The sequence below is a fragment of the Paroedura picta genome, chromosome 11, assembly GCF_049243985.1.
Source record: "Paroedura picta isolate Pp20150507F chromosome 11, Ppicta_v3.0, whole genome shotgun sequence".
In the NCBI taxonomy this organism is placed as follows: domain Eukaryota; kingdom Metazoa; phylum Chordata; class Lepidosauria; order Squamata; family Gekkonidae; genus Paroedura; species Paroedura picta.
Window position 1 is genome coordinate 29,559,113 of NC_135379.1, and position 72,089 is coordinate 29,631,201.

The following is a 72,089-nucleotide window of genomic DNA, read 5'->3' on the forward strand; positions in this document are numbered from 1 at the left end:
TGTCTGTTTGCGGAGACTCTCTCTTCTCTCTTCCCCTCCCCCTGCCGCGCCACATTGCAGATGAATGCGTGAAATGATAGCCGCAGAAGGGGCTGCAAAATGTTTGGCAAATATGCGGTTGCAAAAGCGACCGCGGGGCGGGGGGGGGGGGGGAGAGGGTTGGTCGGGGGCGGCATTCCCAGGCGCCGGCTTGATAGTAAGAGCTTTTGTTATGCAAAAGCCCAGGCTGCCGGCTGTCGCTGATCGGTGCAGACCGAGGTTTGTCAGATGACTCTTGAAATAAGGGTCAGCGGAGCTGTGGGCCTTATTGTTTTCCACACACTGTGCGGGGAAGCAGAGCTGAAAGAAGGGGACGGCATGAATACGGAGCTCCGTCGTTCTAGGTTAAGAGGAGCTCCTTTAAAAGGAAGCACGCACACACACTTGGAAGCTTGAAAAGCAGGGGCTGCTGCAAGGCCACGCAGCTGCACATATAGATACCCCTGTTAGTCTCTGATGGCAAAACGAGTTATAAATACATTCATATTGGTAAATACACCGGGTTTTTTTTTTAGTAACTGATTTATCCTAAAGAGGGCCTTCAATGTTTTCAGATAAGACAATCTTTTAAAAATGAGTGCTGGGCAGTTTCCCGTTTTTTCAAATCTCGGGGCCTATGGCCCACAGCAAATCCTGTGTTCTTAAAATGACCAATAATTGACTTAAATTAACAGATTTCTTTGCAGACTTTTCTGCATGCCTTCATGACAGTATTGTCAGGCCACCCTTTGTTTCTCATTTTACAAGTAGGGAATTGAGGCTGGGGGCACTATTTAGTTTAAATTTGTTCAGGAAGTAAGTCTGGAAGATTACATTTAAAAACAAATCCTGGCAGCTGGTTGGAGGGTTGAAGGACAACAATTTGGTGTAATCTGTCCCTAATCCAGGTAGGACCCAGGTCTTTATCCATAGTAAGATGCCTACTCTCTTCATGTTTTTATTTTGTCCTCAGATCCCTCTTTAGTTCTGCTCGCTCAGTCTCTTGACCGGCTCCTTCTCTTTAACAATGGCTTTGGCATGCAGGCAAGAAATGCAGCCTACCCCTCACAATGAAGGTCACTTGAAAGGTATTGGCCTATTGTAGGTAGCCATCTTTTGTGGGCAGGGCTTCTGCACCTTTAAGGGCTGCATAAGAGGGAATAATGTAGCAGGTGTTAACCCCCTCCCCGTACACAGAGCAAAGGGAAGCTTGTATTGGTCAAGCCAATCAAGTTACAGGAATGTGGACAGAAAAGAATCATACCACATGTGTGCACATGGACTTGGAATGGAGACACCAAAGCAAAGAGAGTTTACCTTGCACTATGCCAAAAATGCAAGATTAAGCACATTAAATGGCAGCTGAATAGGTTTTCTTATTTCATAATATCCCATTGTTTCAGTTAGTCACATTTCTCATCCACACTATGCCATTACTCATACTGTTTTCCTGTTTGTAGACCCCAATATTCCTTACTGAAGCTGCACCAACAGGAGATGGAAAACAGGTAACTACACCACAGGGGGATTTGGCTCAGTAGATGGGCAAGGGTAAGGAAAATTATGGAGTCTGGTTACAGATTCAAGGCTTACGCAATTTTTCTGCACACAGATATATTCCCCATGCCATTCTGCTTCTATCAAAAGGTATCAGGGTATAGCTATCTTAAATGGAAGCTATTATATCCATGGTGGTTCTTGTGGGGCAATGACTCCCATATACTTGCAGCTCTTTATTGGTGCCGGAACATGATACAGGTAGACTGAATTGAGAAACCTCACACAAAACCCCAGTTTATATACACAAAGCAGATCTCCCCTCCCATGTGCGCAGTTGGTTGATCAGCATTGATTGTTTTAAACTAATAGGATCAGGCAGACTGAATCCTCGCTGCGCATTGGTCATTTCCTTGCCTGCTTGGATCCTGCCTCAGACCTCACGCTCAGCCCTCGGCAGACAGACATACACAACAGAAGCCACAACAACTAACCTTCCTTCCTTCCTTCTTTCTTCTTTCCCATTTTGAAATCAAATTTTTGGGTTCAAAATTCCCAATTTAAATACAAAGAAAGTACAATTTACCCATTTACCCTTTTTTTGTGGTATGGAGAGAACAATAGTGGTTGCTTGGTATTGAAAGTATTCATCCAAAGAGTAATTAACTGCTGCAAGAAGTGGCGCGACTACAAGTATAGACAGCTGAAAGAGAGGACTGGATAAATATGAAGAAGTCCATCAGTAGCTATTAGCCAGAAGATATACACTATGTATGGGGTCTGTAGGTGTTTGGGAGACCACAGTTGGAGGGCTTCTGGAGTTCTGACCTTGCTGCTGGACCCCTTGATTGCACCTAGGTTTTGGCCACTGTGTAATACAAAGTGTTGGATTAGATTGGCCATTGGTCTGATCCAACATGGCTTCTCTTACGTTGTTATGAGAGGCATCCTACACATGTTTAATCGTGTCCTCCTTTTTACATGGTCTAGAACTCATCCATGTACCATGACAATGGGGTGGTTGCACGCTATTGAATGTTGGCTTAAACCAGGGGTCCCCAACCTTTTTGAGCCTGTGGACATCTTTAGAGTTCTAACACAGGGTGGACTCAACCTGGCTGCACCAATAGTGAAGTGAACCACAAAGTGGGTGCCACAGGATCAGAGTCAACTACAAAATGGTTAATAGAGGAGAGCAGTTGCACATAACTGTAACTTCAGTATTTCAGGCAAGAGCTCTGCTTATCGGGGTACCTTTTAAAATGAATGCATTGTTTGAAAATATTTCTTGCATCACCATCAGTCACATAGTGAATATTCCTGTGCTTTGGTAGTAGCTAGTACAGGAGCAATTATTTTTTAAAAACTATACAGTCAATCAGTTCTCCAGTGGCTAATTGAAAGCCCTGCTAGATGAAAGACCCATTTTGTCTTGCCCATGTTCTAAAAATACTTAGCAGTACCAGGAAAGGTGTCAGTTAGCACCATGGTATACACAGTCACCACCTTGCTTGAAAGACCCCTGGCTTGAAAGCCTTGAAAGAAAATGCAGAATGGCAGATGGTGGCCATCTTAAGTCACAGTGGTTATTCCTGATGTATTTCTCCTTATCTGTCCCATGAATGTATAAGTAGACAATAAAAGCTAGTTTTCAGACTAGCCACGGCAAAAACTTTATTCAAACAATATACACTTATAAACAGAACAAGTTCCTAGGTACAACAGCCTTGTTTTCGTTTTTACTTCATCAGTGAACTTATAAATATAGTTAGTATTTCTTTAAATTGGTTTTTACAAGGATACTAACAAAAGTTGGTCTTCAACGTGCAACCTTGTATTTTAAGACATATATCTTGGGTCTACTAATATCAAAGGTCCAACAAGGTAACCATCCTCGAGTCTTGGGAATCTTATAAGTGACCCCATGAATAAGCAGTTTGAATATATATGTGGCTGATGCTGAGCAAAAGTGTCATAACTCTTGCAACTAAAAGGGATGATCCATTCCTTGCATGTCTCAAAGCACCTTCATGGCAATGTCACTGAGTGTCTTCGGTAAAGCAATTGCATATACAATTTGACGTGATCCATTATATCATTCATTGCTCTACAGTTGCTGATACTTATGTCATGCATTACATCATCCATGAGATCACAGGCATGCATGTGACTGACAAAACACCTTGAGAAACATTATGTGAAAACCTTGTGGACATGGTAAACCGGTGCTAAATATTAAAAATGTGAGGTAACCTCTGAACGCCAAGCCACAGGGCCCATACTGTGTCTGTGACATTCTATGGAACAGAATTATTCTCATGTTTAATTGCTGTTCAGCAAGCATGGCTTTCTCTTCTGGTAAGAAAGTCACCATAATACTAACAGATTTATTGAAGCATAAGCTTTCATGGCTTAGAGCTGACATAATCTGACGTAAAAGTTCTGTAATGCTTTCCTTGGAAATCATTGCAGACTTCATTTTCTAAAAAGATGTTAAGGCTTATGTGTAGGCATTAGAGGCTTCCTGTCACTTTTCCTTTCAGTCATTCTCTGACATAGTCTCCTTCTGTTCTCTGTCATTTGTTTGCTCATGGATGGGGGAAGTGGCCGTATAGGTCCTTGTACTGTGTACGTGCGGGGGTTCGAATGAACTTTTACCTCAGTTTTAAAAATAGTCGAGGCCCTGTTTGTTTATTTATTTACTTCATTATACCCCATCATTCTTTCCAGTGGTTCCCAAAGTAGCTGATATCCTCTTATCTTCCATTTTATAGTCACAACAACTCAGTATGGCAGGTTAAGCTGAGAGTGTGTGACTCTCCAAAAGTCACCCAGCAGGCTTTCATAACAGAATGGGGATTCGATTCTGGGTCTCTCAGATTGTAGTCCAATACTCTAAGCCGGTGGTCCCCAACCCCTGGTCCAGGGACCAGTACTGGTCCGTGGATCAGTCGGGACTGGGCCGTGGCTCCTCCTCGTCCTCCTCCCCGGCTGCTGCCTCGGGGGCTGCCCTGCCATTCTGCCGCCGGCTCACCTTTGGTGCTCTCCATCAGCTGCCATGACTGAACGGAGGGGAGTGACTGTCAGGGCTCTTAGGATTTAAATCGCCATCAGATTAATTGTAAGTAATTTGTAATTACAGGGTGCTTTTATGGGTTTTATCGTATTTTTATTGTTGTTGTAAACTGCCATGAGACCTTTGGAGAGCGGTGGTATAGAAATCTAAATAAAATAAAATACATATATATTCAACTTTTTTTCTCATTCTGCTTTAACATTGTTATATATTTATGTACTACTTTAGATTGTTTCTCATTCTAAATTTATCTCTTGCTATCATAATAAACTCTGCATCTCTCTTCAGATTTTGAAATTAATCTGTCTTTTAAAAATGACATTTTCACTAGTAATACATAGTTGGCCAATTTGTTATTCCATTCTTCTAAACTTGGACAGAAATCAGATTTCTGCTGCATAAATAATTCTAGCCGCTGTCACTAAAACTTTTGGTAATTTGCAAGGCAATATTCCTAATAATGTATTCTTAGCTTCCATAGGAAATTAAAAATTTGAATACATTTTTCATTTTCCCATGTATTTACATAGAGTATCTTTTTGATTTTTTACTGGTCCACCACCAGGGCTGGCTTTACCATTAGGCTAACTAGGCTGAAGCCTAGGGCCTCAAAATCTAGGGGGGGTCCTGCCCAGGTGTATAATATTTTTATACTATCATAGGCCTTTCTCACTTATGCTATCATAACGCACTGCTCTAAACAAAGTATTAAGTCTGTAGGTTCAGTGAATATAGACTCAGACATTCTTCAGAAAAAGCTCTTTTGTAGCAACACACCAGTCTGGGTTCTAAAATGGCTGCCATAGCCTGTATTCTCAAATGGCTACCAGATGGTGGGTAGGCTGCAATTACGTACACCTCCCAGAGGACTTAGGGAAGGGAGAAGATAACATGCTCCAGTGAGGATGAAGGAAACAGGCTCCACCAGGGGGAGGAGCTAATGGTATATAGGATTCAACCCTCCTGGGAGAGCAAAGTCTTCTGGAACCTCCAAGGGGCAAGACTCTTTTTGTAGAGAAGGGCCTAGCTGCCCTATGCAGAGAGGCCTGGCCTAGCCTGGCCTGGTCCCAAGTGAAATTGGGGGAAACCAGAAGAGCAGCCAGAAATGAGTCTTACCTCCTGAAGTGCAGGAAATAGACTGACGGGGTTGTGAGTGGCAAAGTGAACCTCTCCAACAAAAAGGGTTCTTTATCTATATTCAAAGTAAGAAAAAGAATACGAATATGGTAGGAACATTGCGGGGATAAAGAAGTGACATAACAGGTGATAAAGAGAAGGCTGAACTGCTCAATTCCTACTTCTCAGTCTTGTGAGGGGAATCATGCTCAGTGTGGCAAAACCATTTCACATGATGAGGGATGGAAGTTGTGGCCTGGGATCACTGTATGGGTAGTCCATAAACACCTACTTACTTTAAATGAAACCAAATCCTCTGGGCTAGATGAATTGTATCCAAGGGTACTAAAAGAATTTGCAGATGTAATTTATGAGCTTCTGTCCATTATTTTTGACAATTCTTGGACATCTGCAAAGCACTTCGGCGGCCATTAAAGTCAATGGCACCATTGACTATAATGGGGATTTTCAGATTTCTGCCTTTTCCAGGGCCAGGGGGGCTAGTTAAGTTGCAGGCTTCAAACTTTCAGGGTAGCTTCAGGAGGCTCTTTGACTTCTCTCCAAGTTTCAAAAAGATTGGACAATGGGGTCCAGTTCTAGGGGCTCCCAAAGAGGGCTCCATATCCTCTCCATTATATCCTATGATGATGGGCCCATTACCTCCAATGGTGTTTTTTTCTCATCATTGGATATAATGGAGAGAGAATGGGGAGACCCTAGAATTTGACTTCCTGGTCCAATCTTCTTGAAATGTGTGGGGAAGTCATGGAAGAGGCTCCCAGAGCTACTCTGAAAATTTGGAGCCTCTAACTCAAACCCACATACCCCCCAGGCCATGGAGACAGTAGAATCCTGGAAAGTTCCAAAGCAGGGAGGGACTCTCAGGTCTAGCATGCAGATGCCACCCTCCAGGAAGGAAATGATGGGAATAAACAGGATTTGCTGCTCATCTCGCAGAGAGCAGCTCCTTCCCATTCCCAACATCTCCCGTGGGGAAAAGGGATACTGCATGTCAGAGATGCAGGGGACAGCTGTGGCTGGCTGCCTAAGCAATGCTTGGGTGTCAGGCTCCAGGTAAGAACTGGAGACCCACTGAAGTCTTCTCAGAGCTCACCTGGGTTCCCCTCGAGAGGTGGGAGGTGCCTGGCAAGGGTCTGTGTGGGGGATATCTGGCACCATCAGGGAGGCCAAAAGCCAGCAATCTGATCTTGAGAAAGACCAACTGCTGGACTCTTTCAGGTGCCAGGCAGGAGTGATGCTCACAGACAATGTTGCTTGCATGGGAAAATGCCCTCTTGCTCTGGACCCTTGTCGGGGGGGGGGGCACCAGAGGAAGACCCGGGCCATGCAGGAGAGAGCCAGCCAGACCACCTCCAGCCTGAGAAACTGACAGAGCGGTTTCTCAATAGAACAGGCTTCCATGGGAGGTGGTGGGTTCGCCATCTTTGGACATTTTTTTTTAAAAGGCTGGATAGCCATCTGATGGAGAGGCTGATTCTGATTCAGGTTACATTGTCATCTATAGGGCTGTGGGTGTTCTGCATGGTACAGGGGGTTGGACTTCCAACTCTATGATTCTATATCCTGAGAAAAATCTGAATTCTGCAATATGTTCCATTATATACTATAACCATTTATGTAGGTTCATACTGTTAAAACAACATCATCTGCATAGCTTTTCGTTTTGAATTTTGTATCATTCATTTTTATTCCTTTAATCCTTGTGTCTTGTTTTAACTTTATTGCTAGAATCTGTATCACTAAAATAAATAACAGAGATGGCAAAGAACAACCCTGGCATGTTCCTTTTTCAATCAATTTTGATTCCATTAATTTTCCATTTATTAAAATCTTTGCTTGCTGGCTTGAATATATGCCTTCCATACAGTTCCAGAATTCTGAGCCACAGCCCATCTCTCAAAGTATATTCAATTTTAAATGGCCAAGTTATATAATCAAATGCATTTTCTGTATCCAAAATTAGAAACACTGCTTTTTTCCTTATTCACAAATTCATTTACATCTATTATAAATAATATGTAGTCATTCATAGATCTGTTTGAAACAAAGACTGTTTGATCAATATGTATTGTCTGGAATGCATTTTTAAATTTTTCTGCCATTATTGAAGATTTTGTAGTCTACATTCAGTAAAGATATTGGTCTATATGACTATGGTAGCATTGCTTCACTGCCTTCTTTATAGATTTATATATGCCTCTTGCCATATCGGACAAATTGTCTTCCATTCTTTTATCATATTCATAACTTTTTGTATTGGAATCATTCAAAATGTTTGCAATATATCGCTTTTAGACCATCCAGGTCTGGTGCTTTATCTTTTAAAATATTTTTATTACCTGGAATATTGGTTGTTTTTAATTTACATTTTTTTCTGTGTTCTGATATGAACTTTGAAATCAAAATACCTTTTAAATATCTTTTTGTAATGTCCTGAAAAGCATTAACAAATTGTTCTTGTATTTCTCACTTTGGCAGCATATACTAAAATAGGAATGATACAGATAAGTTTATATTGGCTTTTTATCTATCTATCTATCTATCTACCTACCTACCTACCTACCTACCTACCTACCTACCTACCTACCTACCTACCGCCCTCCCCGGGGGCTCATGGCGGTTTACATAAGAACAAACGACAATACATAAGACAATCTATAAACATGTGACTAACTTTACAATAATAACTAATGGTTATAACCGTATAACAATGTAACAGTATAAATAATATAGACAATACAACAATGCAACAATACAAACAGGTCCGGAGCATGTTGGTGGAATTCTGAGGGGGGGCAGGGGGGGAGCAGGGGCCTTTCAGTCGCTGTTGATTGCACCTGATCTCAACCAAATGCCTGGCGGAAGAGCTCCTTTTTGCAGGCCCTGCGGAACTGTTTAAGCTCCGTCAGGGCCCTGATCTCCTCCGGGAGCTCGTTCCACCAGGTGGGGGCCAGAACAGAGAATGCTCTGGCCCTGGTTGAGACCAGGCAGACTTCTTTAGGGCCAGGGATCCTTAGCTGGTTGGTGGCAGTGGAGTGCAGAGCTCTTTTGGGGGCATAGGCGGGGAGGCGATCCCTCAGGTACACTGGGCCCTGACCGTATATGGCCTTGAAGGTAAACTACCTTAAAGGTAATAATTTTGATATGTCATGTGGTGAAAATCACTTTGGAATGCCCCTCGATGAGGTATACCATTAGGGATGCCATGTACCACTCAGTGGAGTACAATGCTGTAGAGTCCACCTTCCAAACCATCCATTTTCTCTAGGGGAACTGATCTCTGTAGTCTGGAGATGAATTATAATCCCAGGGAATCCCCTGGTTCCACCTGGAGACTTGCATCCCTATATACTATCCAGCCTGAAGAAGAACTCTGGTGAACTTAAATACATTCACATTGTTGGATTTTTATTATCTTGGTTTACAAAAAAAAAAGTCTTATGGATTGTGGTTATACAATCCCTTTACCGTGCTTCAGAAAATGTTCCTGATCTTGCCACAAGGGGTTGTATTCAGATGAAAGTTTCATTTTACAAAACACGGGGGAAATAATGATGGTTGTCTACCAAGAATTAATGTGGCACCCAGGATAGCTGTTCATTGGTTGAGAATTCAAGAAGAGTATTCACAGCTACTGCAGATTTTATGACATCTTTCCTTCTTAAAGGTTCTTATGTTTCCAACCTGGCTTTAGCCTTAAAAAACTATCAATCAAATAACTATAAAAAATTTATATATACACGATTGTTATCCCCCCTCCCTTTGCAATAGTACAGTTAAATGTTTTCAGTTTAGAGAAGGGAGTAGAGTTCTAGGGTCCCATTCAACTAACCTCTCCCTTCCTAAATGCACTGCAATGCTACAGCCTTTAATTTAATTTTTTTTAACAAAAGCAATTACGGAAAAGTGCAAATCCAATGCCTGACATTTAACACTTGGCTATGGCAGCCGGGCTGCGCTTAAATGAGGGCTTTTCTGTGGAACAACAAGAGCCAAAAGGCCTTGTGTCATGGAGTAATGTAAGACACAATCTTGCCCGAAAATGCACAATGAATTGGGAAGGATTTATGTAATTAATTGACCAGTCTTAACCTGTTATCGTGATGTAAGGAATTTGGAACTCATTAATTTGGGCTCTGACAGATTTCATATTAGAGCTGGCAAATATGGATTGAGCTTCTTATTCATGTAGCAGCTGGAATTTCCATGACAGTGAGGATTAGTGAAGAAGACCTATTGCCGGAGTCAAACTGCCTCTTTTGTAATCAGCAGTCCTGCTCTGCATTAAAGGGATAATAGGAAAATAGAGCAGTGGGGGGAAGGGATATGGAGGGAAGAATAGTAGTTCTGCTCGCTCTGCTAATATTTATACTGAGCACCAGCTTTTGCAGTTGAATGAAAACATTAATTGCAATCATAAAGTGAGGGAAATTGGCTTGAGACAAAAGGAAAGGAGAGAAAGCAACCTTGAGCCTGATACTGTTGCGCACTTTCTGTATGTATCCTCCTTTTAAATAAAGAGGGTTATCCTTTTGTCACGGGCACATAAAAATACCTAAGGCAAAGCAAAGCTACTTTAGTCTTACAAGGACCAAAGAAGGTGGGTTGGTGTAATTGTTTAATAATACATGTATTTATGTAGGGTAATGTAGGCATGACTTGGCCATGGTAAAACTGACAGCACAGCTCAGGATGGTGCAGGGTTGTGTTATTATGCTAAGTTTGTGGACTGCACCAAACTATTCTGCACTAGCAGGATCACAGTCAAGATCAGGCATGCCAGATCCCTGTTTTTTCCTCTCCCTGTCACTTGCATTTTTGCCTGCTTCAATGTCAACTGCTTCCCTAGTTTGCTTGGCTACTGTATTTATGATTTCCCCCATTTGTATGCACTGTTAAAAATACCCATTGCAAATTAATAATTATGGCAGACTGTGGGTACTACCATATTTATTGATACAGGAATCTGTTTTTAACACAGTGCCTGAATGCACACATGCAACATTATAAAGAAACATGACACTTGGCTGCAAATGGGGAACCAGTAACAGCTAAAAGTATCTGATTAAAAATACTAGAAAAAAGTCTGGGATAGAAGCCAGTTCAAGTTACTGGACTTGCTGATTTAACTGATGCATTGAGTTATAATAATATGGGCTATCTATTAAGGAAGAGGAAAAGATCACTGGAAATAACTCACAATGCAGTCCAGCCTTTCTCAACTTTTTTACCATTGAGAAACCGCTGAAACATTTGTCAGGCTTTGAGAAATCCCAGAGGTGGCTCAATCATGCAGAATATGGTTGTGAAGCATAGTTATATACACTTCCACCCAGAGTCCTTCCCTTCCCTACTCCCTCCAGGCCCATCCTTGGCCATTTTAGGAGGGGGGGGGGTATGTCAACATGACCATATATGATCATATCGCCCGATAAATGTTTAACAATTTTTTAAAATATAAAACAATTATTAACTCCCACCAATTTGAGAAACCCTTCCAGGGCCATCAAGAAATCTCAGGGTTTCACAAAACCCTGGCTGAGAAAGTCCAATGTAATCTATTATTTCCTTCCACAGTTCAGTAGATGTCTGAAATACATGGATTCCAGAAGTGTAAGCTGACTAGATAATCAAATGTCTAATCAAATACCTGTTTATAAACAATGTTACAGTTGCTAGACTGCCTTTTGACTGAATAAGTACACATTGTTCTATGTAAATTTGTGCAATGTTCCATGTAAACCACCCAGAGCCATATAGAAGGGCGGTATAGAAGCCTAGGTAGGTAGGTAGGTAGGTAGGTAGGTAGATAGATAGACAGATAGATAGCTATGTTCTGCTTGTACGTGTTTCAGTAAAACAGGTATGACAACTGCACCATATATCTCCAGGATTCACTTATCTGAAAGAATTTAAATATTATAGCATTATCCTCCTTGAGCACTATCTGAAAGTAAAGCAATCCATGGTGACCCCACGAGGTTCCACCTTATAAGGTTTTCAAGACAAGAGATGAACAGAGATAGTTTCCTGCTGTTCTAGTTGGTGGTCTCTCATTCAAGTACCAATCCTGTTTTGCTTCTGAGCTCTGATGAGATCAAGCTAGTGTGGGCTGTTGGGGCTACTACAGTACAGTATGACCACCCCACAATTAGGTGCAATTTCTCCCATTGGCCCTCCATCCTCTCTCTACTCCGCTCTCCCTAAGGCCTTGTCAGATGTTCAATTTTGGTAGTTTAAACACATGTAATGAGAGCTAGTGTTGTGCATGATCTTCCCAGTAGTTACAGTCTACATTGTGTGTGAATGAAGCAACACACATATTTTTCATGAATGTATAATTCTGGCATATGTGAGTACATTCCTTCAGAAATCTAGAGTTCCATTTGGCACATGTGAATACATTCCTTCAGAAATCTAGAGTTCCATTTGTACATTCTAAAGCTGTACACACATGGAAAATACACATGTCCCATTCACAGAAAATTGCAAGATCACTTGTAGCACATGCTCCTATTATACATAGACTATAAATTAAGCCCGCTGTCCTGTGAATACAGCGGGTGCTATCTGATGTAGGGCGGAGGTCCAGGCCTGGTTGTGGTGGTGGCTGCAGCGGGTGGTGCCTTTGGGGACCTGCATGCATTTTCCCCAGTCATAGTGAGGGGTGGGCAGGCTGGCTGGCCGTGGGTGGCAGTCCGCCGGGTGCGGCTGAGTGGCGCGGCTAGGCCAGGGGATACGGGCGCGCGCCGGGGTGACGGCAGGCAGAGGTGAGGCCTCCGAGGGCTGGGCGCAGCGGTGGAGGCGGCGTGGGTCGGCAGCATTGGCGGGCGCGGCCTGGAGTTGTGCCCAGCAGCGGGGCCAGGGATCGGGGGCAACTCGGGTCGCAGTGAGATGCCGCATGGGAGTGTGCACGTGCGTGGCCAGGTGGCCCTGGCAGAGTGGCCTCTGCGGTGGTGGCGAAGCGAGGGAGCAGCCGACAAAGTGTCCGAAAGGGTACCCCGTAAGATCCTCACAGAGCTGAGAGCTGCCACCTATATATAGCAATATAGTACATTTTGAAGATGCAGCAACTTCATAGTCTCTATAAATATGAATATGTGAGTGTTAGGCAGACATTTGGTGGACGGAGTTAAAGAAAGACATTTCTAATTTTGGATTCTTACTGCATAAAATTAACATGCTACCTGCCTTGAACTTTGGGAATGGAATGGGATTTAAATATGAATGTACGCATATAGAATGTTGAGGATAATGAGATCAGTTGCTCTGTCACCTACATGAGGTATTGTCATGATCAAGTCTTCTCCCTTCTTAAAGTTTTCAAAACACTTGGAAAGAAACTCAAGCACAGATGCATGTCGTCATTAGGAAGCCAACATATGAACCAGACCAGCAATGTCTTCTGTGCTATACAATACCTTTGATAAAGAAGGGCCATGCGTTATGACCTTCTTGTTTTGCATCTGCAAATCTTGTTTTTCAACCTGGAGCTTTTAATGGGGGAGAAGCTGAAGTAAGTATTTGAGATGTGTGTGCTGAGTACGGGTCAAAATTAATACTGAATTATAATAAAAGCCTACCTTCTTTGGTGCTAATACCTCAAATTCTTGCTTTCCACTTTTAGAGTTTCAACAATACAGAAGTATGTTGATAAGATTACCAAGCAAGTTCTGAACTTCATTCACTTGACTGGTGAAGCATGTACAATATAATTTTATAAGTAGATCCCAAACATCTTGATAAGTAATGAAATAAAGTTAAGTCCAACTTTATTGCACAAGGTCATAAGCCAACAAAATATCAGACACAAAATAAAATTGTCCATTACTATAGATTAGTTCAAAACAAACACAGATTAACTAAACAGAGGGAAAATTACATTTAACCCATACATTCTGCTCATTAGCTATTTAGAAAGTCCACAGTATTTGCCACAAGGCTAGCTTGAATCTTTCTTGTGACCAATGCAAAAGTGGCAAACCTTTGTGTCACAAATGGATCTGTATTAGAATGGAAATACCTTAATTTATCATGAACTGAAGAAAATACCCCTGGAATAATTTTATTTAGACATTTCCTTCTTGGATTTGTGTAAAGTGCACATTCCAATAGATAGCGTAGAAGATCTTCAACTACTGGGTTCCCACAGAGACATTGTGAAAGATGAATTTAAGCATATCTCTCAGTCAAAACAGAAGAGGGCATTGACTGAAATCTCAGGGCTGAAACTGCTACCCTTAGGTTGCTTATGTTTATATTAACCAGATACATGGCTCTGCTACGATCTTTTTTAAAGGTCATAAACCACAGAGCACATCTGGACTGCACAATTAAAAATCTATCAATTTTTGCATCCTGGAGGAAAACCCACTGGCTTGGGTCTTTATTATTTCCTAGTTCTGCTAATAAGTCATCTGAGACAGTATAACGTGCAATAATGAAATCTATGAAGGCAAAAAGCAGCCCTTTAACTTCTATGGCAGAGTTAAAGCAATGATGGCTAAAAGAGTCTGTAGAAGACAGTATATTTTCTTCCACCATTTTAGCAGGACTAGATGAACGCAGGCCCTAAAGAGGAGAGTCCTATCAATGAAGTAATCATTCAAAATTTTACTAGGAACATGTTGGATCTGAGAGAGCCAGCTTGGTGTAGTGGATAGGAGTGCAGACTTCTAATTAGGAGTGCTTTAGTGTTGAATCCAGGCCACTTCAACGACAGATCGCTTTAGGGTGGTCCAAATTGCCAGAGCTGAAGCAGCTTCTTCAGAGTGGTGATTTAAAATTTTAAATGGAAGTCATTTACTTACCTTCCTTCCAGACAGCCCCAGCTGTTCCTGCCCTGTCTTCTCTTCCTGTCAAGGGCAAAGTGGAGGGGGAGGGAGGGAGAGTCCCTGGGAGACCAATGGCTGGCCTCCCTGTAGGAGGCATCTGCAATATTTGGTCTTGCAGCTAGCAGAAGCTTGCTTGCTGCAATGGAAAAACAGGTAGGGGAAGAAGACTGGGTTGGGAAGTTAGCCAATAGGGAAGCCAGTTTTGGGGTGAAAGTGTTTTTTTAGACACAGGTGTCAGTGCAGTTAGTACAGGGCCTCCTTCAGGATCCAGTGGGCCTGAGTTGGGGGGGGGACAGGAGCAGAGAGGAGAGGTGGCATGAGAGGAAGAGATGGAGGTGGCATCCCCCGCCCTGCCCTTTCCCCTATTTTACCTCCTTCTGACCCTACCTCTGGACACAGTGTGTCCACCCAGAGCTCCTCACAGGAGGTGGCTCAGGGGACTTGTGAGGCTGCCAGGCAGCCTGGGGGGGGGGTCCTAAACCTCCAAGGTCTAGAAGCACTTCCAGATAGTGGAGAGCGCCCACTTCGCAGAGTGCTAGCTGTGTAGGCAGAAGGTGAATCGAGGAAGACAAGAGCGTTATTACTTGACATGAACCCTCATGAACCCCCTGAAGAGGTATCACCAGGCACTGCTACTTCAGGGGGAGAAATAGGCTGCCACTGGGGGGCCTGAACAGGCACCCCCAGCCAGCAGCAGGATGGAGAGTTTGGCAACCCTTATTGTCATCCCATTGAATTCTGTAGGTCTCAGGCTCTTATAACCAGGTGCAGAATTACAGCCATTGTCAGTGATTCTAGTTCACAGCTGTGTAGTGTAAATAATATATAGTAGCTCCACAGGACTGCTAGCCATGGGATTATGAGCTGATTGTCCCTCCTGATTAATTTCTTGCTCCAACATGCCAACTGTGCAGTTTTACCAAGAGATGTCAGTTGCAGAGTTGCTTTGCCTCTGTTCCTTCAATTTCTATAGTGTAAAGAATTAACTGTTGGGGTGCTGTCATATGTCTTGTACAACATATATTGCAGCATGAAGAAAGAATTTTAATAAGACCTCAAAGGGGCTTCCTGCCACGTTTAGCAGAAAGGTTTCCTATGAAAGGAAGCATACAGAAACTCCCAGGAGACAATGGAAGAAAACCCTCCCACAGAGAAGGGCTTGTGCCATCCCATTTTATTGTCTATATGTCACTACTGCACTCACACAAGTCTGACAGACTGTTCTTTTCTGCTGTAGCTACTATGGCTAAGTGTCATTTCCTTGGTCAAACATCTTTATTTCATCCTTGTTCCAAAGGCCTTAACTAGTTTGCAGGATTCCATAGGTTGGCTACATATTAGCTTGAATGGCTGTGTTCCACTTTTAAATTAAGCCAAGGCACATGTTTGATGATTAGATTAATCCATAGACTATCAAACAAGAGGTGAAAACACTCAAATCCCAGTCTCTCTATTATAGATATGTTCAAATAGGGTGTCATCTGACCAGCAAATTAGATAATTTTAGACATCTGTACAGAGGTGTAATTAATCAGTTGTTTAATATTTGCTGAAGCCTCAAAACCTAGCTTCTGTGTGCCTTAGGAAGGTTCGTCTCAGAGCTCAGAGACAGCTGTGCCTTATACAATTTCCTATTCCTCACTCTGATTTGTTGTTCATGCCCATTTATACCCTCTTCTTCATAACCATATGAAGAGTTGGTATGATTTTTAAGTGGTGCCCATACAGTGTCACTGTGAAATGGATAGTAATGCAAATTTATGAGCAGCTGTCTCCGTTCATGGGGGAGGCCCATTCCAAAACTGATAGTGGAAAGTGCCATAAAGTCACAGATGACTTATGGTTACTCCATAGGGTTTTCAAGGCAAGAGACATTCAGTGGTGGTTTGCCATTGCCTGCCTCTACATCACGAAAGTGGTATTCCTTGGAGGTCTTGCTTAGCTTCAGAGATCTGACAAGATCATTCTAGCCAGGCCTTTCCAGGGGCTTATCTGCACTGTGCTCTTAAAGCTTGTTAGGCTCAGATAAAGAAGGACGCGTCTGAAACTGACCCAGATTTCCACTCTCATGTTGCTTGGGCTTTTTCTCCTATTTGCACATCTGAGGATTGACTCTGCAATCATACGACTTATTCTCTGGCATATCCAAGAGTGGATTTTCTCCCCTTCAATGAGGAGATGCGGACCGATGGCATTCTCTTGCAGGTGCAGGTGCCTTTGCCTCTTTCAGAGTTTCTTTCCCCACTCCCCATCCACAGCCCCAGCACAGACGTTGTGCAAGGATCTCTGCTGATTGGTTTGCTCCTGGCAGCAACAGACCCTTCCATTTCCGGTGCTACCTAAAATTTGATGGAGCTAAGCTGTTTCCCTTAATGTACAAGTCCTCTTTAAGCAATGACTGAAGCACTCATACAAGAGACAGTTAAAGATCAGCCCACATGTGCTTTGCGGCGGGGGGGATTCTTTCCAAGCTGGTAATATTTTTCTTAAAGCGAGGAGGAGACATTGCCTGTCTTCCTTTAGGGAAAAAGGTGAGGGAAAACACCAGAAAACCTGGCATAGAGACTTTGAATGCAGTATATCTATAGTGGCTCATCAGTGAATACTTGTGAAAAGTGTTTCCCACCCCCTGTTCATGAAGCATAGGAGATCACTTTGTACTTCTTTGAGATTGCCACCCCCCTCCCCCAAAGTTGGCATCTCTAGCAATGTGTGAAAGAAGAAGAGTTGCTTCTTATATGCCACTTTTCTCTACCCGAAGGAGTCTCAAAGCAGTTTACAGTCACCTTCCCTTTCCTCTCCCCACAGCAGATTCCCTGTGAGGTGGGTGAGTCTGAGAGAGCCCTGGAACCCCTATTCCTGTCATGGAAAAGCGCCAGTGTGCGAAGCATTGTTAATGAAATAAAATCATTGTTAAATAAGAATATGTCGTGAATAGTGTTTCATTTGTTATCAATGGTGTTTCATCAGACTGGATGGAGGTGAGTAGCGGGGTACCTCAGGGCTTAGTGCTCAGTCCAGTACTTTTTAACATATTTATTAATGATCTAGATGAGGGGGTGGAGGGACTACTCATTAAGTTTGCAGATGACACCAAATTGGGAGCATTGGCAAATACTCTAGAAGATAGAGACAGAGTTCAACAAGATCTGAACACAATGGAAAAATGGGCAAATGAGAACAAGATGCAATTTAATAAAGATAAGTGTAAAGTTCTACATCTGGGTCAGAAAAATGAAAAGCATGCCTACTGGATGGGGGATACGCTTCTAGGTAACACTGTGTGTGAACGAGACCTTGGGGTACTTGTGGATTGTAAGCTAAACAGGAGCAGGCAGTGTGCAGCGGTAAGATAGGCGAATGCCGTTTTGGGCTGTATCAACAGGGGCATCACATCAAAATCACAAGATGTCATAGTCCCATTGTATATGGCACTGGTCAGACCACACCTGGAGTACTGTGTGCAGTTCTGGAGGCCTCACTTCAAGAAGGACGTGGATAAAATTGAAAGGGTAGAGAGGAGAGCGACTAGGATGATTGTAAGTAATAGGTTTAAACTACAAGTACAAGGATATAGGCTAGATATCAGGGAAAAAATTCAGCCAGAATAGTTCAGCAGTGGAATAGGCTGCCTAAGGATGTGGTGAGCTCCCCCTCACTGGCAGGCTTCAAACAAAGGTTGGATACACACTTTTCTTGGATACTTTAGGATGATTCGGGCTGATCCTGCATTTAGCAGGGGGTTGGACTAGATGGCCTGTATGGCCCCTTCCAATTCTATCATTCTAGAAGTTCATTTCATTTTTGTATGTGCAATATACTAAATAGCAAACCTTTACTGAGCAAAACAAGGAAGTAAAATAGTAATCTGCTGTTAGACCGCAAGGACCAGGTGCCTTTCCTGATTTCATTGTCAAAATTGCATCATTCACTTCTTGTATTGTTACTTTTTGATTTAAAAAAAGTTTAGAGAGAATTTTTGGACAGAATTTTTAAATGGGAATGTTTCTGAGGTATTCCATCTCAGGAACTAAGCCTTCATCTTTGTCCTATATGCTGGCAGGGGCTCATGGGAATTGTAGTCCATGGACATCTGGAGGACCACAGATTGACTACCCCTGATCTAGATAATATAGTTTTTAAAAGAATTCTGTAAGTCAGATTTGGTTATCCTTTTCAGTCTGACAAAGTAGGCTGTTGTGTTTCAAATGGATGATAGAATTTTTACAAGATTTCTTTCAGTGTCTGTATGCTAACCATCTCCCTGATTCATCTGCATTTTCAAAAAAAAGTTTTTAAAAATTAATTTTTCCTCATTTCTTCAGTTTCTAATAAATCTCTTTTAAGCCTGATGAGGGCCTTTATTTGTGTCCACAGTTACTTCCGCCAAAGCTTTTGGTGTTGTTCTTCTAGTTCCTGAAGTTGAGTGACAATCTCTTTTAATTCTTTCCTCCTTTTATTCTTAGCCAAAGAGTTGTATTGGATTAATATCCTTCTCATGAACGCTTTGCTAGTTTCCCATATTATTGAAGTCCTGACATTTGGGGTGGTGATTTGCTAAAATTCTTGGAGATGTGCTTGAAATTTTTCCAAGAATTTATACAAATTATGGTTGTTCATCCTCCATCTTCTTAATCCCATTCTTTGATAATTTAACTCTACTTCCAGAGGATTATGGTCTAATAAGTATTTCCTTACTTATCATCTTGGGCATTAAACTTCTTGATACCCAACATAATTTGATTCTCGAATATGATTGGTACCATTCTGAAAACGAAGTGTACTTGTGCTTTTTTGGATTCAGTTTTCTCCAGACAACTACTAGTGCCATTTGTTGGAAATTATGCAATGCCTTTTTTGGCAGTTTCACTCCTACTCTCGAATGGGACTTGTGCCATACAGGTCTGTAACTGTGTTTATGTTCCCAATCAGGATCAAATAATAATAATAATAATAATAATAATAATAATAATAATAATAATAATAATAATAATAATAATATTTGTTGCATAGACGTTTATTATGATCTATTTTATCCCATATGTGAGCAATAAGGAAATAAGGGATCACCTCCATGCCTACATCCCTCAAAGAGCCTTACGCTCCACCAGCTCCAACTTCCTGGTGATTCCTGGACCCAAGGAAGCAGTTACAGAAAACAAACATGCCACGAACAATACATGTCACTGCCTCATCTTAATCACCAGCCATGCTATTTTGGTCCATTGCAGAAGTAGTTTTTATCTTATTGCACTCACCTAAATACATATAGGAACTTCCAGCTTGACAACGCCCCTGGCAAGCAGGAACCTTTTATAGTGCAAAAGGCTACTCAGCAGAGAGCTGAGTCAGCAGTCTGCTCCAAGCAATCACTCCCTCCCCTCTTTGCACAACAGTCAACCATTCAATTCAATTAGTTGCAGTCACATACCATCCAGGTAATTAGCAGACAAAAATAACACTCAAACAGCTCCCACTCTCTTGCAAGTTATATACTGTCTCCCGCACACTCTCCCACACTGTAAGAACAGAAAGAACCAGCACTCACCACTCTAGCAGCTCACCACCTGGCTCCTTCTCCATCTCTGGCCCAGCATTTTACTGTTATAAGCAACAGCAAATATGATCAAATAGGAAATATTTTTGATGAAATGAAAATATTGAATAATGTGTACAAAATGTTTAAACTTCTGTTCTGCGAATTTGGTCTCATATAATGAATTTGCAACCCAATAATAAGAAAAATATTCTAAGATGAGCATGAATGAATGCACATTGGCTCCTGTAAATTTCATGGAAATTGTTTGTTGGCCTACTAAACTTGTATCCCAAATCTTAAAAGATGCTTCATCTATGTTGTTAGCTACTGTTTGCCATTCCTTTGAGATCACTGATTCTTATGTATCTCTGCAGTTTTGGTCCCAAAGGCTGGATTTTGAATACTTGTTTCCTTTTGCAAATTCTAGAGATGTTCTGTTTTCCTCCAATTAATCTTCTTAGAAATTGTCAGTATTGATATAATGAATGCAATCCAGGACCTAATTTGCAAAGATTTTAGAATATATCACTTATCAATAGAATCAGAATAATATTTTGATGAAACTTTAAACTGTGTTGGTTTAAGTGTCCCCATACAATAAAAATAGTTAAATCTGACTCTGCATGCTAAGAATGTGTATTAGCAATCTTAGTAAAACACTGCTGAAGATACAGTTTGGTTTTAAAATATTGATTTTATAACATATGCTGTAATTTGTTAGCTGCCTTGTAAGGATGAAAAGCCAGGACACAAATTTGTATAATGAATAACTTTCATCAGAAAAAAATTCTATTACGGAGTTCCACATAAGGCTGCCAGCTTTGAGTTGGGAAATTCCTGAAGATTTAGGGATGGAACCCAGAGAGGGCAGAGTTTGGGGGAAGAAAGGAGATTAGCATGGATGTGATGCCATATGTTCTACCTTCCAAGGCCATTTTTCTCCAGGAGATTTCTGTCATTTGCAGTAGCAATAACTGCTGTGGGATGTAAAATGATCATTTTTACCATCAGACAATATTGAAGGTAAAAGATAATATTCACAACCTCCCCCTAATCAGGTACAGTTATTAGGGATTTTATTATATTTGTTATAATACTACATGTGGGAGAAAAGGTAACCAATGTTCTGTGCATTAAAAGTCATTAATAGCAGAAGTACATTATGGTAAAATGTTTGAAGTTACCTTATCACCTGCATGTTGCCTGTATAATGGGCCCCCAAAGTGTGTACTCCATTGTCTCAGGAAGTTAATAGAAATCTTTCAATTTACTACAGGCTTTATTTGAGGTCAGTAGAAGTTTGTCACTGACTTAGTGGGGCCAAGAGCAGACCTTATATTGGAATTTGCCAAGAAACACCAGAACAAATTGTTTCATTTATAAAATGTCAAGAAGAAATTACTAACCTCTTACACTTATTAAAAATACTGATATATTTTCCAGTAAGGGGAGTGGAGGAGAATTAATTGCACATATTTTCATTACAAGTAAAATATAACCAAAAATCAAGAATTCTGCTTACATAACAGTAGGGAGGGAAGCATTTTTTTTCCATATGGTTGTTGAACAAAAGAGTAAAATGTGTTTGTTTCCATATATCTGAAGAGAATTAACATGAATCTAATTGTTAATATTTGATCCTTCTTTAATTATGTATGATTTCTAGGAATGAATCTGTCAAGTAAATAATGAAATGCGTACATGCAGCATATGTAATTAGGTTAGGTGCATAAATCCAAAGTGTTCACTTAATAGTTGTCAGGGCAAAATTTATTAATAATGAGAAATGCTAAGTGGTGAAATTCCCTAACCATCTACTCATTAGGAAGGGAGGGCTACAAGAGTTGCATTAAAAAAAAACACACAATCTCTGTTTCAGTATTTGATGTTGTGGGACACAATGTTGTGCAGTTATGTTTTTTTAATCCTTGGTGAAGGAGAGTTTTCTAAGGAATTGGACACCATAGAACTTTTAAAATAAATATAAATTTATAAGGTATTGGAGTTGTGTAAGCTCAGGCAAAGTTTTCGCACAACCATTGAGCAATAGGTGTGAGGAACTTCTGTTACCAAGAAAGGCAAAATCTTGCCTTGAAGAAAAAAAGATTTCATTTATTGAGTTAGAAAGCAGTAGTATGTGTGAAAAGGATGTAGGAGTCTTAGTACACCATACAATGAACATGAGTCAACAGTGTGAGTCTGTTACTCAAATTGCTGGGGAATAATAATAATGAATAAAGCAAGAGGCTGGGTAACGCAGGATCTTTACTACCAATTTTTACGGGGGTCCTTTCCCTGGAAGAAACCCTTCTTAATTAATTCTTAATTGAAGAAGACAAAAGCTTACACTCAGGGGATTTATTTGGGGAAAATATTGGGATACACTCAAAACACACACAGAAACAAAAACCAAACATACACGAAGTTCTACAGGGGGACAAGTTCACTAAGTTCTACAGGGGTGACAAGATACTGCACCTTTCTTGGATCCAAGCAGCCAAGACACAGGGTTCACGACATCAGGGGTGGACAGGATGCCGGGTGTGGACAACACAACACACACACACACATAGAGTGTGTGCAAGGCTTGATATAGTGTTTGAAATTCCCGGGCCAACCCCAGGACTGCCCACTGGGAGGTCTGTGATTGTTGATTGGTCTCTGATATTATGAGTACCTGATAGGTGGGTTTGAACTGTGAGGTTACTAGAGTGGGAGGTGTGGAGTAATATCATCAAGTTGAACAATACCTTGGCTAGGTATAATGTGTCGCTAATGGCCCTGTCTTTGTTTTATCAGGAAGGACTGGGGGAAGACATTTGGAGATAAGAGGTGCTGCTAGGCAGAAATTACACTGGGCAAGAGAGAAAAAAGAAGTTGCAGTTAGTACCTGGAAGGGATATTCATTTCCTGTAGATAGTCTAATGGTCTTTGGCTGGTGTGTGTGTGTGTGTGTGTGTGTGTGTGTGTGTGTGTGTGATTTAGATAACATGCACATTTAGCTCAGTCAGTAGGGCAAGGAGGAAATGTAAGAAATCTAGTGAAGCCCAAATAAGATGGAGACCTGGCCTGGCTTCCTAGGTTTGTTTAGAGACCCTACTGACTCCAGTCAGTCTCTGCCAGGCTGGTTTCTGTGTGTGCCACCTGCTCAGGGTCCAGCCATGGGCTTCTGTGCATGAAGGTGTAACAACTCAGTGGTTAACAAGGCAAATGGGATTTGGGGCTGTATCAAATGGAGTATTATGTCCAGATCACGGGAGGTGTACTGCTTTACTCTGCTCTGGTTCAGCCTCACTTGGAGTACTGTGTTCAGTTTGGGCCATTAACATTAAGACCTTATAAGATGGCTGGAGCTAGGAAGAACACAAGGAGGCCAGAAAGACATGGACCTCCCTAGGGCCAGCTGGTCCCAGGACAGAAGTCCTAAAAGCTTTTTGAGGAGGCAGGGTCCAGAGAGAGATGTTCCATTGATCAATACGGCCAGCCATCAGGGGCATCTGTGAATAAAAGGACATTGGAGAAGCCCAGGGATTTAAAAGTAAGTCAGGGAGAAGCTGAGGAGGAAAGGGAAGGTCCTACCTATGGAACTTGTGGATGGGTCTAGCAGTAGTAAATAAGAGGGAATTGGATGGAGAAGCACCTCACTCCCCCTCATGGTGCTGAGACTTTCTTTAGTGCAGCGGTTCTCAACCTTTTCTTTGCTGCGACCCCAACTTTGGCGGTGGCTGGTGTGGTGGCGGCAGCATGTGTCCATGGGTAGTGTGTGTGTGCATGCATGCACACATGTGCACAACAAACGAGGCGGCGTGGAGGTGGCCATTGACATAGCTCTGTCGTCTCTGCCAGCCACTGGCTGCCGCCTCCACCTGCTGCCTGCCAATGCCACCACATGCTGCTGCTGCCGCCGGCCACTGCCACGGTGGCGGGTAACCTGGTGACCCCAGGGAAGGGGCCAAGCGACCCCAAGGTTGAGAATCGCTGCTTTAGTGGCTTTGCCTACATCAAAGAAGTTCTGGGAGATGTAGCAGTTCTGCTCTATCCCAGAGCCTACAGAGTCAGATAGATCTGTCTGTCTCAACTATTTAAGCTGTTCTCAGTTTTTTGGCAGAAGGATTTGATTCAGGTGACATAAATACATTTACCCCTCCTTTTTTAAAACAAAAATTGAGCAGGATTTATATAAGTAAAAATAGGTTTACTTAACATAGACATGTTGCTAATTGTTTCCTCTGGGTCTGAGGTTTGAATTGGGTGTGCACATAGAGAGAAGCTGATGTTGATTCATACCTTGCACAAGCCCAGAAACTTCACAATGCCATGGAAACATCTGAATATGTCCCCTGCCCCCCTTTTTTGCACATTTTATGCGTATGTGCATAAATGCTCTGTTGAAAGTGCAAAAATTCAATAATATATAACAAAAAACAAAACAACAATATCAAGAGAAGAAAGAATGCATTCTGGGAAATGCCTCATCTATACCAAGCATCTTGAAATATGCATACTTCTTACCCCCACTACCGCCACTGGGTTATTGTCACAAACAGCAAATTAAAGCCCAAGGACAGCACATCTTTGTAAAACAAAACTTTCCAGTATTTGCCGCTCACAAATTTACCGATCAAGGCAGGATCCTCAGTTCACCTCATGATCACTGTAGGATTAATACTCATTGCATTCCATTTAAGTCAAATCCTATAAAAGTTAAAAGCAGTTCAAGTCATCGTTAGTTTGATGGGTCTCATATACGACAGCTTCATATCTTATGAGTGCCAGTGAAACTAATTTCTCTTTGGTTTTAAGAATAAATTCCTTTAACATGGTAACAGAGCAGCAGACCCCATGGATTTTTACACCTGAAACTAAATGTTTATGTGACAGAAATAGGCAGACACACACACACTGGGAACTAATTTTTTTTTACAGACACACGAAGAGGGATGTTCTAGAATCTGCTGTCTGAGGCACATTGCTTCTTTGCGGTTTGCACTATAAATTGCTGCTGAGTATCTCAGGAAGGAATCACAGAAGAAGAGACCTGAAATGTCTAGATGGGTGGTCTGTGTCAGGTACCAACGATCTTAAACCTGACAGCAGCTTTCAAGCATTACGTCATGGCAGTTTGCAAGGGGAGTAGCTCCCTCCTGGACTTCAGCATGACCACTGTGGCTGGTGGGAAAGTATTAGTACATCGACTTGCTGAGCTGGGCTCAGACTGGTAACATAAGGAGTCAATATGATTCCATTTGATCTGTAATGCTTCTGACTATGACTTCATTCCACAGTGTACACATGAAGCTACCTTATACTAAAACAGACCATTGGTCATCAAAGTATTGTCTGGAGTAGTCAAACTGCAGCCCTCCAGATGTCCATGGACTACAATTCCCAGAGCAGGGACTCATGGGAATTGTAGTCCATGGACATCTGGAGGGCCGCAGTTTGATTAACCCTAGTAACAGATCTGCCAGAGGCTATCCTGGATCCCAGGCAGAGTTTTCTTCACATTATCTGCCACCTGAGCCTTTTTACTGGTGATGCCTGGGACTGAACCTGAGACTTTTTTTTTTACTCCAAGTAAATGCTCTATAACTGAACCCTCCCCCTGCCATGTGAGTGGCATGTTGTTCACGTACAGGTTAAGCTGCTGCTAAATGGCCTGTCCCTATTCTTTTCTATTGCCTACCAGGTTCTTGATTCAGGGATGTGCCTATTTGCTTCCAAATCTGGAAGGCAAGTCTGTTCATGGTACTCAGAAGAAGAACAAGAGTTGGTTCTTATATGCCACTTTTCTCTACCCGAAGGAGGCTCAAAAGCAGCTTACAGTCACCTTCCCTTTCCTCTCCACAACAGACACCCTGTGAGGTGGGTGAGTTTGAGAGAGCCCTGATTTTACTGCTCGGTCAGAACAGTTTTATCAGTGCTGTGGCGAGCCCAAGGTCACCCAGCTGGCTGCATGTGGGGGAGCACAGAATCAAACCCGGCTTGCCGGATTAGAAGTCTGCACTCCTAACCACTACACCAAACTGGCTCTCACATGGAAATCTCACGTACAAGTCTGATCTGTTGGTAATGCCAGTTAGTACCATGAACTAATACTAAGGTAGAGGGAATCCAATGTAGGCATCATGTGTATCCAGCATCAGTGGTTAAATATCAAGTAGGAAATGTGACAGCTGAAAAGCATTCCTAAATAAAACCATGCTGCTCATCTGTATTGCATGCATCATTGCCACTGACTCCCCGCATGCCCTGCGACACTTGGCAAAGTTACTGCCTTCAGTGTGCTTCTAGTCTTCATTCACACCATATATATAGTATAGAGTATAGTAAATCCTTTCATTTCTTTATCAGATTAACAAAACACTGGGTGTTGAATATATCTTTAAAAATTCCTCTCTCCAATTAATTGACGACCAATAGCATGACATTTCTAGCTTCCAATAAGTATCCTATTGATGTTTTTGCATAATTTAATCTGCATTGGGGGGTGGGGTGCCCATTCCCTCTCCAGCAGCTCTGTAGTAGTTCAAGGTGATAAATCCTATCTGCAGAACAATATTCTGTTGACATTTCTATAATAGTAATCAGGTCACCTTGTCAGAACTGTAGGAAATTTGCTTAACATTCATTAGAAATTTTTTAATAGATAGGTAGATAACTCCCCCTGTTTCTCTCCTCCTTTCTTTCTGCATTGATTGACTGGGAGGTCGAGCCCCTTCTCCTGCTCCCCATGCACACACACAGAAACACACAAAGAGCTGGGTCATCGGACTCAGTAAAGCAAGATGAGCAGGAGGAGAGGATGATGCCTTGAAGAGAGATCTTATTAAATGGGACAAAAGCTTGTCTGCCTCTGGGCTCTGTCTCAGGGCCTCCTCTGTGGCAGCCTGCATGTAGAATGCAGGAAAGTGCAGCTATGTAAAAGCCATTTGCGCTACCCTGCAGTCATTTTTATATGTGGAGGTAATGAAGTTGTCATCAGAGCCCAGAGTGTGGCAGCGCCTGTTATTCAAATAGACTGGCATTTTTCAACTCCCACTCCCTTCCTCCCTCTCTCCTTCTTTCCCTCCTCTGCTTCTCCTCATCCCCACAGCTGATCAGAAAATGCTTGGATGACTGCATCACTGATTCCTGAATTCCTACTGAATATTCTTGTCCCTTTACTTTCTTTCTGCACAGGGGAATGAATGTAGTATCTGTGTCTCTGTTTATGAATGTGTGGGCGGCTGTTTTGGCTGATGTTGGTTGCAGATACTAGATGCCCTGGTCTGACCGCTGATGGCAGAAGGAGGATCAGGCACCCGCCCCAGAGAATACATTGGAATGATGCACTTGGTTAAGATGGCACATTTCCTAGTCTGTTTCCCTGTATCTGTGTTGAATTCTCCTGGATCAGGAATTATAGTCCTGTGGCATATAATTAATTCCAAGCTATTAAGAAAAAATAAGAACTAGCACAGGATGAGATATTCCATGCAAGCTTTTTGGAAGACAATGCTTTCATTCCATATTTGGCAGCCATTCTCTTGGGGATTATGTCAGGCAAATCCTTACAAATTCAGCCCAAATCTCATTGTACAGCTAGGTTGTCAGGTGATTTGTATACCCTACATGCATTTCTATGTAGAAGAAAATATTCAGAATTTTGTACATAGGTGGAGTAAATAAATAGGAAACCAGCAACCACAGAATCAGTGATTAAGAATGGTATAAAATGATAAATTAGGCAAAATCTCCAGTACAGTGTGTGAATAGTTACACTACACCTTTCATATTTCTAGTAAACACATATCATTATTTATCATTGGTATGGCCCTTTTAATTTGCTGTGTATTTCATGATATTTTCCCAAAAAGCTTGTGACATGGGTTCCTTGTTCACAATGAGAATTTGAGGGTGGGACCAGGACCAATATGTGGTAGAAGAAGAATTGTTTTTTTACCTCACTTTTCACTACCCAAAGAAGTCTCCAAGTAGCTTACAATCTTCCCTTCCTCTCCTCACAACAGACACCCTGTGAGGTAGATGGAGCTGTGAGAACTCTAAGAGAACTTTGACTGACCCAAGGATACCCTGCTGGCTTCATGTAGAGGAGGAATGGGGAACCAAATCTGGTTCTCCAGATTAGAGTCTACCACTCTTCACCACTGCATTATGGTGGCTCTCAAGTAAAAGCAGATGAGAATATGAGCAGTAAATGCAATAGAAGAGGATCCGAGTCCAAAATCTTTACACAGGATTTCATGCTACCCTGTAGCAGTCCCCAACCTTTTTACGGTTGAGGACCGCCTCCAGGGGTGGGGAAGAGCCGGCGACCCCGGGCACCGTGCATGCGGGCTTTCGCCTCCAGGGGGCACTAACGCGCATGCGTGGCAACTCCATGCATGTACGTTTGTGTCGGCTGGCATGACGGTGGCCATGCCTGCCTCTTTCCCCCATCTCGCAGCAAAAAGCTAGTTGGGCCGTGAGTGAAGCGGCCACTGGGATTAATAATGACTTGCATTTGCACATTTACAGTGCAGACCTAAACAGAGTTACAGGCTCCTAAGTCCTTTGAAGCAAGTGGGCTTAGAAGAGTTTAGCTCTGCTTAGTCTCAACCTTAACCATCTGTCATATACTGAGTTGCACATTGTGTCTGAAAGAGGTCACAGTTTCCCTTCAGTGTTGAAACTGGTTCCATGGAGACAGATATAATGAATATTTTATCCTCTTAACTACCTGACTTTCATGTGCACAGAAACATTTACATTTTATGCTTTGTACCTATAGTGTGTAACACAGAATTTGAGGCTAGCACAGTAATTGATTTTGTTGGTATTTATCTAGCCCAATCTGCTACTCGCAAATTTAGCTCATCGATTTGTTCATTATTTACAGTAAAGCATACTTTCAGTGCACTTATGAAAATGATCAATGACTTTTAGCCCAGAAATCCCAGGAGAGTAAAAATTTTGTAAACAGTACTTAAGAAACAGTGGACCAAGCATCTGAAATGCTTACACAGGATGCAAAGTATTCATTGTGTTTATTGCTGAAGTGACTACAGCCCAGCTAAGAAAAGTTCTAGACTTAATGCCATCTGCATTTAGGAAGCTGTTACTATATGCCTTCACCCACATGCAGAACCATTGACTGCAGTTGGTAAGTATTACCACTGGTGTACTCCAGCCCTGTAAAATGTGCACTTGATACAAAATTATTCAGGACTAGAGGCAAAGCCCTTTGCACCCAGGGAAACATCAGGCTCTAGGATGCACACCTGCACTATGCCTTTCCTGGGAGCTGGCTGCATGGCTAAAGTCCCTGCCCACCCATGAATTCTTGAGGGCCTGCCTCTAAGCCTCAGAGACCCAGGTGTCACCAACTTCCAGGTGTGGCCTGGAAATCTCCTGGAATTGGAGGTAATCTGCAGACTATAGAGATCTGTTCCCCAGGCTGTTTTGGAGGGGGGACTCTGCAATGACAACTCATCTCCAGGTTCCTGGAGATGAAAAGGCTTGTTTGGGAAGGAGGAAAAATGTGTCACTGAGGTTGCAGGATGCCAGTCTCCAGTTGGGACCTGGTGATTTCCTGGAATCACAAGACATTTCCAGGCAACAGAGATCAGCCTTTCTGGAGAAAAGGGCTAATTGGAAGGGGGTACTCTCTGACTGTGGATCCCATGGAGGTACAGGGATGCCAGGCTCCAGGTTGGAAACAAAAAGAAATACTGTATGGCAGTAATTGCAAATAACATTAAACATCAAATAATTCATAAACTTGTCACAGTTTCTTCCTTCAATGAAACTATTTGATAGCAAAATTTGCTTGAAGAACTGAAAACCTTTCAGTCTGTACATTCTTCAGTTCAGTCCAATATAAAAGTAAAACAAAAATGGTTGGTTGGCAAAGAACTTAAAGAGGGTCTCACATTTACTGCCTCTGTCAGCTTTTCTCAACTTTTATACCACTGAGAAACCCCTGCAATATTCTTCAGGTTTTGAGAAAATCCAGCAGAAGTAGGATCTCCAGGTCTCAGCTGGAGGCTGGCATCTCTGCCACTGTACAGGATGCCAACCTCTAGGTGGGACCTGGAGAACTCCCGGAATAAAAGCTCCTCTCCAGACTGCAGAGATCAGTTCCCCTGGAAGAAAGGGCTGCTTGGGACAGGGACATGGGGCTGTGTAGCAGCCCCATGTCCCCTATACCCACAAACACACACACATATATAGAGAGAGAACACAGAAGACAAAAGCATTCCTCCCTTCTCAAATTGCAAACCTTATTAACCCCACAATCACCTCTCCATGTAGGAAATATCTGAGTGTCTCCCTCCTTGGATTGCTCTGAGAAGCCATTAGCAAGAAGGTCCAAATTTAAAGGAAAAAAATCCCATAACAGTGAATGAGCAAGTAAAAAAAGACTTACACCATCCTCCTGCAACAGTTTCTTCTGCCTGTGCTCTTTAAGGCAATGGCAATTTGTACAGCTTCTTGTAGTGGTTAAGAGCAGCAATTTCTAATATGGCAAGCTGGATTTGATTCCCTGTTCCTCCACATGTTGGGTGACTTTGGGTCATAGATTCATAGAATCATAGAGTTGTCAGGGGTATCCAGGGTCATCTAGTCCAACCCCCTCCACAATGCAAGAATTTACAACTACCTGGGCACCCATAGTGACCCCAATTTCATGCCCAAGTGACCCCTCCACCAAAAATCTCCAGAATCCAGCCTGGTCTGGAGGAAATTCACCTATCATCCCACAGTGGCAATTAGAAATTTCCTGGGTATGCAAGGAAGGGCCACAAGAGACAAACAGTGGCACGTCCCTTCCTTCCCACCTACTCACAATCTGCCTTAGTTCATAAAATCAGCATTTCTGTCAGATGGCTATCTAGCTTCTGCTTAAAAACTTCCAAAGAAGGCGAACTCACCACCTCTCAAGGAAGTCTGTTCCACTGAGGAACCATTTTAGCGGTCAGGAACTTCTTCTGGATGTTTAGCTGAAAATTCTTTTGAATTAATTTCAGCACATTGGTCTGATCCTCTGGGACAACAGAAACAACCCTGCTCCCTCTTCTGTTTAACAGCCCTTAAAGTATTTGAAGATCATTATCGTATCACCTCTTAGTTGTCTTCTCTCCCGGCTAAACAGACAAAGCTCGCTCAACCTTTCCTCATACAACTTGTTCTCCAAACCCCTCACCATCCTCTGGACATGCTCCAGTTTCTCTACATCTTTCTTCAGCAGTGGTGCCCAAAACTGAACACAGTTCTCTAAGTAAGGTCTAACCAAACCAAGTCAAGAATTTATTGGACTTTTCACATTTAGGAGAGCCTATTTTCCAACAGATATATAGTTAATTGAAATCTCCCATGACTACTAGGTCCCGTCTCTGTGAGAACTTGCATTTCATCCAAGCCCTCCACTGTTCTGGCAGTTGATAGCAGACCCCCTCCATAATACCACTATTATATCCTATTCCTTTTATTTTTAGCCAAAGACTCTCAGATAAACTCTCATGCTCCATCACATATATTTCCTCACAAGTATATATATACTTAACATATAGTGCTATCCTATAGAGAGTTAGTTTGGTGCAGTGGTTAGGAGTGTGGACTTCTAATCTGGTGAGCCGGGTTTGATTCCACGCTGGGTGACCTTGGGCTCACCACAGCACTGATAAAGATGTTCTGATTGAGCAGTAATATCAGGGCTCTCTCAGCCTCACCCACCTCACAGGGTGTCTGTTGTGGGGAGAGGAAAGGGAAGGCGAATGTAAGCTGCTTTGAGACTCCTTCGGGTAGAGAAAAGTGGCATATAAGAACCAGCTCTTCTTCTTCTAAACCAAAGACAAGCTGAAGAATTTCAAAGGCACTGGAACAAATTTTTTAAATGTCTGTAAAAGCAGATTGTTTCCTGTTCTTTTTTCTGTTTTCTATGTCTATCGGAAAATAATAAAAGTTATTATAAAAAGGGGGGATTTGTCTGTCAGTGGTTACTAGCCATGCTGACCAAAGGTAACCTCCATATGCAGAGGCAGTACACCTCTGAATCCCACTGCCGGAAAGCAACATCGGGTAAGGCCTCACCTCTAATGTCCATTTTTTGGCTCTCCAGAGTGACTGGTTGGCCACTGTGTGAAACATGATGTTGGACTAGATGGATCACTAGTCTAATCCAGCAGGGTTCATTTTATGTTTTTACATTTTAATGAATATATAGGATTTCTTTCAGGTTGTAATATTCATTTGTGCACATGGTCTGCTGAATCCCCATACTACTTTTACATGACATGAAAGAACAGTTGTGTTTCTAAATCCATCTTACAATATGAATGGGAAGAATTCAGCATTGATCGGTCATCAAGGAACATGTGGGTTTATCAAGGACAATTTTAGGACTATTTATGAGTGCTGCATGCAAAAACACATGCATGAGCTTGAATCCCACAGAGTTGGACTGTGTGGTATGTGTGTCTGGTATGTGTATGGTAGCTGATTTCCCTCTCTGTCTGCAGACCTGTGGCTCACCAGTTTTGTTTCTGGGCGTTTCCTGTCCCTCCAGAGCAGCATTTTGTGCTGCAGTGGAACAAGAGAGGCAAGAAAATATTTTCCATCAATGGAAATTTTCTGTGAGATCCATCCTAGATATACGTAATATAATGGTACATAGCTTTTAAAATTAACAAATCCAGTCCTTTTAGAGTAGTGAATACATGGTAAGCTCTAAAACCGCTGTTTCATGAGAGTTTTTTATTAGAGAGATTTTGCCAGATTAAAGGCTTCTCAAGAACCCAATGACATGTTGGACTGTAAATGACTCATACAGGAAGAAGTCCCTAAGAGTGCATTGAGAGGCTACACCGTTTCAGATCATACAGAGATTTTACAGCATTGCATTGCCAACAACCCATAGATTAAAAGCTCCCCAAGTACACATCGACATGACACATCAGAGTTTGGGTCTGCTGTGTAAATGATCCAGCCGTAATGAAAATGTCATGTGACCATCCAGTTATGGTCCAAAAGGGAGGAGAACTGTTCCACATGCTTGAGTCAAAATTTAGAGCAGAATAGACACATGCACCAGCTGACTTATAATTAATTACAATTTACCTACCTTTGTGGTTTTGGCATTTGAATCATGCAATTATACATAAACTATCAACATAGCGTTTTCATTCAGATACAAGCATAGGAAACAGTGAATGAATAATTTGTATTATGAAACTGGACTTGTACTCCCATTTCCATGAAATTAGAAGATATACAATTCATTGGAGATTGAATTTCTTCCATCTGCGTCACTGCAGTGAAGTACAGCATATGCTTAAGTTGTAGCAGGAGTTCAAGAACCCAAAATAATAATGTTAAAATTGGTAATGTGTAATAATTTTGAACTTGGTATAATTCAAGATATTAGAAGTGGACTTGCCTGCACTTCCATTTGTAAGGAAAAGACGATTTTCAAAAGTTGTAAGCCAGAGATATTCTACATTTTTGTGGCGTTACATTCATAAGTGCCTACACTCCATAACATTGCATGATCAAAACCATCCCATATACCTGGAAGGCAAAATTCTTAACTTCTTGAGTGCTGCTCTCTGCTGCTGTTGGTAATCCATTGAGTGGAAGTATAATTTTTCACACATACTCACTCATGAGTAGCACCAACTTTAATGTACACAGGACCACCTACAAAGTAGTTGGGTGTGCAACAAAATGGACATCATACTCCTGTATCCCTGATTTAGAGAATTAAGTGGCCTGTGAGAACGAACAAGTTGGTCATGCATAATATAGAGGACAGTTATGACATGGCTCAGTAATAGATTATCTGTTTTGCATGTAGGTTCTGTCTGGGGCATCTTCAGTTAAAACGATTGGATAATAGCAGATGTGAAAGACACAAGACTTTACAGAGCTGCTGCTTCCAGAGGAGACAATCCAGACAATGATATATCATTGGTCTGACACAATATGGCAACTTCATGTGAAATAAATTTTAATTGTTGATTAGCCTACAGGAAAGTTTGGAAAATAAATCCAAATAATTACAGACATTATGTGACCAAGGGCTTTTAGTACTGCTGAGACTCTGCTCAGTAATCTGCTGGTATTTCAGATTGTGGTTCCATACAACACTTAATAAAACACTATGTTCTCTATAAAAATAGTGCAAGTGTCCATCTATTCTTGAATATATTCGCTCAAAACTGAAACTGAATATCTTCTATTTCTGGAAAGTATACTTAACATTGCATTGTCAAAGGCTTAAAGTGGCTCCTGCTTCTTTTTAGCAACCAGCTGGGTCCTTGATTAGTTATTTTCTGAATTTTTTTCATTTATTGGATTGGTCCTGTGTGCTCCTTTCATGGTGGGGCTCCCGTTGGTCGACATTTGTAAGGCAGTGACTTGGTGTACACCCTCAATGTTTGTCCGACATTACTCCATGGACATCTTGGATAACAAAGGAGGCTACTGTGGGAAGAGCAGTGTTACACTCATTATTTGCATATTCATGCCCACACCCTTCTCCATGATGAGTGACCTTGCTAATCTCCCATATGGGAATGCACAGACCCCATGAGGATAAAAACAGGGTTGCACATACCTGTAACTGTTGTTCATCAAGTGGTGCATTCACACATCCCTCCCTCCAGTCCCCGCTGTGGGCATGCCTTCTATCTATACATCTGCAGGATGGCGGCAAGGGAGGATACCTGAGGGAGGAGTGCTGGCTCCTCCCATGTCATGTGACTTTTAAGCGGGAAACGTTTCACTCTCCCAGCACTCCTGGGAGTTGATTTTTCCTGAGTAAACTCACTAGCTCCTCTCTGTGGCAGGCTCTGCATACTGCAGATCCCATGTTTGAATGCCCAGAGCACCACTTGATGAACAATAGTTACAGGTAAGTGCAACCCTGTTTTCTTCATTCTGTTATTCATGCAGATTTCTTTTGTACAGAAACCTTAGATTTTTAGTCCAAGCAACATAAAGGAAGGTATTGAGCACCTGCGTATAAACTGCTCCGAAATAAATTATAAATAAATTATAAATAAATAAATAAACTGCTCTGAAATAAATAAGTAGAACATTGTAACAGGAGTCTTTTTACTGGAGTTAAGAAGAATGGATTTTTGAATAAGGGTGACTTCCACATGCATTAACCATGCTAAAATTGGGGCCGTTCCGCATTCGTCCAAAATAGCACAATGGTTACTAATTGAAATCGCTACAGTTTTGCCGTTATGCACAACGTCGTTGACAATCTGCAACACTCCTGAAACCGATCCGCAAAAAGCGCTTCGTTGTAGCGCTTTCAGGGAAATCCCAAAAAGTGGATTCACCCTCCGGAAAGTGCTACACTCCTGCAACACTAGCGGGAAAGTTCTGTGCATTACCATTGTTGCGGTTTCTGCAAAGTCCCTCCCCCTGGCTCTCTCCTCTGATCTTCCGGCGAAGCGATCGCCATTTTTTTTTCTCCGAGTGAGCAGAGATCAACGCACTGGCAAGCCTTCGTTTACCCAGTGAGGCTTCCCCAGCTGCAGTCCCTCTGTTTAAAGTCACCAAGCACAAGCATCGCAGAGGCCCGTTTGCTGGTTTATTTTCACTTTATTTTTCACACTGTTTTCGGCCGAAAATCGCGCCCATGAGGGGAGGGGGATTTTTTTTTTCACTCGGGGGGAGCGTGGCAACGATGAAACGGCAGCTCAAACATCACCTGCTAGCTGGATGGGTCTCTCCGTTGCAACGAATCAACGCATATTCGTTGCAACGGGTGTGTGTGTATTTTTTTTTTAAAAAAAACCTTCTTTAAAGGTAAAGGGGCTGTTTGGGAGCATGATAACGGCTGCCCATTGGCTGCTTGACGGCCAGGGGTGGGACACAGCTCAGCAATAGCGCTTCCTTTCTAGCGATTTTTGCCGAGACCGGAACCCTGTGGGAAACGATAGAAACGCAACTGGATTCCACTACAAAGGCAGGTATGCGTTACGCCGGATTCCACTATTTAAAATGGCGATTTTTCGTTCAGCAAACAATTTGCTACATGGATCCCGGTGCGGAATGGCCCTTGGTGTTTATTTTGCTACCCACAATTCTTGGAAGTGTAATAACTGTTTTCTAGTAATATTACACAGAAAACAAACATCAGGACTTATTACAGGGAATAGGGAACACTATGCAGTAGATTCCAAAGCATAGATTCTGGTGGGTAGCTGTGTTGGTCTGAAGTAACAGAACAAAATTTGGGTCCAAAGGAACCTTTAAGACCCACAAAGTTTTACTGAAGTTTTGTGTGCATGCACACTTCCTCAGTCTGATTATTTGTACAGGTTTTTAATCAAGTTGTTGTGAGCCACCCAAAACCATTTGGAAAAGAGCAAGTCAAAATATAAATTAAAAAAGAAAATGAATAAAATTTAGCCCAAAGCTTAGTTACACTTTTTGAAGTCCACTGACTTCAGTTGGCTAAGAAGGGTATAATTCTGTTGCATGGCTAATATGGTAAGTGCATATGCAAAGGTGATTGTTTGGATTAAATATAGTGGTTACTTGCACTTCAATTTAATGCTTTAATAAGTACAGTGAATCTAAATAGCCACTTTTATTGCCACTTTATCTTAGGAGGCTGCTTGACTTGGAACTTCCCAGTGTTCTGTAATTGAACTCAACCACCAGGGCAGCTGTTCTCATGTGGTACTCACTGTCTGTTCCAATGATACCAAAAGTGGTTCATCAATCTTGAAACTCTTGATTTAACTCATGTCCTGCTACCCAAACAGAACCCAGAGAAGGCCTGTGCATACTAGGGTGAATCTCAGCGGTGGTACCCCTAACTAAAATTACAAAGAAAGAGCATGAGAGAGCAATGTGAAACACAAACAAATAGCTTTTTTGCGTACAAAATAAAATAAGAGAAATTAAAATATAAAGAATCCCCACTAAACACCTGAGAACATCAACGAGAGGGCATAAAGGTAGAATGGAAGAAATCTGGAAGTTTTAGAGAAGGGTTATATGACCTAAAATCCTGGGCTTGAGGTTTGGAGAGGTCTAGGGAGCAGACTGAGGAGCCCTACACAGATTGGATAATGCACTTTGACTGCACTTTAGAAATAGGTTTTCTTCTTTCGCACATGAAAATCCAGCTGCAAAAATACATTGAAAATACATTTTCCAATGTGTGTGGAATGAGAGGAGAAAAAGTCTGCAAACCAGTTGCAGGGGTATTCAGGTAGTTTTCATTGACCTGGGATGGTCCTTTTATGGGGGAAAATCATATAGCTGGACATGGGAACTCACTTTTCCAGAAACTTGATTAGTCTAAAATGTAAAGTTTGAATTTCACTGCCTGATTTAGAGTTAACTTTGGTGAGAGGGGGGGTGGAATAGATTAGGCTATAGTGAGCCAAATCTAGATAAGCACAAAGAACCTGGGTGAGAGAACATGATTAACATACCTTAATTAGGATGCTGTGAGCCAGTTCTACATTGACACAAAAATTTGGGTGAGTCAACATAGCTCCTGAAACAGAAAGGACTGTAAATCAGTGACTTGAGGCTGCTTCTTGATTAAAAAATGGAAGAGTAGGAAACGGGTGTTGATTAATGAAACATGAACTTCCTTGGGCTGGGCAGACACCTTTGGGGTATGACAGAATGTTCCCATGCTGCAAAGTTCTTTGTTATTGAGAGTGAAGTAAAATTTGATTGTTATTAAGAACCCTGGGGGAAAGCTGTCAAGAGATGAAATGTCTCTTGTTCAGGATGGATCATCTATTAAGAGATGAAGGAGTAGCTGTTACTACTCTAGAGGGAAGTGGTTTAGAACTGGTCTAAAGGGGGGGTGGGTCTCACCAGGAGAAGAGGGTTTGAAGATGGGGACAACATTTGCTTGCCTCCAATCTTCACCTGTTCTCCAAGAATTGTCAAAAATAATAGATTTAGAAATTACACCTGCAAGTTCTTTTAGTACACCTGGATGCAATTCATCTGGCCCATAGGACTTTGTTTCATTTAAGGAAACCAGGGTCTTATCTGCACCGGGCTCTTTATCCTCCATCACCTTGGATTTAAGTAGTCTGCACCTGATGTGAGCAGGAGCCTTTTATAGTCCAAACCCACTTAGCAGCAGAGGGCTGAGTCAGCAGTCACTACCTCCCCCTCCCCTCTTTGCACAACAATCACCTAATGCAATCAGCTGCAGTCACTTACCACCTAGACAATGAACAGATAAAAAAACAATACTTAAACAGCTCCCACTCTCCTGTAAGTTATATACCCTCTCATTTACTTTCTCCTTACCTCTGTACTCTTACGATCCCTGTTTCACAGTCTGAGGAAGTGTGCATGCACAGAAAAACTCACATGTTGAATAAATCTTTGTTGGTCTTAAAGGTGTCATTGTACTCAAATTTTGTTGTGACCCTTCCACACTGTAAGAGCAGAAGGAAGCAGCACTCACCACTCCAGCAGCTCACCCCTGGCTCTGTCTCCTGTCCCAGCTGCTTTTCCAGGAGAATTTAAGTAGGAGAATACAACTCTGTGTGTTTTGAAGCATCTTGTTCAGTCCAGAGTGCTGAGTCCTTTGTGCACATTGCCTGTCAAATATGTACATTAGTGAATTTGTTGTTTGTCCTGAATGCAAAAAAGTAGCTTCTAATGTGATGAGTGTATATCTGAAGCTTTATGCAACCATTCTAGTTAAATAAACATCTGACCATATTATTGCATAGTCCACTGTCACTGACCAAAAACATTTGAAGAGCAAAGCAACTGCAGGTCAAGATTTATGAGGCTTTAAGAGGAATTTGTGCTGGGAGGCTTACATAGCCTCTACCTGTATTACTCTTTGATCTAACCAGCTTTGCCACTTTCATAACCTGTGGCATTTGGGCTCATAATTTTTATAGCAAGACACTGTTTAAGAAGTTAAGTAGCTGGATGAAGAAGGCTGTCTCTAGCCAATTCTAATCAGCACCACTTTTTCTCCAAGGTATTCTACCTTGACTTGCTGCTGAAAAACTGCTAGAAATTGCTTTAGCATATTCACACTAACACCTGAGCATTTCTACCATCTGTTCAGCAGAAACATTTTTGCAGGAAACAGATGTGAATAGTGGATTCATTTAGTCATAACAAAGGTCGTAGGGAAACCATCATACAAACACTCCATGCAAAAGTGTAAGTATTGACATGGCTTTATATTTTGTAGTCCAGCTTTCATACATTTGTCTTGTAATGGCAATATTTAATTAGACCCTAGTTTCTAAAGTTGCTTGGAGAGTTGACACAAGTAATGATAGTGAGGAAAGACACTGGACATGTGCCAGAAATGGTTTCCTTGAATCTTGAATCAATCTTCTACATTGCTTTTAAAAACAGTTTAAGGATTTGCTCAAAGAATTTTCGGCTAAAAATCTGGAAGAAGTTCCTGACAGGCTTACTTTAATTACATGGTTTAGCCTGGGCTGAAAACTTTCAAACAAGAGAGCGAACATTTTAAAAATTTGCATTTTCACAGATGTCCTACATGGTTTTAAGGAAGAATTCAGCCATTTAAACTGTTGTTCTTTGAATAACAATAATAATTACAAGATGTTGAATTACTCAACCAAAGCATTTTAGAGCAAATCCTTGAAACCAACTGCATGTGGGACACCGTCTTTAAAGCCAAACTACTAGTGCCCTACTTGGCTTTGGAACACTTAGCCACGGTCACCTCTAGACTGGCTCTATGCAGGCCTGTCCTTAGCCTTGATCTGGAAACTACAGCTGGTCCAAAAATTATTTATTTATTTATAATGGTTTGTTGACTGCCACTCCCAGCCCATCCAGCTCGTGGCAGTATCCAATGAAACTTTAAAACCCTCATAAAATCAAATGCATACAACCAATATTGGGGGCAAAAAAACAATCTACAAAACTCCCCTTTCTCACCCACTCACACCCTATTGCAGCAGTCGCCATCACTCTGGAGGGATATTTACTGGCAATGTCCAGCCTAGGAGCCTATAGAGTCCTATAGAGCAGGGGTAGTCAACCTGTGGTCCTCCAGATGTCCATGGACTACAATTCCCATGAGCCCCTGCCAGGGGCTCATGGGAATTGTAGTCCATGGACATCTGGAGGACCACAGGTTGACTACCCCTGCTATAGAGGGAGGGAACCGATCTTTCTAGCCCAGTCTCAACCAAATGCCTGGTGGAAGAGCTGTGTCTCACAGGCCCTGAGGAATGCTGACAGCTCCATCAGGGCCCTCAGCTCTTCCAGGATCTCATTACATTTGGCCCTGGCCCTGGTCAAGGTCAGGCATGCTTCCTGGGGGCCGGGGACGACCAGCCAGTTCATACCCACAAAGTGAAGAGTCCTGCACGGGGCATAAGGAGACAAGCAGCCAGCCCACCGCTCGACCCAGCTGCCAGATTGTGCAGCAGGCTGCCTGGCAGCAGAGACATTGACTGAGCTGTCAGCGACATGCATAGGTAGGGATGGCGTCCTTGCATGGGGGGCACTGCTAGCGTCCATTGTATTCCTGGATGCAACGGGCTTTTGGGTTAGTCAGGACCATAAAACAAAGCAAAGGAAACAAGCTACCTCCAATTCCTACAGAGCGGTGATACTCTACATCAGTGGTCCCCAACCTTTTTTAGGCTGGGGACCGGCAGGGCAACTGCCCCGCCCGCGCATCGTGCATGCGCGGCCACACCCACGTACCCACGCATGCGCTATGCATGGCCGAAATCGCGCATGCGCGGCACTTTCGCGCATGTGCCGCGCGTGCGCGATTTCGGCCGCGCATGGGCGATTTCGGCCACGCTTGCACAATGCACGGGCATGGCCCTGATTCCCTCTCCCCCCCTCCCGCAGTAAGAAGCTTCCCGGGCCGCAAGCTTGCGGCCTGGGAAGTTTTTTACTGCAGGGGGGCGGGGAGAGGGAACTGCGGCCCAGCGCCATGGCCGCAGGTTGGGGACCACTGCTCTACATAACCTGGCTACATAAATATTGACAGAAACAACAGGATTCTGACAGGCATATTCATTGTGTGAGCCCGCTGGTCCTGACAGGGCCTTCCGTCCTCTGTCACGGTTGTCTTTTGGCTGCCGGAGGCTGCTCAATCACTGTCTGGGAAGGGAAGCCATGGTCCCATTCTGTCCTAGCACATTCCAGAGTAGAACTGGGGTCAACAGAAACCAGAGCCTGACCCTCTCCCCGCAGCTGCTGGCACCACTCCTGTTGTAGCTGCCGAGGCCTAGGCAGCATCACGAGACACAGGCAGCTAACCTGCTTGTTGGTTATCCTCACTGGAAGCTGGGCTGGTTTTCAGGGGGCGTGCTGGTCTCCTGGCTCCGGCTGCTTGGCATGGCCAGGGTTCTCACAGCAACACCATGGACGTCCCACATCCGGCTCATCTTCCAACAACTGCAGGGTTACCAGATGAACTCTGGATCAGACTAAGGGTTCTAGTAATCACCTTCAAGCCATACACTGTCAGAGCCCAGTGTTCTGGCCCCTACCTGGTGGAACGAGCTCCTAGAAGAGATCAGGGCTCTAGAAGAATTAAAACAGTTCCATAGGGCCGGCAAAAGGGACCTCATCCGCCAGGAATTTGGTTGAGGTCAACTGGAACCAACAACACCTTCTGGACCCCCTGAACCTCCCCTCCCAGGAATTCATGCACCTGACTTGGAGAAAAATGGTCTAGTTTGATTATTGTTCTGTTAAATTTTTAAATCATTATTATTATCATTCCCATTGTTATTTGATTCTATGCAATATGTAAAATTGATGTAAAGTTACTACATGTTTCATATGAACCACACTGAGCCTCAGGGGAGGGCAGTATATAAATGTAATTAAATAAATAAATAAAAACAAGAGAGGAGATAAGAAGTACTTAGAGCCAATGAGGCCAATGGATAGAGCTGGAGCAGTCTAATGCACTGACTCTCAGCATCCCAGTGAAAAGCCCACAGAAAAGCATGTATGTTCCAAGATGCATGGCTGAAACAAATATGGCCTATCCAATTTTGGATGGATTTTATTGCTGCGCCTTACCTTTTGGTTCCCGTGGAGCTTTGTTTGGAGGTGAGGATCTGTCTTCAGAGAGAATGGAAAGTACTTTAGTAATATAATTTTTGATTATTTCACTGTTCACCTAATTATCTTGGAAAACTGTCTTCTGAATTTCTTTACAGGCAATCAGACCTTTGTGGCCATGTATTACAAGCCAAATAAATTTTACAGAAAGTGAATATTATTTCATTAATAGCTTTCTTTATATTTCCTCTGTATTTTGCAATGAAATAAGCATATAGCATTTTTAAAGATATGGCTGAGGATTTATGTACTCTTAATGGATTGAGATTATTTCTGTGGATAATATAAATATCTTAAAGATTTAATGAAGCTATAAAGGCATTAATTAGACTACTGTAATTAGAATTATAGTCTCAGAAGCTTTAGAGTGATAATATTTCAGTATTTCAAGTTTTCAGTAAACAGTGGATTTATCAATTGTGCTAGCCAAACAGTTTGAATCTATTTTCACTTTCCATTCCCTTTTCCACTATGGGGATCAGGTTATGGCTCCCACAGTGCTTCTTCTAGTTAATCCACATATTTGAGAAACTGGTAGTTACCATAGTCTCTATACCTTCAGGAAGCACATAGGTGGTGTTCTGAATAGCCTGTCTCCAATTGGGAGATTTCTGAGTGTGACAAATCCCACCTCCCACCCCACATTCTGCTCAATCCACTGTTCCAGGCTCCTCCTGAAGTGGAGTGCCTGGCCAACCCTCCCAAGTTCTACCTGCACTGCCATCCCATTTAGATTTACATCCCACAAATGTAATAAATAAATAAATGATGAATAAATACCATGCCAGGGATTCCCAGTCCTCTTCCCTGTGGCCTCCAGGAGGAAGTAAAGGGAGGCTTCACACCTTGCCATGGTTTGCAGTGCAATGAAGTCTGTATTGTGCCACAACTGTGTCTCTGCTGTTTGGTTTTGACTACATGACATGAGCTCCATACCTCTCCTGCTCCACTCTCTGTCCATCCCACCTGTCATCCGCCTGAGGGCTTCCTGAAGACATGTCAAAGAGGGGGCTCTCAGGTACCTTGGGAGGCTGTGGATGGTTGTGCAGGTCCTACCAGATATAGTCATCTGTCAAACATATCAGGGATCCAGTAGCATGAAAATGTTCCCTTCCTTACCTTATAGGCTTCTGTATGCCAGAGGCTGGTCTGAGTGAATCAGCCAGCTTTGGGTAGTGGTTAGAGCATGACACTATGTCTGGGAGACCCAGATTCTGTTCCCCACCTGTCCCATGGAAGCTAGGCCAACCTCACAGGATTGTTGTGAGCATGAAACAGAGGACAGGGGAATGATGTAAGCCGCATGGGAAGGAAACATCAGAAAAGAACCGAATGAGTGAATGAGGTTCATTACTGTGCATCTGCTCCAGGAAGGAAGGCTTTTGTCATGCAGGGAGAAGACATCTCTGATGATACCACTGGCGAGGTGAGGGATAATGGGTTCCGCAGAGTCAGTGACTATGGGAAAGCAATGCAGTGGGCAGACTCAGTGTTTTTGTAGGGGGGTGGGGTTGGGGGGTTTGCCCATTGGGCATACTGGCATTCAGGAATGACAAATGATTTGTATGGTTTCCATTGCAATACATCACATCACTGAACATGGAAGTAATAATGAATGCCAAATGGATTTGGAATGACAGTCTGCTCTGGAACTGGAATGACGGAGCCTAGAGTGGAATGGCAATCATTTCAGTCCAAGATCACTTCTGCTGTACTGAGGAGGGAACTGGGGGTGCTGCATGCCCCTACATCTGAGCCCGCTCTGGTGGCCCCCTCTCCTGCTCCACCAGTGTTGGGGTGATAGTGCCCTCGGCAACAGAGATCTCAGGCCCCTTCCTCACTATCAGGTGCCTGGATCTGCTGACAAGAATTAGTCTCTTTAAGCTCCTGAAAACTCCTGTGGCCTGCCCCTTTCCACCCCCTCTCTGAGATGGATCAACTGCCTGATTGGTTCTGACAGTCCTATCATAGTGCCACAATCCCCACACAACACCTCCACTGATGGCTGCAGTATGGTTGTTATGGACACTACCCTGGTTATGAACAGAAAATACTGCTAACTCACCAACTTTGTATGCTACACGCTGCATCACTTATGCCCTAAGAGAATAGACTAGTCCACCAAAGTCATAAGGTGGCTGGCCACCCCAGCACAGGACTGCTCTGCCTGCCTCTAATATAGACCAGCTCCGTTAATGACATATTGTACCATTAAACTTTTGCCACACTTTTTGTTTTATTATTTTAAAATATATAATCAGACTTTAGTACAAAGTATAGAATGGAATGCTATATTCTAGGATTAGGAACAGGGAGTGAAAGGTGTAATGTTTTAATATGTGGGGTAACTACCAACCTTTAGCTGGCTTCTTGGCATTTTCCTCATATGCAAACATTGAGTCAACTTTCTATGCAAAGAACAATGACACAAAATCTAATGTGGATGGTCCAGAATCCAATCAGAAATCCTGCATAAAGATAAAAGGTCTTGCCAATGAGAGGTGAACTTGCTAAACTACACCTTTCAATGAATTTGGACAAAACTGAAAAATGTTGTTGATATCAGATCCTTAGTCTGATTACTGAAATGTTCGATTTTTAAGCATGTCAATTCATCACTGTCTACCTGGTTATATTTAACACTTTCTCCTGTTTCCAGTGTGTCTGCTGAGATAGGCAATCTCTGTCACATGATATCTACTTCACAAGGAGGTCAATAGAGCATAGTGAGGGTCCAGGCTTTTTGCTCCCAAGCTGGCTTTGATTCTTTCCATGCTATTTCTGAAAGCAGATGGAGTTTCTGTGACTTATTGCTTGTAAAATATTAATAAGCCTGGTGTTTTTATCATTTAGATGTTTTAGCACTTCCTTTTTGGTGCACTGGAAACATCCCGACAATCAGTGTAAAAACAATGCTGAAATGGTCTGCTGAATATATCAGTATATATTACCTATTTGACTCTTAGTTAAACTGGTGTTCCTTATTCTAAGTAAAGCCTAACAATACATATTATGTGGATTCCAGAGATTAAAAATATTGCCATTTCTATGAAATAGTGAAATTTTTTTTAAAATTATGTTGCGATTTATATCACATTAAAAACCTCAATGAAATATACAATATTAACCCATTAAACACCCATTAAACCCCACCTATGGTGGCAACAATTAAATCCCATGGTGGTAACTTAAAGCTGGTCAGAGGTAGAATCCTGGGTGCCAACCCATCACCCTCAGTGATGGCATCTTCCAATATGCGATCTTCATTCTTCTCTTGTCCAAAGGGGTATCAGATCTTTCTGGGCTTGCCTCAACCATAAACCTGGTGGAAGAGCTCCATCTTACATGCCCTGAAGAATGCCAAAAGCTCCCACAAGGCCCTCAGTTCGTCTGGGAGCTCATTCTATCAGATCGGGTTCAGGACCGAAAAAGCCCATTTGCATGTATATTACTATCAATATATATAATTCTCAATGTGGCCAAACTTGTGGCCAGACTCAAGTCCAAGAGGTCAGAAGCCAGAGAGACAGTTCACAAAGTAAGCAGGGTAGGGAGCAAAGTTGAGTTGAGCTATGGTCAAAAGCAAGAAAAACAGTCAAAGCCAGGCCATGGTCAGAAGTCAGGGATGAAGTCAAAAGCCAAGCCGTAAGTCTAGATCCGGGAGCATAGTCAAGAGTCAGACCAAAGTCAGGAACCAGGAGTCAGGCAGGCAGAGCTCCGCCTTAGGGAACCGGAACAAGGAGTTGCATCCTCACATTGCAACCATGAAGGACATTGAGGCAAGGTCCTCCTGAAATACCCAGAGTAGGGTGAAGCAGCCCTCAACCAGAGGGCTTGCAGCAGGATCTAACTGTCATCAAAGGAAGGAGGTGCAGCTGGGCCCCATCTACCTTGACAACATGTTGACAGGTGTGCTGATCATCTGACAGCTGTCAAGGTAGATCTCCTTCATCAACACTGACGTTCAGGGCTTGCCAGGGTCTTGCCCTGGGGCTGCCAGTGCTGGTCCTCTGGTGAGTCTTTAGGGCTGGCACCGGGATTTCCCATAGTAGGTTTGGGTCTCAGCCTAGCTGCTACCAGTCTGCTAATCCTCCAGGAGAGAAGGCAGCTCCTGTTCTGTGGCAACTGGATCTCCTGCTACCTCCAGGAGATCCTCTGGAGTGCCCTCTGGCGCTGGAATGGAGGGTGAGGGCATGACACCTGGATTCAAATTCCTACCCTGCCATGGAAGCTTGCTGGGTGATCTTGAGCTTTTCACACTCTCAGACTAATCGACAACACAGTGTTGTTGTTGCAAGGATAAAGCAGAGGAGGGATGAATTATAATGTAAGGTGCTTTGGGTTCTCAATGTGGGGCAAAGCAGGATGTATGTGTATATTTTAAGGGGAGGTTGGAATCCAAGTCCACTTGTCCAAATGATTTTACAAATGTACATAGTCTTCTGTCATAGGATTTTGTCCGTTCTTTTCAGAATAATACCAAAGAATATAGCTATTTCCTCTTCCATTTTTAGACTCAGTGATTAAATTGCACAGCACTGCTATGTTGTACCAACTAAAATAACTACTGTCTATTTGGCACTTCTTTAATGGAAAATGAAAATCACTTTAAAGTGTATATCATGCCAATATATCTATCATATGATACGCAATTGAAAACATTTTAAAGGACAGTACTTGTATTAGTGCATATTCACTTGCTCCAGCCTGGTGATGAGCATCAATTTTGTTAATTAAGAATTTTAAGCTCTGTAAATTTATAGCACAATTATGTTTTACTTCATACATAGAAAGAAGGTCTTTACCCAACTGCTACTATTAACAAAATGTCCACTTATATTATTTGCTGACGGTTTCAAAGGCCAACAAATTTTTTGTGAAGAGTAGCCATTTGTTCTGGCTTGCTATGTATCAGCTGTTTGTCAGCGAAACACAACCGTGAAGACTTTTGACTTAAACCTTCTCTCTTTTTTTATAAAGAAAAGCCAATTCATCAGGTAGGAGAAGAATGCTGCTCACCGTCTCAAGTCCTGCCAGAGACAAATGGCTGTAAAAATTTAAAATCAATCATTAACAGATTAGCTGTTGGTCCAAAGTAAATAGCAATCAGCTTATTAGGCATCAGGCAGCATGAGATAAAGGGGAAGAGTTATTGAAAATGAGGATGTTTGCTGCGGCTGTGCTGATGGAGCAGAACAGGAAAAGGCTGTTTCTTTGTTGCCCTAATTACAAATGGAAAATAACCTGGAGTGCTAGACAAGCCAAGATCCTAGGTGGAACTGAGTGTTGCATGGGGCTGATGTTCTACATCACTACTTGATTTAACTTGATTAGCACTAATGTTCCCTTTTCTCCTCATCTGTGAGGACGCTTTTGCAGTGTACCCTAAATTTCAAGCAGGAATGCCAGTGGAATATTTGCTATCTGCAGAAAATGGTTGTAAATTGCCTAAATGATGGGGAGTTGATAATGAGTGAGAATGTGACTTAAATTTCCTAACACCACAGAGGACTGTTGATCTAAATATTTTGTAAGAAGGAAATTTGAGCAAATTCTTGAGAATCATCTTATAATAATAGAGTTGGAAGGGACGTCCTGGGTCATCTAGTCCAACTTGTCAACAAGAATGTGAAGTCCAGATAAATTATTTCCACAGCATTCCACAGCATTCCCCTGATCCAGCATGCCCCTTAACCATCAATCCTTTGGGAGGGATGGGTGAGTAAGCAACCCCACTTGGCCAGGAGAGCTGGCCAAGCAGCATGGCAAGTATATCCTACTGGTGGCCCTTCCTTCTCCCTGTGGACCTAGTCAGGAAGGGTGGGCTTCCTAGCAGCTGCTCAGCACCCAGGCAGCCATATGACCCATCTCACTTTGCCAGCCATAGCCACTGTTGTCCTCCTCCTGGTTCTCCCTTTCTACATGAAACTGCAAATGGGATGTGTGGATTAGTTGGGGGTCCCAGTTTTTGTGATATGAAATACAAAAATGTGGAAGGGGTAAATGTTTAAAGGCTGAAAAAGAAACGAGGGGGGTCAATTTTATAAAGCACATGGGGAAAAAGGATAAAATAAAACCTTTTAAAAATTCTGACAAAATAATAGGGGACCTGTGTCATTTATTTACAGAGTTACTAGAGTTACCTGTAACATTTGGGTGAAATTATATGGTATGTAGGAGGTATGTGATTGCTGGCTTTGTATTGTAAAAGTAACTCTAGAAAAAATACAGTGGGAGCTTGCCTCCCCCCCCCCCTGATGTGAGCAGCCCCATCAAGGCCTGTCAAGGCCAAGGCAGGGCAGTTCGGGGCAGGAGTGAGCACTGGGCAGCTTGTTTGATTCCTGAGGACACTGCGCCAGGGCAGCTCAGGGCAGGTGTGAATGCTGGCAGGGCTCCCTCCACCCCACGTGGGCAGCTCTGTTGAGGCCTGGCCAGGCTGCAGCAGGACAGCTCAGGAAGGGGTGAGTACTGGGGGAGGGTTCCACTCTCTTATTCCCCTCAAACCCGGACAGACCCATCGATGCCGCAGCATGGCAGTTTGGGGTGGGGGTAAGCACACTCTTGGGCCTACTATGCACAACTATTTTACTAGTGTTATTTTTTTTACAATTAACTGCAAAGAAAAGGGCATCTGGTTTTCCATTCATGCATAACAATGCAAATCAACTTAATCCCTCAATATTTTAAACTACTGTCTTTTAGAAAAATGAAACATTTCTGAATACTATAAAACTATTTTTTTTAAAGAAAATGGATGTGGTTTCTCTTGATTTTCAATTGTGGCTGCCATGCAACAATGGCAGGTACTATTTTAATTGATATCCTTGGAAAGGGGGAAAATTACAGGTGGAACTAAGATATCAAGGTTTCCAATTAAAAACAGCATATTTCAAGAATTCAGCCCTGACAATATCTGCTCATAGTGCTTTGATGTTCATTATGGTAGATATATTCTTATTACCCACTCTTGATTAAATTCACTTTCAGGAAATAAACTAACCACTCATTGCCTGGGGTAAGAATAAAATTCCTTCTGCGAATGTTATTTCATAATTATTCATTACTGGTATGGGATGTAACTTATTCTGAGACACTGGGTATTGACCAAAAGTGTAACTAGGAAACTGGCTTAGGTGACTCATGAGACTGATACAGTAGTTCGATGCATACTAATAATACACATATGCAAGCAAATAATAAACTCCATCATGAAAAAGACTGTTTATTTCATCACAGACTTAGATAAAGATCCATATGGTTGTAATGATTGAACAAGACTCAAACTAAAATGGAGAATGGAATGTTATTCTTTCCTTCAAAAATATGAGAAAACTCTACAACTTGTGATCCACAAAGCTGAGCACAACCAGCTAGCCATATAACATGACCATCAGATGCTGTACAACTGTCTGTTTCTCTGATTGTAAGAACTTTGATTTCTAAATAAATAACTTTATAGAATGAAAGTTTTTTATTGAAGAAAATGAAAGCATCTACAACAAAGGCATAGTCAGGACTGAGGCCCAAAACATAGTACAAGCAATATAGGTGCCCATTTCCCCTTCCCCTGGGAACTCAGACCAGGCAGAGTTCAAAGGAGTCAAAACATTGGAGATAACCATTTGGCCATCCAGGACAGAAGGTCTGGGAAACTATGGGATAATAAAAGGAGGGAGGGGGTGGAATGTGGAAGGAGGACAGGGAGTCATAAAACATAGGAAGGTAGGAAACGACCTTGGGGTGTCAAACCAAAGCATCTGTGTTGCATCAGGGCAGGACAGGTCAAAGCAACACCTTAGCAAGCAATGGAATCAAATCATGGAAACAGAATAAAATCATGGCAGAAAACCTGAGGATTCTGACATTGATACAAGGCAGGTGTCTAGAACAGAAGGTGTATCAGATCCTTTATCTGGTTGACAAGCTGTGTGTTCACAAGTTGTAAAGGCTTGAAACTGAGTTTATAATCTATTAAACTATGTGAATGGCCAGCTGCAGATGTACTAGAGAACTATACAATACCTCAAGGACCTAGTAAAAAAGTCCAATTCCTGACCACTTGACTTGCAGGGTGGGCATCATGGGCTCAAGAAGGATGCATAAATATCAATTCAAGTGGATAGCAACGAGTCACTTAATTATTTATTTTCACAACTGGGGAAGTGTCTGCTATTAATTACTAACATGGACAGTTTTATTTCTCCAATGTTTTTTGTGAACTACAACTGAATACAAAATGACTGATTTGCTGTTTTAGCAAATAATAATCACATGGGATAATCTGTTCCCTCTTAATAAAACAGTAAGGGGTGTTGGGGTGGGCTCAGTCTGGGATGGGGGGGCAGTTGGTCTCCAGTTGGATATTTCTGAAAGGACTGTCCGCAGTTGATTAAAGATAAAATCTCGGGGGAGGTGGCTGATAAATATATGGGCTGTGCCAAAAACTGGGACTCCAATGAGAGTGACTCTTCTGAAAGCAACGGGTTGCCTGGTGCTGGAGGGAAAAGGGGAAGTCATTGTATGGCCTCCTTCCTCTGTGAGTGCCAAGAAAAAGGGGAAGCGAGGCCAGCTGGAGTAAGAAGGGTTTGTGCTTTCAGACAGAACCACGTGGTCTGGGTTTTTAAATAAGTTTTGAATAAGTTAAAGCCCTATCTGTTGGGTACAAAGTTTGTGGTGGAGACAGATCATTCCCCACATAACTTTTTACAATTGATGAAGGAGAAGAATGCTAGAATCTTTAGATGTACCCTCAGCCTTCAGGATTTTCAGTTCGACATCAAGAACATAAAAGGGAGTCAAATGTGGTGGCAGATGCCCCGTCTTGCCAAGGGATGTGATTACGTTGATATGTATTTGTGTGTCTCAAGCACAGTTCTGTGCATTGTACATAGGCATGTTCTTATTCCCTGTCCTGTAGTAGTACTTGAAGCTCCCAAGGCATTTATGATCCCTTGTGACCTCTTCTGATAGGGGCATGTGAGGACAGGCTGGTATTTGTCTCCCACGCAAACACAGCATGGGTCAGGAAAGGTGGCAAAGGTGCCCTAACAGATATACTCCCTGCCATATATCTTCAAGCCGTCCCCCAATGGATTTGTGGCCAGATTTGTGATAACATCAAGATTGCTTGGCTGCTTTACACCTGAGCACTACTGAGGCCAGTTGGTCAGAGTTGCCTCATTAGATCTTCTCAATTGCCCCGGCTCTGGCACGTCAAAAACGTTTGCTTATTATAAATAGGGATGTTTTCTTGGAAGGACTGCCTCATTGCAAGTCCTGAATTCCATCTGCAAGGACTCTGCCGTTACACTTTGGATAAGGCCTTTTCTAAGAGAAATTAGACCGATCTGGACTTCACTAGTCTCCCAGCTGTAGGGGGAGATGAGACCAGTTACAGTTTGCTTTTCCTTTAATCTCTGTCACCCAATGTACTTGCATTGTTACACCAGCTTGTTGTAGCTTTAAAATATGTTTTAATACACCTTTACCCCAAACACTTGTTTCTGGTGTGTTTTATTGGCTGTCTGCATATAGTGGGACCCACGGTGGGGCAGCCTGAGTACAGCTCACTCAAAGAGAGGGGAGAGAGGGAGACCCCTAAATCTCCCTCACAGAAAGTGAAAACATTCTCTTTCCATTTTCTTCTATGTGAGGCTCAGCAGTTCATTCAGAGTTCCCAGAACATGACACGGGTCTCAGGATTTTGTGCTGAAATAATTTTTGCGCTTTTCCTGTTTTCACTGAAGCTTTAATATTGAAATTGTGTTTGGAAACAATTATGCCCAAACCAGGGAATACTGATGATAATGCAGACCTACATAAATAACACCGGCTGTTTCATTTTCATTCACTTATCAGATATATTTACTTCTCAGATATTTCCTTAACTGGAATTGACTGTACTATAATTGCCTATTTCTTTGGTCCATTGGCTGTTAACCTTGAAGTGACTAGGGTAAAACTGGCGAGGCCTCCCCTGTCAGCCCTGACCTCTCACTATGCTGTAGAGGGTGCTGCCATGACAACCACGACAGATGTCAGCTAAGCAATGTGCACCCTAGAAAGACTCCCGGATTGAGAAAATCGATCTTGTAATGGTACTAGCAAGCACATTCACTGAACTGCCAAGTGTTCTAGGCTTAATCATTTATTTCATCTAGCAGAAAGAAGAAAACATAAAAGAAATGAAATGAATTTGACCTCTGTCTTTTGAGTGACTTTAGTGCTACACTGAATTCAAGCAAGTGCAGCTTATGAATTTTAAAAAATTACATCAGGAATAACATTTTGAAGTGAAATGACTCTTGTAATGCCAACCCTGCAGAAACATGTTATTTCAAATGTCAGATACATAATAGTCATTTGCTGTTTTCTGTATGTGCCCAGAGGTTATCACCTGCTAGCGTACATTGTAGGTAAATTATTATAAAGAACCTACTTATGAAGTACACACACAGATTGCCTGTGGTTTTTGTTAATACTCCATTGGTACAGTAACTTCCTTCATGACTGTATTATTATAATGAAGCCATGCTGAGAAAGCTAAACAATGTTTCATATTGACAGCAACCCTATCTCTCGTAACCTTATAATATAAAACATTTTTTCTTCTGTCCTGAGTGGAGTTCTGTTTGATAACCGCAAATTCCCCAGTGGAAGGGGATAGGTTCCACACAATGTAAGAGACCAGTCAATCACTCTTCTTTCTGAATTCATTTGGATTGGGCTGGTTGCGTATGCAGATGGCGTTACAGTGGAAGGCTTTATCTCCAGAGTAGCAGTTGCAAGAATATCAGTGTCATTAGGAAAAACAGCAACAGTCTGTATTTGTGTATCTGACTGTCCAGTGGAGGGGGGGGGGGGGGAATCAAAGGTTGTTTTTATGTAACAAAATAGGCCTACTGCTAGATTTCTTAAGCTGTAAGCAGTCTAAACATCTCTCTGATATATGTGTGCCCTTAAAAAACAACGACGATATGGCTGAGAATGGCTTGAGTGAAAGCCACCTCTTAAGATTTTCAGTGCGATATGCCTGTCTGTGTACTGTGGGATACTTTATTGCATTTTTTGCCCTCAAGAAGCTGACGGGAGCCAGCCTTGCAATTTAAATCAATAAGAACTCTTTACCATGGCCATAAAATACTTGGCTAAACCTTTGAAGTGGCCACAGTTGAATGCACTGTGAGCACAGTATAAATGTTCCTTAAGATGTATTGTGTAAGACCACTGCTAAAACAGCATTCAAAGGAACCATTGCCTAAGCAGCATTGGTGAATGATGGGAGAACATCCAATTCTCTTTTGATCATTTACATTCACTCTTCACACTGCCATCTGAGGTTGCATCTTAATTGGCATATCACCCTGCTGCAGATGTCAGGCATCCATGTCAGGCATTCTTGCTATCTGCTTGAGGGGTTTCTTGGGATCTGGACCGGGTTCTAAGCCAGTAATCCATATCTGATATGATATTATGTCAATGCTGCCTTTATATTTCAGCAATGGCTGGGGAAAAAAATAAGGTGAATGTGTGTAGTTAATCTGTCATCATAGCAGGAGCACAAACCACAGTGCTGTGTTTCAAGCTAATTTTATACAATAGGGGAGAGCTGCATTGGAAATGATAACCTTGATAAATTAGAACAATTTTAGTTCTGCTGTGTGTAAGAATTTATCTTGGACATGACTATAGGCTTCTCACATTTAGATAGCATTGAGGCTAACAGGCATGAACTAGAGGTGATCTTTTAATTGTTTTGATGTCTTTTTTCTATTAATGAAATAAATAATTAAATAATTAATAGTGTTTCCACTGAAAGACAAAATCTAGCAAGCAAAGAACTGATGAGTTGCATCTTTATCATTTTTGCACTAGGGAGTAGGAAAAGCAGTAACACTTCAATTAATTTCTTGTTATTTGGATATATGTTAACATTACTTAAGGCCGATTATGTGTATAGGCTTTAGATAACCACATATTCAGATGTACTGTTTTTTAATGCATTTTTTGGGGGGGGGGGAATTACTATGTAAGTATATAGTAACAAAGCTATTCTTGCTATCTGCTTGATGGGTTTCTTGGGATCTGGACCAGGTTCTAAACTAGTAATCCATATGATATGTCAGTGCTGCCTTTATAGTTATAGTTATAATTATAGTTATTACTAGATGGTGCATTACAAAAAATAACAAACAATTGATCAGCACAGAATCTTTCAGTGTTAGTTTTCAAAAGTGAAATGTGGGTGCATGAGACCCAAATTATATCCTCCCTTTTAATCAACTAAACAGTTTTATTGCTTAGTCCTGTCCTGACTCAGAAGATCAGAACTAATGTTAATCAAAGCTTGAAAGTCTTGAACTCAGCTGTATTGTTGTATGTCAATGTCCAGAGAATACAGTCTTCTGTATTCTCAGGAGTGATTTATATTCTATTGTTTTAGCACTAAAAAGTGCATCTCAAATATGGTGTAGAAGAAGAAGAGTTGGTTCTTATATGCCGCTTTTCTCTACCCCAAGAGGCTTACAGTTACCTCCCCTTTCCTCTCCCCACAACAGACATCCTGTGAAGTGGGTGAGGCTGAGAGAGCCCTGATATCACTGCTCGGTCAGAACAGTTTTATCAGTGCTGTGGTGTGTCCAAGGTCACCCAGCTGGCTGCATGTGGGGGAGTGCAGAATTGAACCCGGCATGCCAAATTAGAAGTCCGCACTCCTAACCACTACACCAAACTGGCTTCCAGTTTACTGGAACTGGACATGGGATGAGAGCTACACTAAGTTCCAGGACCAGGAAAACAAGTTAATGGTATTTTCCAAGTCCCTCAGCAAACACTTTATTAAACTTGATTATAATTTTGTTGAAAATGGAATTATCCACTTATTGAATGCCTGTGAGGTAATACCCAATGGCGCAAACTGATGCATACACCATTACAGAGTTCAGATTCATTTTAACTCATTGTGGGGAGAGAAAATTATCCACAATGCCACAGAATTTGTTCAAAGTGCCATTTTAATAGCTGCAGCATTAAAAAGGGATGGCACTGTGTCATGTCTAAAATCCAGCGTCCACCCAAGAAACATTGGGTACAGATTTTTATACAGTCCAAATAACACGCTCAAATTAAGTCATTATCTAATTAACCACTCTGTACAAAGTTAGATAAATATTTATCCAATCAACGCATGGCCTGCTTATCTCCTTAGTCTTGTCTCATCTTTAAACACCTGATGGGGGGTGTCTTCTCTGTCCGGGCCAGCTTCCACGGACTTTCCCCCCTTCCGCAAGCAAGCTGCCAAGGCACCTTACAGATGTCTTGGTTTGTACAAAGTTTACTCTCCGTTTCTAATGGCAAGATGTTTTACAAGAGGGAAAACCCTGATGGTCACTCCATGAAAACCAGTTCACACTTATAAGAGTAATGTGACATGGGGATGCTTGGTACTATATTTCTCCTTCATAGATATCTTGTACTTACCTGATTGCCATAGGTTATTCTCTGAGCCCTAGTCTGGAAAAATCTGATAGTAATGGGATTTCCACACCTGCTAAATGTAGAGTCATACTAGCTGAATGTAAGCATTATATTCCAGCCCCTTCACATGACATTGCCCACATCCAGCATCTGGCCAGCTGACAGTTCGCTACATCCTCCATTAAAAAGTGCTTCTTTGGGAATTGCATAAAGTGGATTCACCACCCTAAAAAGCGCCAGCAGGCATCCAGCAGAAGGAAGGCATGGAGGCTCAAACGTGCTAGAGTCATCTGTATCGTCCCTCCCTCGCACTCATCTCCCTCTCCTGGGGACAGGAATTTCTTTTTAAAAATGGTGATGTACTTGGAGCAATGAATAGGCGGACATGTGTGTAGGCGATGCCATAAATAAAAGACCTTGAACAGAGACCAATGTGGCAGAGGGAGAGAAGGCGGTGGAGGAAGGGCAAGCAGTGAATAAAGACAAATAAAGATATGTTTGTGGCACAATGCTTAGCTCTCGAAAGTGGCATTCAAGACCACTGTACATCTATGATTCCATGCATAGGCATTGCAATGCGCATTGCAGGGCCTTTCAACTGCTTCAAAATATGGAGGAAGGGGATTGGTTGCCTGGGTTGATAGACAGGCGGAAGCACAATGCCTATAAGGCGCGTTGCTCTCTTCTGCCTTTCCCAGCAGCAGATGAGGAGGGCAAGACACGTGAAAAGACGGCAGACAAAGGCGAGACAAGAAAAAAGGTGGGGAGGGCCTGGGAGGTATGCCATTTTGCGGGTGTGACAGTATTTTAACTAATGTGCGGAAATTCCGTGAATCTCTGTTGAGCTGATGGAGACTAATTCAGAACTGATTTCCACAATGGATATAACACTGTGTATGGAAATTGTCACAGTTTCTTCAGACTAGTGAAATGTTGCATCCAGGGCTGAATATACTTAACCATATCTTTTGTGTCTTTCTGTGAGTCCGCAAAGAATATGTTGTGCTGTTGATTAGTGGTCTCTCAAATTATCTCCTTTCTGCTGTATTGCTAGAGGTAGCTAGTTTAACCCTAGATTCATACACTTTCTCAATATATCCAGTCTGATTGGAAAACATGTACCACACATTTCTAAACCAGCAGGCTTGTCATTCCTGGGATCCTCCACAGTCTTTACACTGCCTTTGCACTGATCTAAGGCACTTGTTTGGGGGGGGCTGTGGTGCTCTGTTTTTATAAATATCAGATGTCAGATGTCACACATCAGGATTCTGGTCAGCTGGACCTCAGAGCAAGGTCAACTTATTATCAATTGCACTTCTGCCTTCTAAGGAGCCAGTGTATTTTGTATCTTGTACATTTTGGAGTTTGAGCCTCCTTTTTCTAAGAAGACAAAGAAGAGTTAGTACTTATATGCCGCTTTTCTCTTCTAGAAGGAGGCTCAAAGTGGTTTACAATCAGCATTCCTTTCCTCTCCCCACAACAGACACCCTGTGAGGTAGATGGGACTGAGAGAGCCCTGATATTACTACTTGGTCAGAACCAAGACAGGCAGATATCTTGGCAAAGCTTTATCATGAAAATCATAGAACAAGCAATCACACACCCATTTCCTCCAGGAAACTGCAGTACTGTGCCAAATGCCATAATTCAGCAATAGATGTAGAAACACAAGGCTTCCTCGGGAGTTTGTGGGTTCTCCTTCTTTGGAAGTTTTAAAGCAGAAGCTAAATAGTCATTTGACTATTTGCTGATTTTATGAACTTAGGCAGATTGTGAGTGGGTGGGCAGGAAGGGATGTGCCAGTGTTTGTTACTTAAAATAATAGAATAATAGAGTTGGAAGGGACCTCCTGGGTAAGGTGACCGGATAACTGGCCCTGCAAAGTGGGACGTGCCGCGGCGATGGCGGCAGGTGGGCCTCCCTCCTCCTCCCTCCCCCTGACCCTTAGAAGGGCGGCGGAGGCAGGGAGGCCCAGAGGAAAAGACGGCAGCAGAGCTGGCCGGGAAGCTCCGCCCCAGAGCCTGGGCACCTGTGTGGGGGCCTCCTGAGGCCAGGTGCCTGCGCAGGGGCCTCCTGAGCCCGGGCTGTCTAATGGCTGCCTGCCGCGTGGGCACATTTTTTTTTAATTTTAAGTTTTTAAAAATATATACGAACGCCGCAGGACAATTTGGAAAATTCCGCGGGACATGGGGCAAATGCCCCAAATCTGGGACTGCCCCGTCAAAGGTGGGATGGATGGTCAGCTTACACCTCGGTCATCTAGTCCAATCCCTGTAGCCCTTCCTTGCATACCCAGGGAATTGCTGTTCGCCACTGTGAGATGGTAGGTGAATTTCCTCCAGGCCAGGCTGGATTATAGAGATTTTTGGTGGGAGGAAGATCATTTGGGCATGGAATTGGTGTCACTGTGTGTAGTCATTTGGTTGTGAGTTCCTGCATTGTGCAGAGGGTTGGGCTAGATGGCCCTGCAGGTCCCTTCCAAATCAATAATTCTATGATTCTACTTTCTGTTGGGACCTGCTTATACTTGCAGAAGTCATTATGTTGTGCGGTTTCCGAAGACTGTGGTGATAAGAGTTCTCCCAAGATAGTAAGGATATCCTGGTGAGGAGCATTAAAACAGTGGAGCTTAGATAGATTCAAAGGTGGCTGCCTCAGGCTGATTCCAAATGGGCAGAAAAGGCCAGGAGGGCAGTCATATGGAAGCGGGACTAATTCCCACTTCCACATGATGTTGCCCCTGAGACAGGCCTCTCCTGGGCCTGGACTGTTAGACCGCCATTGCCCTGCTTTAAGTGCTCTGAGGGCCAATGGGGCCTAGCCCGGCAGAGGCCTGTGTAGATGCAGGAGAGGCCAGGAGGAAACTAAAAATGCCCCAGTGGTTCCACAGTGCTTTTCAGGACCCTGAGCCTTCGCAGAGGGCGGTATATAAATATAATAAATGAATGAATGAATGAATGAATGAATGAATGAATGAATGAATGAATGGGGGTTCTTTGTTTTTTTGCAGGAAGGTGGGATTGCATTCTCTTGCAATCCCATCTCCCCTCCCCCCCCACCATCCTTTTCTGCAGAACCATTTCGCCCTGTCTATGTCTATAGGGATGCATAAATCCAGGGCAGACCAGGTCCGCCATTGAAATGTGTCCCCTGTGAGCACACAGAAAGTGGCGGTGCATGCTGCTCCATCACAACATACCACCAGCGGCCCGGAGTTGCACTGCTGGTGCCGAATTGCTCTCACAAACACTAAAAAATGCAACTTGTTTCCTTTCTGGTTTTATAATAGTATTGGCTTCTAAGTAAAACTCTAGTCTAGCAGCATAGTTTCCCTACTTGTTGGGGCACACAGGGTTTTGTTCTTTAATATGCCACTGCTTAGCCATGTGTCACAAAAGTACTCCACTGACAAAGTCCTCTGAAGGTATTTCCATGCCAGATCCTTACTCAAGTCAAGCTCCTGAAAATTGTGTTTTCTCTTTTCCTTGTAGTGATGTCAGGTTCCTCACTTTGACAGAAATCCTTCTGGAAACCCCCAAAAGTGGTGGTCTATAAATCTAATAAACAAACAAACAAACAACTTTCTGCCTACCTGACCTTTGGGGGAAAACACACACTTATTGCGGAGACAGAGTACAGTCATGGTAATTTCCCTCAGTTAACACTCCCTCACATTGTGTCTTAGCATCATATCATATACAGTATAATTTATAAAAGTGTGAGCAAGGGCAGAATTGTTCTCTTAATAGATTCCAAAGATTCCAATTTCCATTCTGCCACACAAGAGTGAAAGTCTACTCGTGCTTACTTATCTGTATCTTTACCTCATCCTCACACTGAATCAAAATCAGGTTCAGGTGCAGGTTAAGAGCAGGCATTTTACCTCAGGAATAGAAGGGCTTATTACATATCTCCATACAATTAACATCACCATATCAATAGGAATTATCATTATGTCCCGTCAATCAGATACTGAATTTTGCTTCAGGGAAACAAAACAATTTAAATTATTGTAAGTGCCCCTATCATCTTCTTCTTTTTCTTCTTTTACATTCTTCTCTTAAAATGGGATAATTACATGACTTTTCATTAGGTTTCTCGAAGCGTAATAGATCACGATATTCACCCTTTGACCTTGGTGATGAATGTCTACAGCAAAAACATGTGACAAGCATGATTCTAATGAGAATAAAATACTGAATAACTGGAGAGTGTTTTATAATGAAAGAACAAGGCAAAAATGTTCCTTAGCTTGTGCTGTAGATTCTTTTCATAAAGCAGTTCATTATAGGTGCATACATAAATAGAAAAGGTAAATTGTTGGTAATAGAAAGCTCTTTTTACATGGTTTAGTAGACAGCTGCAAATCTTGATTCCGAAACAAAGAAAAACGATACTAAATAGCATTGTTGTGTTTCAGAGTTTTGACTGCTGCAGTATATAGTATTAGAATACTTTGAAAATTCAACTATAAGGCATAATAGTTATTCTATCTACAGTTATTTATGTTACAACCTAAACATTGCAGGAAAGGGCTGTCTACTTAACTGTTTACCTTAGCTGTTTCTCTGCTCCCAAAACCAATGATTCAAAATGAAACAGAGCAGTGGTCGACTATAAACCACACAATTGGAATCCCTATTCCAATTGTGGTTAATCTAGATACTGAAGATGTAGTGCCAACATGTAGGAGTTCTAATTGTGGCTAATTTAGATACTGAAGTTGTAGCGCCAACATCAGTAGCAGTTCTAAACTGCTCTGATACATATGGATAAGGTACTACTCCTTATATTTTCTGCAACAGATTATAAGGTTAGAGGTAATTCCCAGGTCTTCTGTCTCAGGTGCTTGTAACTAGACAGTTGAATCTGGGTGTTGAATTTGGTGCACTCTGCAAATTACCTTATGTCCCTCATTTTTAAAAATACTGTAGGTTTCCTTAAAAACAGAAAATAGTACCTGGTTCAAATGTTGCCTACAACCTTCTGTTTTAGTTTGTCTATCCCCTCCCCCATCTTGGCATGGGACCAGATTTTCTTCTATCTCCATTTCTTGAGCTTCTTCTTGGGTTGGTAACATTTCAGCCCATTACCACCAAGATGGGACTGTAGCCTTTTTTGTTTGTTTTGATTTTTAATTTTTTGAAGTAGAAATAGAAGAAAAAAAGATTATACATAACAATTTAAGAGCTATTACATTGTATATTGCAATAAAAGATACATTGATGAGCATTCAGATTATCCCCTTCTTTATTCATCAGATTCTTAACATCTTCTCATCTAAAGCTTAATGATATTTGTTATTTAGCAAAAAGACATTTTAAATTGCCCACCAAAATCCCAGTGAGACATCGAAGACTGCCTCCTCCAGCACTACTACTCCCAGCCTGCAAACCTTTATTTCCTAGTCAGAACCTGGAGTTGCCTCTTCACTCCCTCTGTGGCTTATCAGATTGGATACTGAAAGCCCACCTTGCCCCCTCCCTTCTTTCCAAAGTATGGAAATAAACTATGTTTAGGGTTTTTAAAATTCAAGCTTTTTGCCCTATAACTGGAGTGAGAGCCTATTTCCATAGTACTTCTACTAACCTCACCTCTGACCCATTCTTCCTCTACATGAATTTTTGTTCTGGATACTCATCTTGTGTCTTTACCTTTCTTTTTCTTCTGAATTTCTGCCTGGATTACTATTTTGGTATTTTGGTATATTTGGCTCCCTTTTACTTCATTTTATAATGACATGTAGTAAAGTGAATGTTGGATTTTCTTTTGACAGCCTGATTTTGCCAGTTCTTCTGTTTATCTCTACATGTGTGATTGTCTTCAGTAAGCCTTATTTATTACTTCCATTTCTTTTCCAGGTCCCAACTACCAGTATAGTCTCTTTGTAGAGATACTTTGTCTACAGATCCTTTATTGACAGTTGTTTGGGTAACTGTCCAAGCTGGAAGCCTAAATCTAAGAAAAGAGTGAAACGAAGCAAAAGACTGTTTTCCTCCATATCATTAGACTATTGTGAATTTAGGATGAATTGTAAAAAGAACTACATTCATGCTATGTTTAGAGTACATGTGTTTCCCTGACTACAAAATGTACTTTTCCAACTGTGAATTGGAATTTATGCTATTTTTTTCAGTTATAGAAGTCTCACCAAAGGGTCATTACTGGATTACAAGTTAATTCTTTTTGTCTGAGAGATGAGTAGTCATTTGCATTATACTAAAAAAATACAAGAATTTAACGGTCATATCTGTACCAAAGATCCTCAGGAACTGCACCCTTTAAGATGATAAGGAACCTCCTATCACAGTGTATTCACTTTCCTCAGGGATATTCCTAGGGATGTTTAGGTAGATCCTGGTTACAAAATCAGTATGCAACAAGATTATCTTCAGGTAAGTGTCACCAATGTTCACTTTGTAGAATTTCTGTCCATATGCATCATTTTTGTTCCATGGCAAACCAAAGCAGAAAAATCTCCCTCTTCATTATGACGACACCTCACTATACCAGAGGAACACCTATTTTCAAACATTGTCAGTGCAATTGATGCAGGTCAGATGCATGTTACAGTGCAGATAGCACGGGTCATCAGGCTATTTCTGCCTTCAAGTCACACTGACTTGTGGTGAACCGGCAGCTACAAATAAGCCCCTAGAGTTGCTCCATTTATTTGGACTGAAGTTTTTATAAGGTAGAAGAGGAAGAGAAGCCTTGTTTCTAGGAATAAATTGCTGCATAGAACTTCAGCAGAATGCTCTCTCTCTTTGCATGGTGGTAAATCTTCAACAATGGTAGTCACATGTAGGAATTATGACCCTCTTACACTGATGAGGACTTAGTCACTCAAGTAATCCCAGTGAAGTCCCATTGGGACTTGACTGATGACATAGAAAGTGTGAAATATGCCTTTCCCACATGTACATTAGCATAGCAGGCAATAATTTACTCTAATGGAATTTAAATGGTAAAGAAACCTTAAAGAGCACCATGGTAATAAGCAGGGGCATTTTTTGTATATACTGAAGAAGGACAAGAAGATCTGAGGATGAATTGCACTGAAGGCTTTTTCTAACACTAAATTGTGTATTTTAACTCCCTCCTCCCTCACTTACTGTTAATAATTGTTGTCAATCTATATCAGACTGGCAGCATCTTTCCAGGATTTTTCATTAAGATCTTTTACATCACCTAGTACCTGATCCTATTAACTGGAGATGAGAGGGATTGAACCTGAGACCTTCTGCATGCCAACCAGATGCTCTTCCACTGAGGAATGGCTTCTCCCCATAGTCATCTGTATAGCATAAATGTATTTTTTCATTTCGGAAGTAGGACCTTAGAACAGACTTGGCAGTGTTGTCTTGATGGTTCCTCCATTCCTATGTATCACAGATGACCATGCAAAGGTCATCAGATTGTGAATGATGTTTTTGTTTTGTATGAAATAAGGCAACTATGACTATCAGGTCCACTTCTGCCTCTCCTTGTGAACAACCAATGAAAGTAGACAGAATATTGGAATGAAAGTTGTTTTTTACACCCATTAGTTAGCTGAAGGAAGAGCTAGAAGTTGTGAAGAAGGGAGAATACCTTGAGCCAGGAGGAAGAGAAAAGGAGCCTAACACTGGCTGAGCTAACAAGAAAAAGAGAAAGCTAATGAGATAAAGAGGCTGGGAAGAATGAGCAGAGTTAAAGTTCAAAAGTTCAATGGATAAGAGACATTGAACTCCTTTTTTATGGCTAATCCTCTTGACTGAATGAGTACTGTTGGAGAAATAGAAACACACACACACACAAACCTGGAAGATCATACATATGTAGCTGTGTGTATACGTCTAAATAGTGTTTATATATGTATGTATATATCTAAATGGAGATAGCATGAAAGGGAAACTGTGTTTGGCTTCCAAACTCAAATAGCTCTGTAAAATTCTGGGTAAGGGATGATTGACTGGGTTGCCCTGTCTGGCAATGTTTCTGGGAATGACAGAAAGGGGATCTGGTATATGAATGGGTCAGGACTCTTTGTATATTAAAAGAGATAAGACAGGTAGCAAACTATGACTGCCCAACCTACCTCTATCGAACCTGTGCTGTGATGGGTAGTATTGTCTATGAAGTGGGGTCACTGAAGGTTTTTTAAAAATCCCATAAACATGGGATCTTGGGTCCCTTGACATTTTTTATGCTGGCAGTTAGATATTGTAAACATTTTGTTGGAATGCGATCAGCATGTTATTTGGAACTGGTCTACCTTGAAGGGCTGGCATTGCAAACTTCTGTGATCAACAGAAACATTTGATAACTGCAGTAGAATGGCAATCTGGAATTAATCTGGACTAGTTTCCATCTGAGTTATCAGAGTTCTCTTTGTTGCAAGTGGAAACATGCACTTCCCATCACCACAGGAATAGAAGGGGGCCTCTCTTCCCATTCAGTCTGGCTCTTTCTGTCTCACTCCATCAAGAGCAGATGATCTCCACTTAGCTGATCTGATAGAGCCTGTGTTTTTGTTTTTCTGTTTTTGCAATTTTTGTTCCTGAGTGAGAAGAGGGAAATTATCCCTCTTGGATTAGAAAGTCTGCTGTTCATGACTGCTGAGAGAGGGAGACAAGATTGCCCTGAGAGCTGCTGATCTGGAAAGAATGTCATCCTTCATGTTGGTAGTGAGCCGAGCCAGTGAGGGAGATTCAAAGTGTACCAGAAAGAAAATGAATGGAGAAGAGGCGTCTTCATAGCAAATCCAGCAGGTAACAAAAATGCTTTGGAGCAGGAGTAGTCAACCTGTGGTCCTCCAGATGTCCATGAACTACAATTCCCATGAGCCCCTGCCAGCAAACGCTGGCATGGGCTCATGTGAATTGTAGTCCATGGACATCTGGAGGACCACAGGTTGACTACCCCTGCTTTGGAGGACTCAGAGAAGCATCTAAATGCACTAGAGAAGGTAGACCCAACAGAATATCTGCAATGGAAGGAAATGACTTTGGTGGCCTTCCAAGTTTTTGGAATGGAGGCTATCTTAACTCAAAATGCTCCAGTACAACCAGACAGCTTAAAGGCACAGGTTTTAAGAAAAGATGCCAAGGTGATTTGGATTCTTTTGAACACTTTGTCTAAAAGGGAAGTTGGAAGCTTTATTAAATGTGCTAGTACTAAAAAAATGTGGAAAAAATTGGATGAATGTTATGGAGAATATTCTACTGGCAACAAGTATTTCATGATTAAGAGACTGCTCTCAATCAGGCTGTCTGAGGATGGGAGCTTAAAATATCATTTGAATGAAATGATGAAGCTTACTCGGCAATCATAGTCTACGGGCCATGAATATTATAGTCAAAAGACTATAATATGTGCAATTCTGATGTCTTTGCCAAAGAGTTTTCAGACTCAAAAAGCAGTGACACAAGGAATAAAAAGTCCAGAGATAGATTTTGTATTGGGCAACCTAATAAATGAAGAATTAAGAAGACAAACTGGGTCTGGGGAGACTCCAAATGCAGGTTTTGGAGTCAATCATAGAAGGGGCAATGCCAAGAAGCAGAAAGACAGACGTTTTTCCTGTGGCAGCTCAGACCACCTGTTAAAGGGCTGCAAAGTAAAAGGGATGAAAATTGACTCTCAAAAACACAAGCAAAAGCAAAGAGAATCTGAGAGTAGAGATGAGTCTTCACCTAAAGGTGAAAAAATGGGGTTTCACTTACCTGTAACAGTTGTTCATTGAAGTCTTGTATGCAGACACACTTTGGGACAAACACACACAGGCAAGCGCAGGCAAGCCATGGAAGTTTTTTCCAGTTTAAGCCCTATAGAGGGTGCTACCACCCCAGCATAGTGAACATGCATGTGGCTTCCTACCGAAAAACACACCCGATATGAGGGGAGTGCCCCCTCAGCCCTCCGTTCCGAACCACTGCCAAGAGCCGGAGCCAGAACACAGAAGCCAAGACCTCAAGATGAAAGGCTAACAGTGGGGACAGAGGGAGGAAATGTGTGTCTGCATGCAAGACTTCAATGAACAATGGTTACAGGTAAGTAAAATCCCATTTTCATTTACAGTCTTGTTGTGCTGCCCCACATTGGGACCTGAGAGGTCATAGGGACACTCTGCAAAGTCAATCGTGGTGCATCTCTATCATGACCAGAAGCTGACAGATGTCACAAGTCTTAATAAACTCACAAACACTCTTAGAGACAGAAGGCCAGTAGAAGAATCTGCTGATCTTTTCAAGAGTCTTTTGAACTCCTAAATGTCCTGAAAGTCCATTGTGGGCTAAGTCCAGGACCTTAGAATGAAGCTTCTCTGGAACAACAAGCTGTCAAACAGGAACACTTTCCACAGGTCTTTTCTTCAGCATGTATTTTTGATAAAGCAGATAATTTTTCATCACATATTGCAGATCAGTCTCATAGGAAGGGGCTGAAGTAACTGCATTTTGCAGGCAGGGTTGCAGGGAAGCATCAGTTATCTGTGCTTGACGAAAAAGCCAGTAAAGTTTCCAATTCACAAAAAGCACTTTCATTTTCTCTGCCACTAGCAGGAGGGGTTGAAGGGGGGAAATAACTCTCCCGGCACCAAAACTTCACTTGTAGTCAAAGGCAAAACACAGTTCTCAACTGGAAATAGCTCAACACAATCAGTTGGAGTTTCTGCAGACGCAAAGTAACAAAGCCTCTCAGGGGGTCTGTTAGTTATTTTTGCGCAGTATGACAGGTATGCCAAATCATTTCCCAGAAGACATGGAAATTTGTAGTCCTCAGGCTCATGAATTATGACAAGGCTTTGGACCTTGTAGTTTTGGTACTCAACATCCACAATAGCAGTTGGCATCTTGATAGACTGCTTACCAAAAGGATTAACAGTTAAGCCGGTATTCTGGATTTGGTCAGGCTTAACAAGATTCCTACTCACCGAAGTCAAATCTGCCCCCATGTCTCTCCAGCCTTCCACCAGCACATGATTGATGGACACAGGTGTGGAAAATTCCAAATTGGCCCAAGTAACATGTGCAGGAGCATTAACAGGTTGGGGCACAGCAGGACTGGAGTTGGGAACGGCAGGAATGCTGACAGGAGCAATTACAGTCTCAGAGGCATTAGTCACAACAGGGGCAACATGCCAATCTGAGTCCCAATTCTCTGGCTGAGGCAGAACTCTGCCTGCACTAGGGGGTCGAGGGTTATTGTTTCTTGGACAGGAAGATTTTTACATGTCCCGCTTTCTTGCAATAAAAGCACAAGCCAGAGAAAGGGGCTAGGTGAGATTTAATCTCTGCAGCAGGAATCTCACCTTCCATCTTCTTAGATACAACAGGTTTCTGAGACTCAGGAGAAAAAGTCTTTGGTTTACTCACATTTCCGCCAGCAGAGGATTTGCTGGCAGTCTTTGAAGCAGGAACAGAAAATATGACTTTTCAAAAGAACTGTCACTGTCACTGGCTGCTGTTTTGTTCTGCAGATGTGCTCAGTTTGCCTTAAATTTATCTGACGGAGCAGCTGCTTCATCCAAGGTCTTAGGGTGTTGGTCTGCCACTAGGGCAGCTAACTCAGCAGGCAACTCTGAAACTGTTCTATCTGAGATAACTGCTTCACTCCTTCAAAATCCTCAATTTTCTCCACTGACAACCAGTACTCATAATTCTGTTGCATTTTTGCAGCCACTCCCGGAAGGTTAGAAAGCCATAAGGTACAATCCACTTCCTGGAAAGCATGTCTGTAAATCTCACTGTCACGAGCAAATCTCTGGAAAACCAAAGTCTTGTACTTATCACAATTCATATTATTTTTCTCCTGGTAATTGACCTATCATGTAAGACAATACACCAGACACCATAGGTCTCAAAAGAGTCAGGTAATGTCACTTAGGAACATAAAATAGTTGACACTGCTGTTCAAAGTTGGATAAATAAGCAAGGACATCCATCCCTTCTTCAAACTTTGGAAACATCTTAGGGTTAAGATACTGGGGAGGCTTGTGTCTAGAAAGGAGAGGCAAGTGCCTTTCTCCCGGCTCTCTATGATCTTCGATGGCAACGAGACTTCACTGCTGATAAGAGGTCTAAGGGTAAGCAAGACTGGCTGCTTTCTTGACCTCCACAAATGGATTTGTAGGCTGGGAAAATGCTTATGCAGGCATGTTAGGTCTTCTGGCCTCTCTCACCTCTGCAAACATCCGTGGAGCAGGGTGAACTTTAGGACACACCACTGGGCAAGAATCCAAAGGGAAGTCAATGCCCACCTGTCTCAATTCTTGGGATGGTGGAACTCTTTCCAGACAAGCACCTGGGTCCCTGTAAATCTTCCTCAAATGCAATTCCATCCTGAAGCAAATCACGAAACTCTCGGGAGCACTCTTCAGCTTCTTGGAGTTTTACCTGTTTCCGCATGAACTCCCTTTCAGCCTCTGTAAGCCAGGAACACGGTGAAGCAACCGGTTCCTCCATATGCAAAGGGATCTAGATACTGTCATCTGCCAAATGCCATCTATCTATGGTCTACAGAATTTCCAGGTCAGGGTCAAAACTAACTAATCCAAAATAACAAACCACTGTTGTATACAACTGGCAATGTGCACAGAATTCAACGACTTAAAACAAGCTAAGGAGATCCCACAGCTCAGCCACCATGTGGTCACACCCCAGTTCCCCAAGGCCAAGTCCACATACCTCAGAGAAGAGGGTGGCCCATGAGGACCGTTTATGCGCTGGGAACTTCAGTGCCCAAGCTCTCATGCAGGAATACAAATCGGGGGTGGATGAGGTGCACCGGGCCATATGCTCCCCCGTGTGGGTGCAGGAAGAGGTGGGGCAACCTGCTATGACTAAAACTCCAGCCTGCAGCTTGGCATGAAACCTCCAGTGCATAAACGGTCGAGAAGGGCCAGAACAATTACAAAACCCAAGGAAGTAGATAATCCAACTTCCTTGTTTGGTAGTATTGCCACCACCTCTGAGTGGTCCCCTAGGCATTCAAGACCCAGAGGCAGCTTTGCGGCCTATCTCAAAAAATAGATGATAAATGTTGGAGGTGCCATAAAGCCATCGACTCTTTCTTCCACATGTGCTTGTCCTGCGAAGCAATTCAAAATTGTTGGGTTAAAGTCCATACTCAGATGCAGGACATTACAGACTGTAAATTCTCAATGTATCCAAAATTTATGTTATTGTTTATACTGACCAATTTACCAAAATGAATAAGAGAATTTTTCTTTTATTTGACAGCAGTGGCCACACTAGTTGTAGCTCAGAGATGGAAGCGATCACAGTTGCTGGACATAGAAACATGGATAAATAAATTAGGCAAATTTGTAGTGTTGGCAAAGCTAAGAAGTTTTCTGAGCAGAGAGATACCGGGGAATTTCCTAGAATGATGGAAATGTTTTGTGGATTACAAGGGGAAATAACAGTTAATGGCCGACTTAAACTCTGCTTGGTCTCAATGGGTAGCTTGGGATTTAAAGAATATGGTACACTATGGGTAGAGGGCACCCTATTTCCCCCCTTCTTTTTTCTGTATCTTAAACTGGAAAATAAAATACTATAATTAAAAAATTAGGATTTTTAAGGGAGGATCCTGTCATTATCAGTGGCATCACAGCCCCCCTAAATATTGATCTTTTGATGTAGTGTTGTAACGATTGTTCAAGCAGGATTTCTGAATTTCCAGCTTTCATTTTTTTAAGTAAGTTTCTAGTTCCTTCCCTTATGAAACTATATGGGAAAAGGCACAAGGAGAGGTCATAGAAACTTACTTAAAAAAAGAAAGAAAGCTGTGAATTTAGGAAACCCGCTTAAACTATCATTATTACATCAATATGTTAAACTGCAGTTTTTATACCAGCTGCCATTTTGTGACTGGCTTCAGGTAGTAGAGTTGCCCACTCTGCGTTTGAAAATTCCTAGAGATTTAAGAGGAGAGCCATTTGAAGTTTCCACCGTCTTCAGGAGAGCAGATCCTTGTAGACTGGAGATCTGTTGTAATTCCAGGTGATCTCACAAACAAATTTAGAGACTAGCAACCCACTTTGTTGTGAATGCGCCCAGAGAAAACCATGTTTGTCTTAAGAAGTGCTGACATTTATGGTGATGAACTTGGTGAAAGGAGCTAGCAGTACAATTTATTTTTGCAAAGTAGGATAGAACATATGTCTCAGATGTGGGCAACAAGAGCCCATTGCCTAATTTATTTTGGTGGGCTCATGGAGCCAGGACTACAGAGCCCAGATAGGACTTCTAATGCACCTGCGGGAGAGAAAATGAAAGGGAGCTGTTGTTGCTTTGTTTGGGTGTTTGTAACACATAGACCCCATTTGTTCCATCCCTGCATGGGGGTAGGAGAAGAATGCAAATGCCAGCTAACTGTAGTTTAACGTTAAACTGGGAATCATTCTTTGTTAAACTGCCATTTCTTGGAATCTGTATGCTAATCCTGCAGCGTGTATATACCCAAGAAATGCTGATAGCAAATTAATGAAATAAAACTTTTGTTTGCTTAATGAATTAAAAGCACCATACTTATTTCAACCCTTGCATCTTACCACTTTCACATTAACAATTAATCCTGTTTGACGCTCCTGGCATCAAACTGATGAGAGCAGTGTGACACAGGTGGCAATAGATGCTGCTGGATAAGAAAGCTCAAGTTGGGGAGAAGCAGCTGACTCTCATGGTTCAGACTGAGTTTCCTTATACACTATAACCTGTCATCATCCCCAGCCTCTGGACAAAGTTATATCTCTCTTACCTGCTTACTGATTAGTTGCAGGTGAGAAAGGAAAGTGGCTTCACTTCCTAAGCTGCCATTTAGTGACTGATAGAGCTTATGGGGCTCTTATAAAAGCTCCCAGAAACATAAAATATGCCCTCCCTTGGCTTAAATTCTCGACTGTAGTAGCCACCCTATTTCCCCTGAACAATTCCATTTCTCACACAGAAAACTACTACTGACAATCTCCTAATCTCAGTTACTCTACCTCAAACATTGCCCAAATTAGATTGGTCAGGTGTTTCTAATTTTAAGGAACTATTCTTTTTTTATCTTAGAGATAAAAAAGAAGAAATTAACCTTAAATGAAAAATGCAACTATAATATATTGTAAGGATTATATATTCTAATAAAGTTCCAGTAATGTGTTGACACATATAAGAAAGAGATTGTTTTCTTATGGTTTGGATCTCTTCATCCTTAGTTGCTTTGGATCTCTTCATCCTCCTCTTAAGCTCACTGACAGAGAAATATCTGGGTAGAAAATCTGAAAGATAATCATAACCATTTATCTCAGAAGAGAGGGAGCCTTTCCATTCTCATAACACTGCAGAGAGGATGAACTTGAAATGCAGCTTTATCATTCATGCATGTATTTCTGCCCAGCTGCTACTGGAGAGCTTTCTGTACTTCTTTTCATTTGGCCATAGCAGGCTGGTACTTCAGGTTTTCTTTTTCTTTTTCCTTGTAGTGTCATATCTGTTGCATTTTTATCCCAGCCAGGTTGATGTACATTTTTCTACCTCCTTCATTTTGTCCCCACAATCATGGGATGGTAGATTAGGCTGTGAGAAAGTGAATGTTCCAAGGTCACTCAGTGACCTTCATGGCTGAATTGGGATTTGAATCTGGACCCTTCTATGTTCTAGTGTGAGCACAGATATTGCTAAACCATTTGGCTCTGGAATAAAATCACCTGAGGCAAAGGAGGAAAGAGCTCTTTACTGTTAATGTTTGTTTGCAAGACAGGACTTTGACAGGTGCAGCTTGGTCTGCTGGAGTTCTGAACTTCAACACAGCTATTAAATGCAAAGGAGGACAGGGGTCAACTTAATTTGGACACTTCTTCATCCTCTAAGACAGGATAGTGAAACTCTCCAGAAACTTCCTCTGCTGAAGTGCAGAGCAAGAATGACGTTCCTATTGTAGTTTTACATTGTCCCTGGTATGTAGGGATTTTACCAGAACCTTGATGTTACCAAGAAGAATGCAATAAAAATAAGGCACTCATGTTTTCCTCAGCCTTGGGATTTAACCAGTTTGAGCACTATGTTTCCTTTCCTCTCAGCACACTGAAGAGCAAGGAACAGGAGTCCATGAAAAGCTTATCTTTGTTAGGCAAATGCCTTGTAGTCACTGTGTGGTGGTTTGGTGCCAGTCAACAGACAGCTTCTTCCTGCAGCTATTTTCCCCTAGCAACAAGAGGCAAGGCAGGGGCACACCTTGCCATCTTGGCAGTGCTATGTAGGATGTGAACAATAAAAATCTTTCTATGGGAGGTGGGAGGAGAGGCTCTTCTTAGCAAGTTCTTGCACCCATTATATCTGGAAGAGGGAATTTTAGGCAGCACAGCTTTTCTCATGCTCACATTACAAACCATAATCTGTTCCATTATATATTTCCGGTAAGGCCTTGGAGGAGGAGCACATCTCAT

The 72,089-nt window shown here is 42.2% G+C and overlaps 3 long non-coding RNA genes across 3 annotated transcripts; 1 reads left to right on the plus strand and 2 right to left on the minus strand.

Annotated features, from left to right (window-relative positions):
- The first annotated feature begins 498 nt into the window (after positions 1–498).
- On the plus strand, positions 499–34,124 carry LOC143821135 (uncharacterized). Its single transcript, XR_013225695.1, has 3 exons — positions 499–528; positions 1,479–1,526; positions 33,939–34,124. It is a non-coding gene; the product is annotated as an uncharacterized LOC143821135 (long non-coding RNA).
- A 316-nt stretch (positions 34,125–34,440) lies between these two features.
- On the minus strand, positions 34,441–38,672 carry LOC143821134 (uncharacterized). The gene is made up of 3 exons (XR_013225694.1): positions 38,556–38,672; positions 37,552–37,616; positions 34,441–34,567 (listed from the first exon to the last, which is right to left on the minus strand). It is a non-coding gene; the product is annotated as an uncharacterized LOC143821134 (long non-coding RNA).
- A 2,789-nt stretch (positions 38,673–41,461) lies between these two features.
- On the minus strand, positions 41,462–44,645 carry LOC143821022 (uncharacterized). The gene is made up of 3 exons (XR_013225638.1): positions 44,547–44,645; positions 42,149–42,190; positions 41,462–41,512 (listed from the first exon to the last, which is right to left on the minus strand). It is a non-coding gene; the product is annotated as an uncharacterized LOC143821022 (long non-coding RNA).
- Between the last annotated feature and the right edge of the window lie 27,444 nt (positions 44,646–72,089).